The following is a 71,582-nucleotide window of genomic DNA, read 5'->3' as shown; positions in this document are numbered from 1 at the left end:
GTCTGGACCCGGGAGTGTTCTACTGTCAGAGGTGCTCTTTCTCAAATGGAATGTCAAACTGAGACCTTTCGCGAAGTAAAAGATCCCCCATCATTATTTTGAAGAAGAAAAGGGGATTGTCTCCAGTATCATCAGCACTTTATCCCTCAGGCAACATCACAAAGGAAAAACATTTTTTTTTAAATCCATTTATGGGATGTGGGTGTTGCTGGTTAACCCAGCATTTATTACCCATTCCTATTTGCCCTTGAGAAGGTGGTGGTGAGCTGCCTTCTTGAACCGCTGGAATCTATGTGGTGTACGTACACCCACAGTGCTGTTAGGGAGGGAGCTTCAGGAATATGACCCAATGAATGAACGGATATATTTCCAAGTCAGGGTGGTGAGTGAGTTGGAGGGGAACCTCCAGGGGGTGGGGTTCCCAGGTATCTGCTGCTCTTGCCCTTCTAGATCGTAGTGGTCGTGGGTTTGGAAGGTGCTGCCTAAGGAACCTTGGTGAGTTTTTGCAGTGCATCTTGTAGATGGTACACACGGCTGTCAGTGTGCATTGGTGGTGGAGGGAGTGAATGTGTGTGGAAGGGGGAGCAATCAAGTGGGGCTGCTTTGTCCTGGATGGTGACGAGCTTCTTGAGTGTTGTTGGAGCTGCGCTCATCCAGGCAAGTGGGGAGTATTCCATCACACTCCTGATTGATGCCTTGTAGATGGTGCACAGGCTTTGGAGGGTCAGGAAGTGACTTTCCCACCTCAGGATTTCTCACCTCTGACCTGCTGTTTTAGCCACTGTATTTATATGGTTGGGTCCAGTTCAGTTTCTGGTGAATGGTAACCCCCAGGATGTTGATTGTGGGGGATTCAGCGATGGTGATGCCGTTGAATGTCACGGGGCGATGGTTTGATTCTCTCCTGTAGGAGATGGTCGTTGCCTGGCACTTGTGTGGCGCGAATGTAACTTGCCACTTGTCAGCCCGAACCTGGATATTGTCCAGTTCTGGCAGCAGCCAACAATCAAACAACCCACAGCTGGGCTTCAGCTCTGGGGATATCCCTGCAGAGGGTGTGTGTGTGGATCAGGGCGGGTTCCTGGGCACAGGTTCTGGGGTCTAGGGTCTCCTGATGTGGCCGGGGGTGAGTGTGCAGGGCGGGGTCCTCCAGCACAACTGTCTCGGTGAACGGCACTCTGAGAGAAGGCGGGACATGTGAGGGTGGGAGAGGCTCGGGGGACTTGAGGGTTCTGGGGTTCAAGCCCTAACTGATTGTTGGTCTCTCGCGACCTCCAATTCCTTACAGCCATCAAGATGGTGACTCCGCAGCGGCAGCCTTCACGGTGGCAACCCAGGCGGCCGGACGCCGGGTAAGGTGGCGGCGGCATCGGCGCAGGCTCGAGGCGGAACCCCATGTGCCATCATACACACTGCAGATTCAGCCACCCATCAGGCTGGGGAGGGACCCAGAGGGGGACCCGGTGACTGCCCGAGGTTCACGGGCGTCGTTCATCATTCAAGGAGATGACGGACAAGGTGTGCCGCAGGAGACTCCTTCTCAACAAGGAGGCAGTGTGGCGCCTGAGCCATGTCCTCGCGGATTTTCACCCGTGGAGGAGGAGGACACCCACTCCTGATGGCCGTGAAGGTCAGCGCAGACCTGTACCTTTATGCAACGGGTTCATTCCTGGGGCCACTACAGCTGCTGCCTGTCAGTCCTGCCGAACGCTTGTGAGGCATTTCCCGAGCTACAACCCACAAATGCATCCGTGAATTCACCGATGCTCAGTATACCCGGGCAGCTGACTATATCAACTTTGACCTGAACCAAGCCCAACAGGATGCCCGGGCAGCAGGACTCTCCGCCATCGCTGGGATGCCCCAGGTCCAGGGGGTAATTGATGGCACGCTTGTCGCTCTGTGCTCACCGGGGCATCAGGGAATACGCTCCACTAACGGGAAGGGGTTCCACTCCCTGAATGTTCAACTAGTGTGTGACCATCACCTCCAGATTATGCACATGTGCGTTCACTCTTCCCAGGGAGCGTGCATGACAGCTACATCCTGGCACACTCGGAGATCCCAGGTGTCTATGAGGACCACCCCAGGTTGGCTCTTGGGGTATGAGGGGTATCCGCTGAGGTCCTGGCTGCTGACGCCAGTGCGGAGGCCGGAGACTGAGACCGAGACCTGATATAACAAGGCCCATGTGGCCACCCGGACTGTCATTCAGCGGTGCATCAGGCTGCTTAAAATGCAGTTCCGATGCCTGGACCGCTCTGGTGCTGCCGTGCAGTATACCTCCTAGAGGGTCTCCCGCTTTGTGGTGGTCTGCTGTGTCCTCCATAACCTGGCGCTGCAGTGGACTGACACGTCCGAGGAGGAGGAAGGTGGGCATGTGGCATTGTCCGTCAGTGGGAGAGTGATTATCACCTGCTGATGCTCCTCAGTTTATGCCAATGTCCGACTCCTGTCTTTCATCCGGCTCACACCCACCCGGGGTCAGCATCGGGGGTGTTTGATCTTGTTCCAGTGTGCCTGGGGGCAGGGGCAGGGGGGGAGACGGGACAGGAGGTTAATGCGGGTGGGGTACAGGCAGGCTCGCTGTGAAGATTAACGTGACAGAGGCTTCACATATATCAGGTGTTACATGTTTTAAGTGTGAATATTTGACATTTCCATTTTCCCGAGCTACAGATAGTGACCCCCCCGCCGCAAACTCAGTGCTCAATCTTGTCGATCTTACGTGGTCTAGTGCCACATCTTGGTGTCCCCAGGCTGCACGTTAGCGGCTAACTTTAATGGATTGAGTGGCGGGGGGTGGGGGTGGGTGGACCAATTCTGGAAGGCCTGGCCCAATCAGAGGGAGATCCTGCGAGAGAATGGACATGTGGGGCGTGATTCTCCGACCCCCCACCGGGTCGGAGAATCGCCGGGGGCTGGCGTGAATCCCGCCCCCGCTGTGTCCCGAATTCTCCGCCACCAGAGATTCGGCAGAGGCGGGAATCGCCCCGCGTCGGTCGGCGGGCCCACCCCCGGCGATTCTCCGGCCCGCAATGGGCCGACGTCCCGCCGCTGTTAACCCTCTCCCGCCGGCGTGGATTAAACCATCTTTTGAACGGCGGGACAAGGCGGCGCGGGCAGGCTCCAGGATCCTGGGGGGGGGCGCGAGGCGATCTGGCCCCGGGGGGGGGGGGGGGGGGGGGGCACGGTGGCCTGGCCCGCGGGCGGGCTTGTGCCGTGGGCCACTCTTTTTCTTCTGCCTTCACCATGCTCTTCACTATGGCGGAGGCGGAAGAGACCCCCTCCCCTGCGCATGCGCGGGGATGACGTCAGCAGCCGCTGACACTCCCGCGCATGCGTCGCCCGGCGTAGACCTTTCGGCGCCGGCTGGCGTGGCGCCAAAGGCCTTTCCCGCCAGCCGGCGGAGCGCAAACCACTCCGGCGCGGGCCTAGCCCCTCACGGTGAGGGCTTGGCCCCTAAAGGGCGGCCCGACGCCGGAGTGGTTCCCGCCACTCCATCCCGCCGGGACCCCCCGCCCCGCCGGGTAGGGGAGAATCCCAGCCCTGGTCAGTGAGAGGGACGGATCATTTTGTCTGACTTGAACAACTCACTTGAGAGACAGGTCACCTGGCTGAAGGGACAGTGGATCCTCACCTCCACGGCGCAGGCCAACCTCGCTGTCGGTGACTGCTCTCTCCTCGGTCAACCCTGCGATTTCCAGGGGGTGTGGTCTCGTATCTCAGTGTTGACTGACAGTGAGTGGTGAGAGAGCGTTTAAAAGCAGATCCCCCTTGTTAGCGACGAGACGCTGAGGCACGGGTCTGACAAATCAGACAGCCAGTAATGACGAGAAGCTGGTGGGGCTCATTTCTAGCACCAAGTGCCGTTAAATACCGACTGCAATCTGCCAACGCGGCTATAGAGAAACACCCCACCAATCATGCCCAAAATTACTCTGAAATGTTTCCGTTAAATCGTGCCCATTGTTTCAGTAGCACTGGGCTCCTAGTCCGTTTAGGTTTTGATCAATGGCATGTTGGAACAATGTAGGTGCGGATATGATGCCAAATAGATGTCTTTGTTTTGCTCTTTGTGTGTTGTGATATTATTGTGAATCTGGATCGGAAGATGAGCTTAACAAAGGTCAACCTTACTGAAATGCTGGCTTCCAGCCAACCCAGCAACTAAATAAAGGGTGCTGCATTGTACACAGTGCCAGATTGATAGTGACCTTAAAATCACCACATATGTGCACTGAACCATCTTTCATCATCACGGTTCTATCAGCGTGGCCCAATCACTCGCATTAATGGGTTTGAGGACCCTCACTTGACCAACTTCTCTGATTCTGTCTCGACCTTCGGCCTGATGGCATATGGACTGAACTAGCCTTTCAGTATCTTGCTCGGCTTTCGTCCTTAATCTTAAGCTTGACTGAGGTCTCATTCATGCTTCCCATCTCTCCGTTAAAGACCATGGCATGTTTCTTCCAAATTTCAGTCGACCTGCTTCCGACTCTGACATGAAATTCACCTCGGTTCAGTTTAGCTTGATTCCCTCCAGGTAAGTTCTCCCCATAAGGGCTGGACAGTTATCTTTAACGATGTGTGGGACAAGTCTGCAGTCTGTCCATTTATCTGCACAATTATATCAATACGGCCCCACAACAAAACTACTTTCTGGTAAAGGTCTCAAATCCAGGGATGTGCAGGTTAGGTGGATTGGCCGTGCTAAATTGCCCCTTAGTGTCCAAAGGTGTGCCGATTAGGATATGGGATCCCGGGGATAGGGCGGAGGAGTGGGGCCTAGGTAGAGTGCTCTTTCGGAGGGTCAGTGCAGATTCGATGGGCCTAATTGCCTCCTTCTGTACTGTAGGGGTTCTATAAAAATGTTATCGTTCAGGGTTTTAAGGTGATATGCCGTCGTTTTTCTTGGTAAGCAGTTTGTGGCACCAATGAAACTGCTGCTCCAGTGTCCACCTCCATTTTCACTGGTTGTCCATCCAGTAAAGGAGTGACCCATTAACGGTTTCTTGTACCCGCAATAGCCAGTACATTCAACGATAGTTTGTCATTTGACTACGACTCTGATCCTTTTTTGTGCCTTTTTGTTTCACGTGGGTCCTTTTCCCTCTGTTCCGTTTTCCATTTGATACACTTGTTTCTTCCTTGTCCTAGTTCTTGTTTGGAATTTATTGTTTCTTTCCCCAACGCACAAGTTCGGTGACCCCCTTTTTTACCACACTGCATTTTGCATCTTTGCACCAGCAGCCTGCTGCTGCCCACCCAGTTTCTGCACATCGGTGATCATTTCAACCCTGTGGCTGTGTTGGGGTCTGCACTAACATTCTGTGGATCTTAGTGCTCAAACCTAATTGTTGGGCTTCCTTCAATGACCATTCAAATGGTCATTGGATAGACATATGGACGATAAGGGAATAGTGTAGAAGGGCTTTAGAGTGGTTTCACAGGTCGCGCAACATCGAGGGCCGAAGGGCCTGTACTGCGCTGTAATGTTCGATGTTCTAATTCCATTGAGATCACGACTTCTAAACCTTCTTTAGATTTAAGTTTCTTTCTGTTGACAGCATTTTTTTCAATCCTTTCACTTCTTAACCCACACACTAATCTGTCTCTAATGGTGTCTTCAAGATGTCTCCAAATTCATCCCTTGAGTCAGGAGAGGGGATACCAGTACAGAGCTAATATCTAACTCCAACACAGTGTTTATTTTCTTAATTTCCACTGGGATAGGGATTCCCGTACCAGCCTCCCCGAACAGGCACCGGAATGTGGCGACTAGGGGCTTTTCACAGTAACTTCATTTGAAGCCTACTTGTGACAATAAGCGATTTTCATTTCATTTTCATTTCATCGGGAATAATTAAGCAAAAGGAATTTTTCACGGTGTAATTGATAATATGGAAAGATGTGTCATTTGAAACATGGAAGTCTGGCAATATCTGGTCTGAGAGAAACATGATAGGATACAGGGAAAGATCCCACAAAGGGTTAACAGCAGCTGCCAGGGAAGGATTGTAAAATGCAGATAACTTTGGTCATCAGGCTGAGCAAACTAGACAAACAGGATTTTGAATGAAGCCAAAGACAATGGCTCACACCTCCATTAAAAGTAACTAACTTAGTAAGGATCTGGAAAAGAATGGATGAGGTTCTAGGTGTGAAAATTTGCTAATACCAGGTAAATTAAAGAAAACTGGAGACTATCAGTCTAAGAGAAACTTAATTCAAAGCCAAAATCAAAGTCAAAATTGAGCTGAGGACACAATTGGAAAATAAAACTATAGAAATGACAGGAATTAAAAGTAACACCTCTTGAAACCAAAGCATTTTGAACATCACAAAGGACACAATGTAATCAGATCTATGAGATGAAGTCATGTCAAAATGAATACTTCGTTGGATTCGACTGTTTTAGATCAAAGTTCCTTTTTACAATCAGAAAATAAGAGTTACTTTACAATAACATCAAAAAACTTAATTGTTAGAAAGCAAATATAAACCTCGAGACCAGGGCAGGAACTATCAGATCCAGAACGACAACCAGAGCTCAGAGGGAGAGAGAGAGAAGCAGAGAAGGAACAAGCAGCTAGACTCAGATTACAATCAGCTCGGCCATGGGAAATGGACAGGGCAGAGCAGCCGAGCTAAAATAGCTGATATATCTAAAGCAGACCAGACTTTAAAGAAGATTGATTGTCAAGTTGGGTTTGAAGGTCCCTTCAACCAACCAGAAGGATCCAGAAGCAAGATCTTTTTACTTTTTTGTAAAGACAGTGGTTGCATCTTTTAAATAGAGAAAAAAAATAGTAGAATAAAGTAACTTAAAAGTTTTAACCTGAAACAGTGGTTATTAGTCTACTTTACTTACTTAGCAATGCGGGACCCAGGATCGATGCTACTAAGTGGTAAGTAGATAAAATCTTCGGTGAAGGTATGGGTTATACTGGGGGATAACTTGAAAATATAGTTTGACCTGAATAGCACCCACTGAAGCTTGCATCGGAGTCGGGGAGTGAGAATCCCTGATCACCATTTAGAATGTCGGCCCTTTTTGGTATCGGGGGGCTTCTAAGAATAGTGGTGAGTTTTCAAAAACGGCCAATATTATCTAATAGTCACAAGAAACCATAGAAACAATATAACTTTTATTTAGTAATTCAACATGATATTAATAAATATAGTTTTCACATCTCAACAGTTGTGTTTCATTTCCATTGCAATAATAAGTCTAACAATACGATAGATTTCAGGTTTACATACTGGTTACAAGCAGATGTCGAAGAAAAGCAAGGCATGAGTTTGGATGTTAGCCCAATCATTCAGCCAACATCACCTCAAAGATCCTGCAATTGTTGTGAAAACCTTTCAGAAGATGTTCGCATCATCTGAAAACAGTCTGAGGGTTGGCCTGAAGGTTCATTCTGTAAATACTGGCTGGAACCGCAGACCATTCAGGGGCTCAGGTCCTATGAAGGGTCTATTGAACTTACTCACTGACATATTATTCACCTCTGAGTTGTCCAGGAGATGCACATTTGCTGCAATGACTGGGGCTGAGGGTCAGGATCCAACAGTTTGAAATGAATCATTTTTTAAAGCTGATTCAGTCTGCTGTTTGTTACAGCAAAATGAAGCAACAAATGTCACACAGTGACCACATCAAATACACAGAATGGGTCAAATTAAGAATAAATGTCCACACTGTCCCCATCAAACACACCCAGGACAGGTACAGCACGGGGTTAGATACAGAGTAAAGTTCCCTCTACACTGTCCCCATCAATCACTCCCAGGACAGGTACAGCACAGGGTTAGATACAGAGTAAAGCTCCCTCTACACTGTCCCCATCAAACACTCACAGGACAGGTACAGCACGGGGTTAGATACAGAGTAAAGCTCCCTCTACACTGTCCCCATCAAACACTCCCAGGACAGGTACAGCACAGGGTTAGATACAGAGTAAATCTCCCTCTACACAGTCTCCATCAAACACACCCAGGGCAGGTACAGCACGGGGTTAGATACAGAGTAAAGCTCCCTCTACACTGTCCCATCAAACACTCCCAGGACAGGTACAGCACGGGTTTAGATACAGAGTAAAGCTCCCTCTACACTGTCCCCATCAAACACTCGCAGGACAGGTACAGCACAGGGTTAGATAGAGAGTAAAGCTCCCTCTACACTGTCCCCATCAATCACTCCCAGGACAGGTACAGCACGGGGTTAGATACAGAGTAAAGCTCCCTCTACACTGTCCCCATCAATCACTCCCAGGACAGGTACAGCACGGGGTTAGATACAGAGTAAAGCTCCCTCCACACTGTCCCCATCAATCACTCCCAGGACAGGTACAGCACGGGGTTAGATACAGAGTAAAACTCCCTCTACACTGTCCCCATCAAACACTCCCAGGGCAGGTACAGCACGGAGTTAGATACAGAGTAAAGCTCCCTGTACACTGTCCCATCAAACACTCCCAGGACAGGTACAGCACGGGGTTAGATACAGAGTAAAGCTCCCTCTACACTGTCCCCATCAAACACTCCCAGGACAGGTACAGCACGGGGTTAGATACAGAGTAAAGCTCCCTCTACACTGTCCCCATCAAACACTCCCAGGGCAGGTACAGCACGGGGTTAGATACAGAGTAAAGCTCCCTCTACACTGTCCCCATCAAACACTCCCAGGACAGGTACAGCACGGGGTTAGATACAGAGTAAAGCTCCCTCTACACTGTCCCGATCTCCACTGTGACATTTCTATTATCCCTATAACCTCAGCTTGTTGTGTGTCCCTGACATTGATGGTGATTATCACCCTGGGGTGAGAGTCAAAGCATAAAAGTAAAAGGAAACCGCAAAATGTATTTAACCCAATCAGAACTTGTTTTGAAATTCTTTACATGAAAATATGTCAACATATAAAACTCGTTATTTAAAAACTTTTTTTTTTAACCAATTAAGGGCAATTTATCACGGCCAATCCAGCTGCCCTGTACATCTTTGGACTGTGGGAGGAAACCGGAGCGTCCGGAGGAAACCCACGCAGACACGGGGAGGACGTGTAAACTGCACTCAGACAGTGACCCACATTAGACATGTTACCCTATTTGTGTAGACATTCACTTCGAGTTAAAATCATACTTTTGCTCTCTGCACAGAGCCCATACACTGTAACAAAGCAAACATCTTTAATGTTTAAAAGTCATCCAGATCTCTGTAAGGTTTGAGGATGGGCTAATTGACGTGTTTAAGGTGATTAAGGGAATTGAAAGGACAGTTAAAGATAAATTATTTTCTCTGATGGTGGTGGGAGTCCAGAACAGGAGGGGAGAACCTTAAAATTCCAGCCAGGCCACTCAGGGACGTGTGAGGAAACATTTCCCACAGAGGGGAATGGAACTCTTCCCAGAAAGCTCTTGAGGCTGAAGGGCAATTGAACACTTCAAAACTGCAATTGGTAGATTCTTTGGTGGTAAGGAATAATTTAAAGATACACATTGGCTGTGGTCTGATTGAATAATGAAGGGGCTGTATGGCCTTCCCTGTTGCTAGAAAAAGCTCACTGGGTATGGCTGCCTCCAAACCCAGGCTCTCAGTTCTGATTGGTGCCAACTGCTGCGGTGGAGGAACAGGCTGCAGTGGAGGAACAGACTGGGGGCTGCGGTGGAGGAAGAGGCTGAGGGCTGCGGTGGAGGAACAGGCTGGGGGCTGCGGTGGAGGAACAGGCTGGGGTGGAGGAACAGGCTGGGGTGGAGGAACAGGCTGGGGGCTGCGGTGGAGGAACAGGCTGGGGGCTGCGGTGGAGGAACAGGCTGGGGGCTGCGGTGGAGGAACAGGCTGCGGTGGAGGAACAGGCTGGGGGCTGCGGTGGAGGAACAGGCTGGGGGCTGCGGTGGAGGAACAGGCTGGGGGCTGCGGTGGAGGAACAGGCCGCGGTGGAGGAACAGGCTGAGGGCTGCGGTGGAGGAACAGGCTGGGGGCTGCGGTGGAGGAACAGACTGGGGGCTGCGGTGGAGGAACAGGCTCGGGGCTGCGGTGGAGGAACAGGCTCGGGGCTGCGGTGGAGGAACAGGCTGAGGGCTGCGGTGGAGGAAGAGGCTGCGGTGGAGGAACAGGCTGAGGGCTGCGGTGGAGGAACAGGCTGCGGTGGAGGAACAGGCCGGGGGCTGCGGTGGAGGAACAGGCTGGGGGCTGCGGTGGAGGAACAGGCTGAGGGCTGCGGTGGAGGAACAGACTGGGGGCTGCGGTGGAGGAACAGACTGGGGGCTGCGGTGGAGGAACAGGCTGGGGGCTGCGGTGGAGGAACAGACTGGGGGCTGCGGTGGAGGAACAGACTGGGGGCTGCGGTGGAGGAACAGGCTGGGGGCTGCGGTGGAGGAACAGGCTGCGGTGGAGGAACAGGCTCGGGGCTGCGGTGGAGGAACAGGCTGAGGGCTGCGGTGGAGGAACAGGCTGAGGGCTGCGGTGGAGGAACACGCTGAGGGCTGCGGTGGAGGAACACGCTGGGGGCTGCGGTGGAGGAACAGCTGGTGGCTGCGGTGGAGGAACAGGCTGAGGGCTGCGGTGGAGGAACAGGCTGAGGGCTGCGGTGGAGGAACAGGCTGAGGGCTGCGGTGGAGGAACAGGCTGGGGGCTGCGGTGGAGGAACAGCTGGTGGCTGCGGTGGAGGAACAGGCTGAGGGCTGCGGTGGAGGAAGAGGCTGCGGTGGAGGAACAGGCTGAGGGCTGCGGTGGAGGAACAGGCTGCGGTGGAGGAACAGGCTGGGGGCTGCGGTGGAGGAACAGACTGGGGGCTGCGGTGGAGGAACAGACTGGGGGCTGCGGTGGAGGAACAGGCTGGGGGCTGCGGTGGAGGAACAGGCTGGGGGCTGCGGTGGAGGAACAGGCTGAGGGCTGCGGTGGAGGAACACGCTGAGGGCTGCGGTGGAGGAACAGGCTGAGGGCTGCGGTGGAGGAACAGGCTGCGGTGGAGGAACAGGCTGAGGGCTGCGGTGGAGGAACAGGCTGGGGGCTGCGGTGGAGGAACAGGCTGCGGTGGAGGAACAGGCTGAGGGCTGCGGTGGAGGAACAGGCTGCGGTGGAGGAACAGGCTGGGGGCTGCGGTGGAGGAACAGACTGGGGGCTGCGGTGGAGGAACAGACTGGGGGCTGCGGTGGAGGAACAGGCTGGGGGCTGCGGTGGAGGAACAGGCTGGGGGCTGCGGTGGAGGAACAGGCTGAGGGCTGCGGTGGAGGAACACGCTGAGGGCTGCGGTGGAGGAACACGCTGAGGGCTGCGGTGGAGGAACACGCTGAGGGCTGCAGTGGAGGAACAGGCTGGGGGCTGCGGTGGAGGAACAGGCTGCGGTGGAGGAACAGGCTGAGGGCTGCGGTGGAGGAACACGCTGAGGGCTGCGGTGGAGGAACAGGCTGGGGGCTGCGGTGGAGGAACAGGCTGCGGTGGAGGAACAGGCTGGGGGCTGCGGTGGAGGAACAGGCTGGGGGCTGCGGTGGAGGAACACGCTGAGGGCTGCGGTGGAGGAACACGCTGAGGGCTGCGGTGGAGGAACACGCTGAGGGCTGCAGTGGAGGAACAGGCTGGGGGCTGCGGTGGAGGAACAGGCTGCGGTGGAGGAACAGGCTGGGGGCTGCGGTGGAGGAACAGGCTGGGGGCTGCGGTGGAGGAACACGCTGAGGGCTGCGGTGGAGGAACAGGTAGAGGGCTGCGGTGGAGGAACAGACTGCGGTGGAGGAACACGCTGGGGGCTGCGGTGGAGGAACAGGCTGCGGTGGAGGAACAGGCTGAGGGCTGCGGTGGAGGAACAGGTAGAGGGCTGCGGTGGAGGAACAGACTGGGGGCTGCGGTGGAGGAACAGACTGGGGGCTGCGGTGGAGGAACAGGCTGCGGTGGAGGAACAGGCTGGGGGCTGCGGTGGAGGAACAGACTGGGGGCTGCGGTGGAGGAACAGGCTGGGGGCTGCGGTGGAGGAACAGGCTGGGGGCTGCGGTGGAGGAACAGGCTAGGGCTGCGGTGGAGGAACACGCTGGGGGCTGCGGTGGAGGAACAGGCTGGGGCTGCGGTTGCTACCATTGCCATATAGCCGGTCATCACTCGATGTCCTGGCTCTCGCAGGAACTACTGCCTCCTGCTGTAAATGTCAGTAGCTGCAAGCCACTTAGGGAGCAACTCCCAGCAGAAATTAGTCTGTCAGCGGTTTGTTATATTAAACAATCATTGACAATCCACCTTGCACCTGAAAGCAGAAACATACAGAATCCACAGGTCCCTGAGTTTAACCAGCTCATAATTTAAATTGTGAGTTACAGGGTGTGCGCGATACAATTAAACTGATTTAGAAGGAGCTGATGCACAGCATTAGACTCATAAATATCTTATCATTCATACTTTTTGAAGCTGCTCTGATTTTGCTCACGTTTGATTGGCTAGGATAGGTTCATTTTCACCCAACACTGTGTAATTTCTCAGGGAAAGTTGAAAACACTTTATGTTGGGTGAAAGTTATTCTGCACGCGACAGTTGCTTTGTCACAAGGAAGATTCCTCATTCAGCAATCAGGCAAAGAATCAGTTTGCCTGCTTTTGGTGACGGTGATTGAGGCTGGTCTACCAGCTTGACGTGATTTGGAGAACAGGCGGTTCATGCTCCGATGAGCGGGCTTGGAGTTTTCATCCAGCTCACAGTCTCACTAATGTGAAAGGAGCAGCTCCAGTCCCAATGCTAATTCCAGATTGTCGGTCTAGAAATGGACACGCCCCGAATTAGAATGACTTTGACAGATGCTGGTCTCAGATCAATGTGACCTTGTGCCGACATGAAAATATCACGAGGCAAGAGTGCACTTAGATTGCTATTAAAAGCTGCCAGGAAGGGCTCTATGATGCTGTCTGGATCTGTGTGTGGTTTGATAGTCTGGCCAGATTTTATCCCCAGTTTGGCTCAGTGACTGGTACCTATGGTGCTGGTTCAATAGCTTGTGGGCTCAATTTGCACAGGATACTCCGAGTGCAGTGCTGAGGGAGTGCTGCACTGTACGAGGTGCTGTTTCTTGTTGGATGAGCCATATCCAGGCCCTTCTGCCCTCTCAGGTGGATGTAAAATACTCCATGGCCCCTATTGCAATAACTTCAGGAGAGCTTTTCCTTGTGTTCTGGAAAATATTTATCCATAGCCGATATCACTACAATGCGTTATGTAGTAATTCCTACATCATTTTATGGGATCTTGCTGTCTGCGGATTAGCTGCTGCGTTTCTCGCAGTAACTGCATTTCCAGTTTTTTACTGAGCTGTAAAATGTTTTGAGACATCCTGTGATTATGGAAGGTGTTGGAGAAGAGCAATTCTTTCTTATATATTTATTGCAAACCCGAGACATCTGGACAGTGTGACAATCATCAATTAAACTGTTGGAAAGTCAAAACTTCAGAACTGAAAGAATGATATTTCTCTCAAGGCATGTTTTGCAAAACTAGATGAATGAATTTATTGTAATGCTTGAGAATTGAGAGGAACTCAAACACTGCCAATACTTTGTTGGTTTATATTCCTCTGCCTGCAGTTATAACATAGACATTACCTTGATTATTTTAAACTGTGCCCTTTAAAATGGGACAGAGGAAAGTTGGACAAACAGGAACCTGGCTCATTCATTAATATCAGCGATCGAATCTCCAGGTAAATATTACCTTCATCTCTCATTATTCAATCTTCATTCCATAAGATTACTACGTGTCATTGCTGGGAAATAAAAAGTGCAAACGGTTTTAATTTGGATGTTTTATTTTGTGGGTATTCCCCATTTCCAGAGGGCAGACCAGAATATGTGATGGTGAATTCATTAGTTGCTTGTCGTCTTAAATCTTGGGCAGGACAAACAAAGCAAATGAATACAGGATAAACGGCAGGACCTTGGGAGCACCGAGGATCAGAGGGACCTTGGTGTGCACGTTCACCCGGTAACAGAGCAGGCGGTTATACTGGAACTGTATAAAACAGCTTGTGTATTGTGTGCAGTTCTGGAATCCACATTATAGGAGGGTATTACAGCACTGGAAAGGGTGCAGAGGAGATTTACCAGGATGTTGCCTGGGCTGGAGAGTGTTAGTTATGAAGAGAGATTGGATAGACTGGGGTTGTTTTCCTTGGAGCAGAGGAGACTGAGGGGGGACAGGATTGAGATGTATAAAATTATGAGGGGCACAGAGAGAGGAGACAGGAAGAAACTTTTCCCCTTGGTGGAAGGATCAATGACCAGGGGGCAGAGATTTAAGGTGAGGGGCAGGAGGTTTAGAGGGGATGTGAAAGAAAACCTTTTCCCCCCAGAGGGGGTGGGAGTCTGGAACTCGCTGCCTGAAAGGCGGGTGGAGGCAGGGACCCTCAGTTTTGGTCCCCTTATTTGAGGAAAGATGTAGTTACATTAGAGGCAGTTCAGAGGAGGTTCACTAGGTTGATTCCAGAGATGAGGGGTTTGTCGTATGAGGAGAGATTGAACAGTTTACGCCTATACCCTCCGGAGTTTAGAAGAACGAGGGGAGATCAAATTGAGGTTTACAAGATGCTAAAAGGTTTGGATAAAGTAGACGTGGAGCGGATGCTTCCTCTAGAACGAGAGGTCACAGTCTCAGGATAAGGGATAGCAAATTTAAAACCGAGTTGAGGAGAAATCCTAAAGGGTTGTGAATCTGTGGAATTCGCTACCCCGGAGTGCGGTGGATGCTGGGACAGTGAGTCAATTTAAGGAGGAGTTGGACAGATTTTAAATTGGTAATGGGTTGAAGGGTTATGGCGAACGGGCAGGACGGTGGAGTTAAGGCCAGGATGGGATCAGCCATGATTGAATGGCGGAGCAGACTCGATGGGCCGAATGGCCTGATTCTGCTCCTATATCTTATGAACTTTTGAACGTAACATTGAAGAAGTATGTAGATGTGCACTTGCGATGCCAAGGCAAACAAGGCTACAGCTAAGTGCTGGGAGATGGGGTTAGAATAGTTCGGTGGTTGTTTTTGACCAGCGCAGTGGCGATGGTCCGAAGGGCCTGTTCTGTGCTATCGATCTCTGTGACTCCAAAACTATAGTGGCTCCGATCACCTTCAAAATATTTCAGAAAATAGGTGTATCTGGATTTCTAGTTATTTGTGGGCAGTAGTTATGGTGCTAGATTAATAGTTCTGGGTACAAATTCAATCCTGGCAAGTTGTGAAACTGAATTAATTACATCCTGTAATAAGTAGGCTGGAGCCATGAAACACAACCTCAAAAGTTGTCTTAAAAACTCCCACTAGCCCTGCGGCCTCACGGCACCGAGATCCCAGGTTCGATCCCGGCTCTGGGTCACTGTCCGTGTGGAGTTTGCACGTTCTCCCCCGTGTCTGCGTGGGTTTCGCCCCCACAACCCAAAGATGTGGAGGGTCGGTGGATTGGCTGCGCTAAATTGCCCCTTAATTGGAAAAAATGAATTGGGTACTCTAAATTTATAAAAGATTTAAAAAATAAAAATAAAAACTCCCACAAGGTCCTTCAGGGAAGGAAACCTGCTGCCCTTAACCAGACACCTGACCTGAGGCTACATTGTCGGATTGGGAGGCTGAGGAAATTATACAAATCCCGGAGCAGCTGGGGAATTGCTGCTTTTGCCCCCGTCTCGAGTTGTTGAAGAAGAGCAACTGATGGAGACAGTTTGGCCATAAGGGATTATGTAATCCTGTTTGAGGAAGGCTCTTTAGCTCAGTTGGCAGGACAGCTGGTTTGTGATGCAGAGCGAGACCAGCAGCGTGGGTTCAATCCCTGTACCCTGAAGGCCTCGCCTTCTCAACCTTGTCCCTCGCCTGACCCTCAGGTTAAATCACCACCAGTCAGCTCCCCCCCTCACAGGGGAACTCAGTTCTGAGACTAAGTCGACCACACTTGTGTAACTGCATCTTGTTGAACAATCCCATCCACAAGTCTGGCTGGCTGTTTGTTCCTGTCATGATATTGTAAGCTACAATAATCAGAGTTCGGTGGCTGACAATGTTCCTGGTTTAGGATTCCTGAGACCCAGGGAAATGCTTTGGAAAATGCAACTTCCTAAGGAACAAATACAGATTTTAGCCCACTCAAACCCCATCCATTTGCTTAGAGTAACAATCATTTCCTGAAAGTGCTGTTCCTCTGACATTGCAATAATCACTGCATTCCACAACTGCAAGGGTTAGTGCTGATAGTTCGCTCTCCTCTTTGATCTGTTACTGTGAGTCTGGGCTTGGGATGATGGTGTTTGTCGAGTGACTCTCGATGACAATGTTATATCCAAATCTCCAATAATTCTAATGGAAACTCAGAAGGAATATTTCAACACCAGTTGGTGGCATTGACATAGCAAGCTCCTTCTGCCCATCTAGCCCACCTATCACAGTGTTTGCTTGGTGCATTTTGAATACCAAACGAGCATGGGGATAAACAGTAACGTAGACAGGCTGGGCCAAATGTTCATCAGCAACATAAATCCCACCTGTTGCCCAAATCTGTTCCTGCTTCCTGTTACAGACAAACGGATTGGGAGCAGGAGGAAGCTGTTTGGCCCCTCGAACCTCAATAAGATTCAATTTTAACCTCAGCTCCACATTTCTCCCGTCTAATGGCCTTTGCTTATCAAGAGTCTATCTACCTCTGCCTTAAAAATATTGAAAGGCTGCCTCAACTATCTTTTGAGGAAGAGAATCCAGAGTCTCACAATCCTCTGAGAGAAAACATTTCTCCTCAAATCAGTCTTAAATAGACAACCAGTATTTTTAAACAGTGACCCCTAGTTCTTGCATCTCCCACAAGAGGAACCATCCTCTTCACACTAACCATGTCAATACCCCTCAGGATCTTCCATGTTTCAATCAAGTCGCCTCGGGGCAGCACGGTAGCATTGTGGATAGTGCAATTGCTTCACAGCTCCAGGGTCCCAGGTTCGATTCCGGCTTGGGTCACTGTCTGTGCGGAGTCTGCACATCCTCCCAGTGTGCGCGTGGGTTTCCTCCGGGTGCTCCGGTTTCCTCCCACAGTCCAAAGATGTGCAGGTTAGGTGGATTGGCCGTGATAACTTGCCCTTAGTGTCCAAAATTGCCCTTAGTGTTGGGTGGGGTTGCTGGGTTGTGGGGATAGGGTGGAGGTGTTGACCTTGGGTAGGGTGCTCTTTCCAAGAGCCGATGCAGACACGATGGGCCGAATGGCCTCCTTCTGCACTGTAAATTCTATGATAATCTATGATACTCGTCTATACTCAGCAGATACAAGCTTAGCCTGTCCTGTGTGATCAAAGAGATAGGATTTAAGCAGCATCTTGAAGGAACATGTGGCAAGGTGGAGAGGTTTAGGGAGGAAATTCCAGATCTTAAGAGTCAGGCAGCTAAAGGTATGACCATTAATGGTGGAGAGAGTAAAACTGGGAGTTGGACAAAAGGAAGGGACTGGAGGGGCATAGATGAGAGAGTTGTAGAGTTGAAGAGATTATAGAGATAGAGGGAGGGCGAGGCCCTGCAGAGATTCCAGGACAAGGGAAAGAATGTTCTAATTGAGGTGTTGCCTGGGGGCAGATGCATGTCAGTGAGCTCAGTGGGGGTGGGTGAGGCAGGTTGACAGGTGCAGATGGGCAGGTGTGTAATTCAAAACAGGAAATTCCGTAAATGCACAACAAACTCATCTGCATCTGAAAGAAAATGTCTTTTGTAAGAAAATGTTGCAGGAACAGTTCCACCCTAAATTCTCTCACAAATTAATGAAGCTCCAGCATTCTGGCAGCTTTTCGCCTTCAGTATATCGTTATGGAGTTAACTCTGTCCTACCACGCATTGTAGTCTGCTCTTTTTTTGAGCACAGCCTAAATGCTGCTGACTCTCAACATGGATTGCCCTTACCAAATGATACAAAATATTAAAACCAATGCTTCTGAACAGTGGTTAACACTGTTGCTTCACAGCGCCAGGGACCCGGGTTCGATTCCCGGCTTGGGTCACTGTCTGTGCGGAGTCTGCACGTTCTCCCCGTGTCTGCGTGGGTTTCCTCCGGGTGCTCCGGTTTCCTCCCGCAAGTCCCGGAAAACGTGCTGTTAGATGAATTGGACATTCTGAATTCTCCCTCTGTGTACCCGAACAGGCGCCGGAATGTGGCGACTAGGGGCTTTTCACAGTAACTTCATTGCAGTGTTAATGTAAGCCCATTTGTGACAATAAAGATTATTATTATACATGGGAGTGTGACTTGGAGTGCGCCTTTCTCCAACCTTCCTGCATTCTCCATGTTTAATTCTGAGTTTTGAGTCCTCACCCATTCAGGGAAGACAACAGATCTGACAGTCCAATCGTTCCTTGCCACATTCAAGTACTTTGCGACTTGTCTGGTTAATTTGCCTAATCACAATCGGCTTATCTCGCCCTTCCTCATTTATCTTTCATTGTCCTTAAATAATGCTGCCTACTTTTCATACTTTTTGAATCCTTCCTTGTTAGTTTTTTTTATCTGTTAATGGGTGTTGTCACTGTTGTTGTGAAAATGCTGCTCCAAGAGGCTACAGCTACACAAACCAGACTAGCAAACTCCCCCAGGACTTAAACAGCAACCTCCCGGCTAACTCAGGTGCACCAGAAACACTCTGCCAAACTTACCGTCCCGCCCTGCAAACCTGGCAGTGATCTTAGAACCTCTCCCGTACGGCACAATCAATCCTTTCCTGTATTTTAAACATGGCTTCTCATTTTAAAAAATTTTTTTTTTAAGAGTACCCAATTCATTTTTTCCAATTAAGGGGCAATTCAGCGAGGCCAATCCACCTACCCTGCACATCTTTGGGCCGTGGGGGTGAAAGCCACGCAAACACGGGGGAGAATGTGCAAACTCCACACGGACAGTGACCCGGGGCCGGGATCGAACCTGGGACCTCGGCGCTGTGAGGATGCAGGGCTAACCCACTGAGCCACCGTGCTGCCCGGCTTCTCATTTTTAACTTCTGCTTGCTGTGTGTATGTAAGCGATAAATGATACATTCCACAGATTAGCCTACCTGAGTACATTCACTAATGATCTCTGAGTATTATAGGAACCGAATTATCATTTAAAATATGAAGCTATTTCGGGCCTTACATATTCATGTTGCATTTGATTATTATAGATTTTTTCGTATCTCTCTTTCTCTCCCCTGAAGGTGCAGAGACCATTGTTTGCCAGCCCTTACCCTGACAGTAATTCTCAGCAGGGCCCGAGCCCACTCCTGGCCTGTCTGCCATTTCTATGCATTTATATTTTAGTAAGAAGTTTTACAACACCAGGGGCGAAATTCTCCGGAAACGGCGCGATGTCTGCCGACTGGCGCCCAAAACGGCGCCAATCAGACGGGCATCGCGCCGCCCCAAAGGTGCTCAAAGAATCGAGCGGGGGGGGGCCCGCCAACCGGCGCGGCGCGATTCCCGCCCCCGCCGAATATCCGGTGCCGGAGACTTCAGCAACCGGCGGGGGAGGGATTCACGCCAGCCCCCGGCGATTCTCCGACCCGGCGGGGGGTCGGAGAATGTCGCCCCAGGTTAAAGTCCAACAGATTTGTTTCGAATCACTAGCTTTCGGAGCGCTGCTCCTTCCTCAGGTGAATGAAGCGGTATGTTCCAGAAAGGAAGGAGCAGTGCTCCGAAAGCTAGTGTTTGAAACAAACCTGTTGGACTTTAACCTGGTGTTGTAAAACTTCTTACTGTGCTCACCCCAGTCCAACGCCGGCATCTCCACATCATTTCTATTTTAGGAGCCAGGGCTGATTTATTCATTACCCCTCACCCCCAACTAAGGTGCTGAGGTAAATTCCAGCTGCGGGACTGTCACCCGCTGATAAAATTAGGGCTAGATCTACTGAAAAAACAAGGGCCCCATTCTGGGCTGGGTTAGCAGTGTCATTGAGAGGCAGGAATGACCCCGATATCGAATGGCACTCTGTTATTCTTCGGGCCTCTGTGGGGGGTGGGGGGGAACAGCCCCCCCAAGGCTGCACTCAGTCGCATTTCCTGCACAGGAGCTCGGCTCGTCAATGCAGGAAGTGACTGAGGCGCCACCTCATATGGACAGGGCACCCCTGGACCCAATCCCCGGCGTGGGCAAAATGCCACATTGGCACTGGCAGCCTGGCAGTGCCCCTGCCTAGCAGTGCCACCTGGGGGCACTGCCAGGGTGACCAGGTGGCACTGCCAGGGTGCCAGGCTGGCAGTATCACAATGCTCCTGAGTGGCATCAGCAGTGGCAGGGTGCCACCACCTAGTTGCCTCCGAACACATGGTTGACCCACCCCCCAAGTGCAGGTACACCTGGTCCCCGGTTGTGGCTAAACTGTGTCCAGCTGGGGTTGCTTAGGCGAGGCCAGTGGATCCCTAGAACTGACGCAGGCATAGCTAAGTAGGCGGGATCTTGTTAGACCTCACGGGCCGTAACGATCGTCGGGAATTCTGGACGAGGCTCTCGCGGGAAGTGGCCGGACTTGGCTAATGTCAATGAGGGGGGGTCGATAGTTTAACCTCCTTTACTGAGTAAAACTTTCTACTTGCTTTGTCAGATACAACAAAGCTGAAATGTAATTTTCTTAACATTTCTTAATTTGAAATAAAATAACAAGTGACCACACTTCCACCGGGAAAAATATTCGTGAGAGACAATTGATTGAAAAACAACTTGCTATGGAATACAAATAAAGCTGAAAATTGTGAAAACACCCGCCAGGTCAGTAAGCGTCTGTGGAGCGAGGATCAGAGTTAATGATTCAGGTCTCCAGAAAATTCACCGGACCTGAAAGGTTAACTCCGTTTCTCTCCCTCCAGATGCTGCCAGACCGGTCGTGATTTTCCACAATTTTGTTTTGATTTCAGATTTCCAGCATCTGCAGTATTTTGATTTGCGGCAACACTTTTCTGATTAACTTACAGCTGCTTTTTTTCATGCGCCTTCGTTCATTTAGAAATGTAATAAATATTGAAGGAAAGCCCCCCTCCCCCACTGAACCCCCACTTATACACCAATTAGTACACTGCAAGAGCTTCAAGTAGAGATTGAGGACAGAGCGTGTTGTACACCACACTCGTTATGCTGTGCTTTGGTGACAGTTATGATTTGAGAGAAGGAATACTGTTTGATTTTCTCATCACCAGCCTGAGTTCGATGTCAGGGAGGTTGCCTTGTTTGTTCTGTGGGCAGCCTTCATCTGTCGCTGCCAGGTGCAGGTCGAACCGGAGTGATGTGGATTTCTTCCGGAGGTGTGGATTATCCTTGAAAAAGGAACATTCCCACTCTTTGATAACCTCGTCCACTTTCTCTGTTCTGAAACAATCACAAGTATATTGAGCAGACTGACTTTGAACACGTTAGCACAGCGATTACTCACTCGATGGAATCTTACAGCACAGAATGAAGCCTTCGGCCTACTGAGCCTGTGCTGGTTGTTTGAAAGAGTTGGCCAATCAGTTTCACTCCCCTAATCTCTCCTCATATCCTGAAAATTTCAGTCTTTATTCAATTCCCTTATTGAACCTGTTCAGAACATTCCAGATCGCAGCATTCTCACTGAGTAAAACATTTCTCTTTGGTTCTTGTCCTAATATCGTAAGGGCCCGATTCTCCCCAAATATTTCTAAGTTAATTTGTGGCGTTTTGTTCAGGGAGTTTCTCACCGGGCCTGCCGGCGAGTTCCCTGCCGCTATTCAATGACACTTCGTGACTTTTCTGGGCCCTGGGGAGTGTCTCACCGGTTTAGGGCACACTTAGAATATTTTTTAGCACTGGGGAGCTGAACTCAGAGATCTGGCCGCCATTTTGAAAGGGTGCCCTGATCTCTAAATGAGCTTGTGGGTCCCCCACCGCCCCCATCCATTGGACAATGTCACCCCCACACACACACATGGACACTACTCCACACCTCCCAAGTGAGGACACCCCGCTATGGGGTCCCGGGCGGTCCCCCTCTTCAGCCCCCCCCCCCAAGCCCCCTTACAGCACCCCTTCCCTTCTAGGAACCCCACCCATCACCCACCCAACCTCCCGAAGGCCCCTACCCTGCACTCTCCCACCCTTCAAACCCTCCCCTCCACTCTCATTTCATGGGCAAGGCCCCCCTCACCCCCAACTCTTGGCAGTGCCATCCTGGCACTCGGTGACCCTTGCACTGCCATCTTGGCACTCAGGCAGTGCTCCTGCTGGCTTGGCATTGCCAGGGTGGCAGTGCCAAGGTGCCCACGTTCCAGGGGGAGGGTCAGGGAGCCACTCTGCACTTACCCTGATCACCCTGCGGCCACCAATGGCCCAGAAGACCTCCTGGGTGCCTTTCCGCCTGGTCCACGTTTGTGTGGCCAGTCTGCAGCTTCGCTGTGGAGGCTGGAGAATCGAGGGAGGCTGGTGGATCCCGGGCAGGTAGTTCGCAAGTAGGTTTACAACCTATGTCTGTGAGCGTCATTCAGTCCCATCCATTTGGGACTGGATTCTGACTCCGACACCTTGTTAGACTTCTGGAGAATCCCGGGAGGCGCGGAGCTGTCGGGAGGCTCGATGGAGGACTTCTTCGGCCGCGTTGCACTCAAGCTAGAGCCCAACACGGCCGGAGATTCACGCCTTAAATCTCTGTCCGTTTGTTATTAACCCTTGTGTCACTGGAAACCATTTCTCCCCGTGTACTCCATAAAACCCGTCATGTATACTGAAATGCAAATCTCTGGATTGACGACTTCTGAAGTTAGTTTGAGCTGTCCCAGATGCTTGCCTGATTTTAGGAAGCCTACATTGATCTTGGTGAGAGTGCAGTGTAGATATACTGGAATGATACCAGGCCACCAAGGGTTAAATTACCTGGGGAAATTACACTAACTAGGGCTGTATTCCCTGGAATTTACAAGGTTTTATTTGATCAAAGTTTTTGAGACACTGGGGAACAGTAAGGATATATAGAGAAAACCTGGTTGGAGAGTCCAGGTCTCGGGGTTAGAGTCAGTAGTAATATTAGGAAATATTTCTGCACACGAGAGTAGTAGAATTTCCGAATTCTGCAATTGACGCTGGATCAATTGTTCAATTTAAATCTGAGATTCATAGATTTTTGTTATCCAGACTTATTAAGGGATTTGGGTCAAAGGCAGGTATCTAGGTTATAGTTCAGCTGTGAGCTCATTCAATGGTTTAAAAGACTGGAGGGGCTGAATGGCCTCCTCCTGTTCCTATGTTCCTCACCTCAAACTCCGAGAACCACGTAGATCAGGTTTGCTGTTGGCACCTGCTCAAATTCAGATTTTCTATTGTTAACTCAACTGGTCAATAGTCACTATTGTAAGGGGCGGCATGGTGGCGCAATGGTTAGCACTGCTGCCTCACGGCGTCGAGGACCCGGGTTCGATCCTGGGTCACTGTCCGTGTGGAGTTTGCACGTTCTCCCCGTGTCTGTGTGGGTCTCGCCCCCAGAACCCAAAGATGTGAAGGGTAGGTGGATTGGCCACGCTAAATTGCCCCTCAATGAGGAAAAAATATATTATTGGGTCTTCTAAATTTATTTTTAAAATATATTCACTATTGTAGCAGCTCAGGCAATGTAGTGATATTCATCCCTAGACAAGTGACCATGTCTCTGTACATGTCCTAACTGTGCTTCAATGGGGAGTGCTGTCACATTATGAAGGTTAGGGGTTTACAACCAGGTTCAAATCCCACTACACTGTGCCCTCCATGCCTCCCATGCCACATGTCTTCTATTTCCCCTCTATACCCATCCACTCTGTATACCAATGAACCAAACGATTACAATGGGAAATGTTGAAATGCTGCGAGAAAAAAACACCCATTCAGAAATCCTCTGTAACAAAGTGCTGCACCTACAACCCTCCAAAAGTATCAATTTGACATGGCAATTATCAGTCTAGGAATCTTAAACCACTTCACACTTCTTAATCTTGTCCAAATAAACATACAGACATGGACAAAGAAATTACAGAAAAAATAGTTAATTCCAACCAAATTAAGATGTCAAACAAAGTAAACACTCCACTCAGTTGTCAAAACAGAGCCTCTTTTAAGCAAATGCATCTGTGAGTCCTGAGCCTCAGCCAGGTAGTGATAATGAGTACAGGCGGGAGTTTCCACGTGGCTTTCTAACCAGCTCATCCTGGCTACAGGCCCACCCACCATTGTGGCTGCCTGTGATCTGCTTCCGAGGTTGGTGGGACCACCTCTATCCTGCCCCTGCCCCCGCCTTCCCGGGGTGGAGACTGAGCAATGATGGGGGCCTTTAAGCTGACTCCAGCTACACATCCTGGTGGGAAAAATCACAACCCGGTTTGCTCAGCGCAAACCGAGAACTTGGCGAAACAATAACGAGCATCGCATCGTCACAATAACGAGGAGTGGGTGTCGCCCTAACCAGTGAAGGAATGAAACAGTTTGGCAGCAATTTTCCTGTATATATTCAATGCACCGTTAAGAATTAAATAAAAACGGTTCCGCTTACTTAATTTTGCCGCGAGCTTTTGAACTCTCAGCTACTGAGTTGCGGCCTAAAATTTCCTGAGTTGTCACCATCTCGATCCTCTGCTCTAGGCGGCTTGCGATGGTGGCCACTGCTGAAGAAGCTGTTTGATGAAACCCTGTGGATCAAGTCTATCAACAGTCAGTGTAGTGATATGCAGAAGCAATTGTACATGTAAATATGTTAGATCTCCGACCACTAGGTGGCAGGCAAGTTATACCATGTGACACTGTCACCGAGGGGAAATCTGTAGGAGAATTTGTCGTGGTTAGTGGTGTTTGTGATTGTTCCAGTTTGTTGACATTAGTTTCCAACCCACAGTTTGTGATACAATAATAAATTTGACTAGTCTAGAGCTAGATGTTCTTTGGTGCATTAACTCAATCATTGTCTCTGTGCTAGAACTTAACAGTCAGAACTCAGCAGCTCTCCATTCATTCCTGTAAGGTGATGATGTCGTGCGTTTTCATTCAGGGTCAAGGTAGACAAGGAGCACCCTACTCCCTAACGATGATGGAATGCTTTGTGAGGGGTGAGCTGGGATTGGTCCCGCAACTCTCACTGAAATTTTGATTGGACTTTGTTTAAAAACAAACGCGCAATTTCTGACATCCATGGGGGCGAAACCACTCTCATTGGTTAGAAGGTTCCTCGCAAGAAGAGAGAACATCAGCAACAGTTTCTAACAGCTCTGAGCAACCGTTTTAAGAAAGTCAATTTTATTCTGTTCAGTCTGAGATGTGGGGCTGGATTCTCTGATTCTGGGGCTATGTCCCCACGCCGGCGATTCTGGGGCTACGTCCCCGCGCCGGCACGGGAACGCCGGCGATTCTGGGGCTATGTCCCCGCGCCGGAGCGGGAACACCAGCGATTCTGGGGCTATGTCCCCACGCCGGCGATTCTGGGGCTATGTCCCCGTGCCGGCGATTCTGGGGCTATGTCCCCACGCCAGCGATTCTGGGGCTATGTCCCCGCGCCAGCGATTCTGGGGCTATGTCCCCACACCGGAGCGGGAACGGTGGCGATTCTGGGGCTATGTCCCCACACCGGAGCGGGAACACCGGTGATTCTGGGGCTATGTCCCCACGCCGGTGCGGGAACGGTGGCGATTCTGGGGCTATGTCCCCGCGCCGGAGCGGGAACACCGGTGATTCTGGGGCTATGTCCCCACGCTGGCGCGGGAACGGTGGCGATTCTGGGGCTATGTCCCCGCGCCAGCGATTCTGGGGCTATGTCCCCGCGCCAGCGATTCTGGGGCTATGTCCCCACACCGGAGCGGGAACGGTGGCGATTCTGGGGCTATGTCCCCACACCGGAGCGGGAACACCGGTGATTCTGGGGCTATGTCCCCACGCCGGTGCGGGAACGGTGGCGATTCTGGGGCTATGTCCCCGCGCCGGAGCGGGAACACCGGTGATTCTGGGGCTATGTCCCCACACCGGCGATTCTGGGGCTATGTCCCCACGCCGGAGCGGGAACGGTGGAGAAATGGTGCAAAATGGCGACCCATTCCCCGTTTTGCCGGGGTCTAGCAGGACGGCAGCGTAGAGCCCCCGCCTGCAGTGGCTACATGGCGGCGGACGCTCAAGGACCAGGTCCGTAAACTGTTCCCACTTCGGCCGGCTCCCGCATCCTGGACAGTGCCCCTAGACCCGAATAATGCCCCCCCTGCTCGCGGACCGGCCCTCCCCCGACGGTGGCGGCACTGGACTGAGTCCGCAGCCGCCACGCCAAAGTTCCAGGCGGGTGAGACCGACGCCGTGGGGAACCCGTCCGGTCGGGGGCAGAACATTGCCTGAGGACCGCCCCCCAATGTCCTGAGGCCATCGATATGTGGCGTGGCGACTCTCCGAGTACGCCGCTTTGGAGGGGGTGGAGCATTGCAAAACCGCCCCCCCCGCCCCCCCCATTTGTTCGGAAACTTGGATTCTTCGGCCGATCGCCGATCGCGTTTCGGACAGTTTCAGTTTCAGCCGCCAGGTTTCTTGGTCTGAGGTTTATCAGTGAATTTGGTTACATTCTATGTTAATGACATCAATTTTTTGGCCATTTGCATGTGCATGCCCAAAAGTGACCATTAATTTAATTCATTTCACAACTTGCTGAGGTAGGTTGTAAAATCCCCCCCCCCCCTACACGGTGAGAGCTTTCTCAGGGCAACCAGTGATGTGCAGTAAATATGAGATTGCTGGCGACGCCCAATCCAGGGAATAAATAGAAACAACACAATTCAATGTTAAACCAAGCTGGCGGAATGAAGTTCTGTAAAGTCATGCGGCTGATTTCTCCTCTGTTCCAGAGGGGAGTCTCCTGGCCAATGGGAATAGCCTGTTCACATTGAGACCACTACGACACGACCATCCCTCAGGAAAGCACATTGTCCACACCTTCTCCCTGCAGAGGGTGGTGTGGGGAACAGGAAGAAAAACAAAATGGAGAAAACTACCCAAACAGCCACCATCTCCATTGACGATTGGATGACGAGATCGTAGCCAAATTTGCTGATGTTACAAAGATAGGTAGGAAGTTAAGTTGCGAGGAGGATTTTTCTTTTTTTGCAGAGTAAAGTTCCCTCTACCCTGTTCCTGAGGCATGAACATCCAGCTGTCCAATACTGTGTGGGGCACTCGATTAAAAATGCCTGAAACACAGACTGGATGTTGTGTTTCGACAAGTCTCCTTCCAAAAATGTGAAACAAATCACAGATCACACTTACCCGAAGGCGGGGTCATTCCTTTCTGACTGAATGGCCTGCGGGATGTTTGATTTCTATCAGACGAGGCACCGCAGAGTCTGAAATGTAGAAAATGTTGTAAAATTATTTGTTTAGCGTCAGAGGGAAACTTTGATTGTGGGCTCTCTTTGAGTTGTCAGCCCGCCAGCAGTCTTAGTTATGGGAAGATTCTCATCTTCCATAAAACTGCACTCTCTGAAACATCGCTGAGCCAGACACGGGGTGACAAATGCAGGGTAATCTAAGCAGTTTATCAGCCATTCTGAGTGACAGGTTTTCTAGCCAGTGGCAAGTGAAGTTCCAGTTTAAAAGTCAATCTGTTACACAGCAGGTGAATAATCTCTGGTCATTCCCCAATATCGAAGCTCCCAATTAAATTCTTTACCTCCACTCATTGTTCAAGCTGCTTCATATTAATTCTGCTTTTCAACAACTACAACCTTCATTTATACAGCACCTTTCACAGCGACACCATAAATCACAATTTGAAGCTGAGGCAGTTGAGTTGTAGTCTGGTTTAGCACAGTGGACTAAACAGCTGGCTTGCAATGCAGAACAAGGCAGCAGCGCGGGTTCAATTCCCGTCCCGGCCTCCCCGAACAGGCGCCGGAATGTGGCGACTAGGGGCTTTTCACAGTAACTTCATTGAAGCCGACTTGTGACAATAAGCGATTGTTATTATTGTCGCTGGTTCAGTAACCCGGAGACTCAGGGTAACGCTCTGGGGTCCTGCGTCCAATCCCATCAGGGCAGACGGTGAAATTTGAATTCAATAAAAATCTGGAATTAAAAGTCTAATGATGACAATGAAACCATTGCTGATTGTCGTAAAAACCCATCTGGCTCACTAATAGGGAGGGAAATCTGTCGTCCTTGGTCTGGCCTACATGTGATTCCAGACCCACAGCAATGTGGTTGACTCTTAGCTGTCCTCAGGGATGAGCAATAAATGCTGACCCAGCGACACCCACATCCCAGGAACAAATAAAAAATAAACATGGAGGACAAGACTAGGACAGATGACCAAAGGTCATCGTAGTCACACATGGGTTAACTTTAAATCAGCATTGATGCTTGCAAATTTTGCAAATATACAGAAAAGCGTATAAGCTGTGTCCATGCTCGCTTATACACACCCATCTGTCCAACTGACCCCTTGGTGCAGGTCATGTATTGTCTTGCATCACTGTTTGGGCGCTACTGCACACACTGGCCATACATGTGCCAGGCCCTGATAGTACACAGCCTTTTCAACTTTTCCTGATAGTTAAAACCTCTCGTATTGGGCATCCTTTACTCACTGAAAACTGAGTGCAAGAATCAACTGTGACCAACAAACAGGGGCAGCACTTTGGCGCAGTGGTTAGCACTGTTGCCTCACGGCGCCGAGGTCCCAGGTTCGATCCCGGCCCCGGGTCACTATCCGTGTGGAGTTTGCACATTCTCCCCGTGTTTGCGTGGGTTTTGCCCCCACAACCCAAAGATGTGCAAGGTAGGTGGATTGGCCTCGCTAAATTGCCCCTTAATTGGAAACAATGAAATGGGTACTCTAAATTTATTTTTAAGTAACTGACTAACAAAGAGCAGGAAAATCCCAGGCTGATTCTTTGCCTGTTCTGGTTTATTGAATCATACTTGAAGTAAATGTATCTTGACTCCAGGTTGGGCAACACCTCGATTTGAAAATTCTCATCCTTGTGTTCAGATCCCTGGTTGGCCTGAACCCTCCCTCTCTCAGGAATCACCTATCCCAGCCCCACCACACTCTCCACACTCCTCTAATTCCTGCATCTTGACCTTCCTGACTTGAATCATTCCACCACTAATGGCCTTGACTTCAGTTCCGATATGGGTTGGTGTTGAATGTTGTTCAAGATCACTCCTGTGAAGTGCCTTTGTACATTTTACTACGTTAAAGGTGCTATATCTTTTTTTTCATAAATTTAGAGTACCCAATTATTTTTTCCAATTAAGGGGCAATTTAGCGTGGCCAATCCACCTACCCTGCACATCTTTGTGTTGTGGGGGCGAAACCCACGGGGAGAATATGCAAACTCCACACGGACAGTGACCCAGAGCCAGGATCGAACCTGGGACCTCAGCGCCGTGAAGCAGCTGTGCTAACCACTAGGCCACCATGCTGCATCAATGTTAGTTGTTGTTGTTTTGTTACTAACTCCTTCCCCACAGATAGAGACAAAATATGTCAGACCACCACACCCCCACCAGCCATACCTTACCCCTCCCCCCTCATCCGCCCTCCCTCACCGACCGACACTCCATCTCCTCACCGGTCACACTCCACCCCCTCCCCCCTCATTCCCCCCCCATCACCAGCCACACCTTACCCCCTACTCCATCAGTGGCCATACCTCTCCCCCCCCTCACTAGCCAATGTCAACCCTCACTGCTCACCTGCTGTCCTCTCTGTCCAGGAGACTTCGATACATTGCGATCTCCCTCTCCAGCCTCATCTTGGTGTTGAGCAGCAGTTCGTGTTCCCAAACCTGATTCCCGATGTCTTTCCTGACGTCCTGTAAGTCGCCCTCCAGATGGTGGATCACAGAGCCCAGACTCTTCAGGTGGAGCTGGTACCTCTGCTCAGTGACCTGCAGCGAATTCTGCAATCCCCTCTGCTGTGAGAACACACATCAATCCAAACCAGGTCAGTGACAATTCTCGGCCCAGGCCTTTGACCTAATATTTATACTCACAAGGAATGTAGCTGCTTTTATTTTCACAAGAGTTGCTCATCACACACATCACCCTAGCTCTGTTGTATTCGTCCAAGTCTAGTGTATGCTGCAAAAACCTTTCCAATCGTCACAATTTTTCAGTGATGATTCTAATCTTCACATCGATCACATCTGAAGAGGAAATAAGTTGTGGGGTTGTGGGGGGGGGGGGGTGCGTTAGTGGGAATAGCTGGGTTGCTCTTGCAGAGGGCTAACATAGACACAGTGAGCCCGATGGCCTCCTTTTCTACTGTAAGCATGCTACGATCCCACGATTCATTCCAGAACATTCCGAAGAAAATTCATGAGTGGAAACATTGCACCTGATTTGAAATCTGTGCGTCAGTTAAAACTGGGCCCAATATTAACTCTGTTTCTCTCTCTGTAGATATTGGCTCAGTATTTCCAGCAATTTCTGTTTTTATTTCAGATTTCCACATCCTGCAGTATTTTGATTTATTTTATAACAGGAATCACAATGTAAATATTTCTAACGGAGATAAGGGTAATGCTAAAAGCCTGGGACAGCTATGCTACTCAGATCTATGCTTCATCTAATTTTATTTTTTTTACCCAATTTCCAGATTTGTCATCTCCACTTTTCTCGCGTCCATTGCAGCTGAAGAGAGACCCGGGGTCTGGCAGTACTGGGAGCGAGCGCCTTGTTTAAAATCAAAAAGCTCTGTGGCTTTGGGACCAGGGTAGATACATAGAAGATAGGAGCAGGAGGAGGCCTTTTGGCCCTTCGAGCCTGCTCCGCCACTCATCACCATCATGGCTGTTCATCCAACTCAATAGCCTAATCCTGCTTTCTCCCCATAGCCTTTGATCCCATTCTCCCCAAGTGCTATATCCAGCCGCCTCTTGAATATAGTCAAAGTTTTAGCATCAACTACTTCCTGTGGTAATGAATTCCACAGGCTTACCACTCTTTGTTCGAAATGGTTTACCCTGAATCCTCAGACTGTGACCCCTGGTCCTGGACACACCCACCATCAGGAACATCTTCCCTGCATCTACCCTGTCCAGTCCTGTTAGAATTTTATAAGTCTCCATGAGATCCCCCCTCATTCTTCTGAACTCCAGTGAGAACAATCCTAAGCTCGTCAATCTCTTCTCATATGACAGTCCCACCATCCCTGGAATCAGTAAACATTTGCTGCATTCCCTCGAGAGCAAGAACATCCTTCCTCCGAAAAGGAGACCAAAACTGCACACAATACTCCAGGTGTTGTCGCCATTTGAGATGGCCACCTGCAAAGGACCATGGGAATTATGGCCAACCCAGGACTCAGACAGATACAGAACGTTTTGTATTTGAAACGCAGATAGCTAGACCTGATCGAAACCCCCGCTCGTTTGCATTCTAATGGCCCGTTTCCCAGGACAATAGGACTGCACTCAAGAAACCGATACAGCCACAGACTGATTGGCGTCACTCCCTTTACTCAGAGAGCCCAACTGCCAAGGTCAATGACCGCTAAGGACCCGCCCAGCCACCCGCCCCCTTATTGGCCTAAATCGAAGGCAGTGATCGAAGCCCTGTCGAATTATTGGGTCCAAGATTAAGGACCGCTCCAAAGAGCGCGTCACCCTAGAGTGATAAAAGGGGACACAGTCATGTGTTCGGTCTCTTTTGGACCCGGCCTGTGCCAGCTTCCTTTGAATCCGGCCTGTGCCCGCCCAACTGCAGCATAATGACCAGACGGCCAAGTTCAAGACCAACAATCGCTACATGACGGATGAGCCCAGCAGAGACAGAGCCACTTCTTCAAACCAGCCAAGTGAGATCCAGATAAAGGCCTTATCCACTGGCACAGTGCCGGTCGCCTGAAGTTAAGTATAGGTTATTGTAGTTGATAGGTGTAGTTTAACTTGTAGTATATTGTGCTTGCATGTCGAAATAACCCTTGTGTGTAAATAAACCATCTTTGAACTTGAACTGACTAACTGGTTGTGTGGTCATTTTACTGATATACGGGAAAGCCTCGTGGTTCAGTAAGAGAAATATAAACACCCACAGTATTGGCGACGCTGTTGGGACATAACATCATATCATAAAAAGAGCCTCAGTATCATATTGGCGATTTTAAAGAGCAACATTATTGTAGTATTCCATTAAATTGGCAACAGTGTGGCCTTACCAAGGCCCTGTATAATTGCAGCAACACGTCCCTGCTTCTATACTCGAAACCTCTCGCAATGAAGGACAACATACCATTAGCCTTCTTTACCGCCTGCTGCACCTGCATGCTTACCTTCAGCGACTGGTGCACAAGGACACCCCGGTCCCGCTGCACTCTCCCCTCTCCCAATTTACAGCCATTCAGGTAGTAATCTGCCTTCCTGTTTTTGCTTCCAAAATTAATGACCTCACACTTATCCAAATTATACTGCATCTGCCATTGGTTTGCCCACTCGCCCAACCTGTCCAGATCATGCTGTAGGATCCCTGCATTCTCGTCACAGTTCACCCTCCCACCCAACCTGGTATCGTCTGCAAACTTTGAGATGTTACATTTTGTTCCCTTATCCAAATGATTAATATATGTTGTGAATAGCTGGGGTCCCAGCACCGATCCCTGTGGTACCCCACTGGTTACCGCCTGCCAATTTGAAAAGGACCCATTAATCCCTACTCATTACTATGCTTTGTCTCAGAGTTGGAATTGGGATTTTGGAGCATTGCGCGCAGATGTTTAGAAGTCCTGTTAGAGAAGTGAATGGAGAACGTGAGCTGGTTCGGAGGTCAAGATGGGAAGAGTCAGCTGAGGTCACTGGCTGGAATGATGTTGATGAGCTTGGAGGTGGGAAGAGAATTGACTTAGGCAGGGATGGTGACACCCGCCCACTCCACCAACCAATTAATGACCAGTTGAGGGCTTCATCCATCTGTGGGTGGGCTTCTTGCCATGCGATATGCCCGAGAGCTAAACCTCATGGGCTGCTTGTTGCCTCTGCAGTGGAGGAGGGCTTCCCACTGACCAACGGCACTCCATGCCTGATCAAGGTGGGACAACAGGCTGAGGTAGACACTGCCAACCTTCCTGCGACCCCTCACCCCACAAAACCCTTTGACCCCACATTCCTTACCTGTGGCCTGGGACTCCAGTGTGTGTCCTTCCAGCAGCAATCATGGCCTCTGATTGGCTGGCAGCTATCACTGGGCAAGACTTCTGCCCCCAGGGAAGGCCCGCAGCTGCCCTCACCACTGCCTGACTGGCAAGCCACCCCGAAAAGAGGCAGTGAGGGGTCTACCGGGCCTCCTGCCAGCAGGCGGTACTCACTGAGACTGTACTTCGAAGGGAAAAGGTCTTGTAATTAGAGGGAAAGGTGATCACGGTAATGGAACCAGGACCGAGCTGTTGCAGACAGGGGAAGGTGCAGCAGCTGTGATGTTGCTGAACAAGAAATCCAGAGACCCAGGCTAATGGGGACATGGGTTCCAATCCCACCATGATGCTAATGGAACTTGAAACCATTTAATAAACCTGGAATTGAAAGCTAGTCTCAGTAATGGTGAGGGCAAAACTATCATTGATTGTTGTAAAAACCCATCTGGTTCATTAATGCCCTTCAATGAAGGAAATCTGCCGGCCTTACTTGGTCAGGCCTATACGTGACTCCAGACCCACAGCAATGTGGTTGACTCCCAGCCGCCCTCTGAGATGGCCGAGCAAGGGCAATTAGGGAGAAGGAGGAGGTCAGCTGTTGATCGTCAGTGGCTTTACCTGCAAGGGTGGGGGGGGGGGATCAACAATATCGTGGTCTTGGAGTCTGCTCTCTGTGGCACGGGAGGCTGGGGCGGGGGTGTCTGGTGCCGGGGTGAGCGTGTGGCACACAGGGTGGATGGGATGTGGTGAATGTCTTGCGGCTGGACCATACAGGCTCGGGTGACTGAGACCTCAAAACACAAAGTAACCGGGTGTCCCCTTTGGGCTGGGTTGGTCCATCTGAAGATTAGCAATCCAGTCGGCCTAAGTACAGAGGGATGACAGCGATAAGGTCTCTGAATTATCCAGCCTGACTAGGCAGCGTGCCTATTACCGCTTCTCTCTGAGGGAGTAACCAATTGTGCCCAGTTAGGATCCTGACCTTCTTGCAGATGGAACAAATTGGCCCACAGGGGTTAACCCTTCACACCATCAGCTCCTCTCCGTTACGGAGAAAAGGCTGGGATTCAGCTTTCAGTGTCAGAGCTGCCAGTTTGATGGCCCAGGAACAAGTGCAAAGGGGCAGCATGGGGTGGAAGTAGGAATTTCAGAGCCACTGTATTACACGTCTTACATGCAGTAAGGGTTAAAGGCCTGGGTTAGTGTGTGTAAAACTGCAGTAGTCTTAAAAACCCTGGTATAAAAGACAGCAACACGTTTGGAGACAGCGGTGCAATTAAAGCATCATAGAAGTTTCGGCTAATGGACTTAGATGAGAAGGATCTCCCGGGGAGTAGATAATGAGACATGGGACTTGATCGAAAGGACTCGTCATGCCGACTCGGTGGCACGAGGCCTCTCGCGAGATTTGCGACGCTTGGAACTCCTCCTGAGATCTAACGAGAATCCGCGAGATGTCATAATGTGGATCTCACCTCGCTGGAGGAGGTCAAGATTTATAGATTAAGTGAGCAGTTAGGCTCACTTAACCACGTCTGTGCCCGATGCGCCCGAAGCCCGGAAACGAACGCCCGTGGCTGGGAGACCTCAGGTGGCGGCATTTAGCGCTGCCCACACAGACGTGGACCAGGAGTAATGGCGCCTTGGAGGATCCCCCAGGCCATCAGAGGACACCGGGTGATGGGCTCTGGGCAGGGTGGTACCCTGGCACTCCCGCTGCCACCAGGGTATCTTGGCACTGCCACCTCAGCACCCTGGCACTGCCACTAGGGAACTGCCAGGGTGCCCAGGCAGCACTGCCAGGCTGGCAGGGGCACTGTGACAGGCTGGCAGGGACATTGTGACAGGTTGGCAGGGGCACTGTGACAGGCTGGCAGGGGCACTGTGCCATGCTGGCAGTGCCAAGGTGCCCAGGTAGCCAGGCTTCTGCCCTGATGAGGTGGGATGAGGGTTGCTTGAAGACCGATAGGTTAGGGCATTGGGGAAATCCAGAGGCTGCAGTGGGGAGTCTGAGGGGGGGACAAGAGATCAGAGCAGCATTTAAAAATGGCGGCCCGGTCTCTTGCTGTACTGATGAACCCAGCTCAGCTCAGCAGCGCAGGAAGCGAGATACGTGCAGCCTCGGCGGGCGGTCCTTGCCGAGGCAAAGAAACAGAGTCCCGTATGATAGCGGGGTCATTCTGGGCACTGCAGGCTTAACGCACCCAAAACGGGACACATTGTGCCCATTGTGTTCAGCTTAGTAAGATGAGGTAGTTAGTGTTAATGTAAACCTACTTCTTGCAATTATAAAGATTATTATATGTCCTGACGAACTTGATGCCAGAGGACACCTGCTCCTGTTGGCCATCAAGGTCGCAGCCGCCCTGATCGTCTTTGGCATGGATCCTTCCAGGGGTCCACCAGGGACCACTGCGCAACCTCTCAGGTATCCGCCCAGAAGTGGATCTGTGAGTGACTGTTTCACTAGATGCCAGAACTGGAGAATAGATTCTTTTTGACAGGGACCAGGCCAGACAGAACGAGAGGTCAATGAGGTTCGGGGAGATAGCTGGTCTGCCAAAGGGGCAGGGTCTGATCCATGTCATTCTCTGTGCCCCATGGCACCTTCACAAACAGGAAGGGCTTCCACACCCTAAATGTCTGGCTGCTGTGCGACCACCAGGTGCGGGTCAGAGATGTGTGTGTCCATTTTTCAGCAAGCATGCAGTTCTCGTCCTCCATCAATTGGGAGGTGATAAGGACATCGCTAGCCTTCCTGCCCATGCACCCTCTCACCCTCACGTGGCCTCTCGACTCGGCCTCCTCAACAGGCTCTTCCTCGGCACCCTCCTGCACGTCCTCCTCATCCAAGGACACGGCTGCTGCTGAAGGTCATCATCTGGAGGGTCTTCACCCCAATGCAGAGCCAGATTGCAGTTGGAGATAGATATTGAGAGAGAAGGAAGGTCTTACAGCTCTGGTCGAAACAGTTGATTTTAGAGGGTTACCGGGGGAACATCTCTCTCTCAGCTTTGCTAGAAGAAAAGCCATACTATGGAGTAATAGTTAAGGAAACAAGAGAAATGAAGAGAAATTTCCAAGTCTGGAGTTAACGAGGCAGAGAAAATTGGGAACTAGAACAGGTTACTGTTCAGTAAGGTCATAGAGAGTTGAAAAACAATGGATCATGAGAGGCCAAAAAGATGTCTGCAGTGGTGCTAAAGTTTGTGAGAAAGACAGTTTGGAGGCATTATTTGAAATAATTATGGAAATGGGATTTCTTTAAGACAAAAGAAATCCTAAAGGGGGTGGTCTAAATCCTGGACTGGATTCACTGTTAAAAGTGGAGCAGAAGCTTTGTTTCAAAGGGTAATTTGTGAAACCTGAACTGGATTTTGAATGCAAACTGGTAAGGGAAAGCATTATTATGAGGGAAGATTTTAATGCGTATTTTGGGAGTGGAGTTTGGAAACGTTCATGTGACAATCATCTCAGTGGATTCTGAGGAAAAGTCCACCGACACTAGCTTGGATTCAGAGCAGAGTATTTGACCACAGGCAATCTGTGTGATTAAAAGGGACTTTGTGTTAATGAGACCGTTGTAGCTTAAGATTTACTTTGTAATCCATGTTAATCTTAAAATCTGTGTGTATTTAAATTAAGGGGAGAGTAAAAGAGTATTGTATAATAATCCAATCTTTCATGTTTAATTTGCCTCACAGCACCAAGGACCTGAGTTTGAATCCCGGCCCCGGGTCTCTGTCCGTGTGGAGGTTGCACATTCTCCCCATGTCCGTGTGGGTCTCACCCCCACAATCCAAAAGGATGTGCAGGGTAGGTGGATTGGGCACGCTAAATTGTCCCTTAATTGGAAGAAAGGAATTGGGTACTCCAAATTTATACTAATTAGTGATCCTGTGACTCTGTCCTCCACATTTTATAAACAAAGTAAAGTTTACGGAGTGGATTCTCTGTCGGTGGGATTGTCCGCTTCCCCGGCAGCACACCCGCCGACAGATTCCCCGGCAGCTTGTGGAGTCCACATTGGGAAACCCGGGTCGGGATTCTCCTTTCTGGGGACTAAGTCCCCGCGCCCGCCAGAAAACGGGTGAGAATCACTCCGGACGTTTTCCTCGAAGGTGTGGGGTGATTCCCCGTTTTCCAGGGGGCGAGCAGAGCCCCGGCGTGCGTCCGGCAGCTCCGGCTGCCAGCAGGGCCCTGCTAGCCAGACCGTGGGGCCGTGCATGCGCACGGCGGCCAAGTACGGCGCAGGCACCGGCGACATGGCGGCAGCGCACAGCGGGCCCGCGCCGAGTAAGCTAGATTCCTCCCAGACCGCGATGGCCCGCCTCAGCGGTGGCCCCCGATTACTGGCCTGACCATCGCCGAGGCCCCCCTCCGGAGTCAGATACCCCCCGCCCCCCACCAGGACCGCCACCGCTGGCATGATGGAGGCTCCCACTGCTGGCGAGGACGCGTCACACCAGAAAACAGGCGGACGGAGAATCCCACCCACGGTCTTTGAGCCAGGGATCCATTCTGGGATCTTCCTGAACAGTTATAACACCAATTGGGATTGTAACACTCCTCGCCTTTCTCGCACAGGCACACTTCGCCCTCCACACCGGCCTCCTCCTGCTCCATCCCTGCAAGCTCCAGGGATCGGCCCACAAATGGAGTCAGTATTCTCAGCCCTGATATTGCCCTACCCGTCGTTGCCCGCTCGCGGTGGCTGTGAGTCAGCTTATCCTGCGGGGAGACAAAAGACGATGATGTTAGCAGGCTCCCTGCCGGGTGAGATGGTGGCGATACCTGGCAATGTGTGGGCACAGCACATGAGCAGGGATGAATTGTGAGGAGGGGGTACCTGGTGGTATGAGGAAGCGTGTGGGAGGTCGGGTGGTGGGGTCCTGCTAGGTGGCAGCATGTGGGGTCCAGGAGGCATGGGGAGGGGTGACGAGACAGGAAGACCTGGCAGGTCGAGCATTTTAATTCCGGCACTACACCCCTGTCCCCTTGTGGAGGGTCTGGATCTCGCCAGGGGAGGGGGTCACTGTCTCCCAGGTGGGGTTCGTGACCTTGCTGGTGGGCGCCCTGCCAGTCTGAGGGTATATAGTTACCCTTCTCTCCTCCACGGCATCTAACATTCTTGTCAGGGTCCCCCTCAGCGAATCATGGAGCTGGTTTCCTCTCTGCCATCCTCCGGGTTCGTGAGCAGCTTCTGTGGAGCCGTTTAAACTGCTCGGGTCACCCCCGGGGTCAGCGTTTAACCTGCTCGGATCACCCCGTGTCACCCCCGGGGTCAGCGTTTAACCTGCTCGTGTCACCCCCGGGGTCAGCGTTTAACCTGCTCGGATCACCCCGTGTCACCCCCGGGGTCAGCGTTTAACCTGCTCGGATCACCCCGGGGTCAGCGTTTAACCTGCTCAGGTCACATCCCGGGGTCAGCGTTTAACCTGCTCGGATCACCCCGGGGTCAGCGTTTAACCTGCTCAGGTCACCCCCGGGGTCAGCGTTTAACCTGCTCAGGTCACCCCCGGGGTCAGCGTTTAACCTGCTCGGATCACCCCGGGGTCAGCGTTTAAACTGCTCGTGTCACCCCCGGGGTCAGCGTTTAACCTGCTCGGGTCACCCCCGGGGTCAGCGTTTAACCTGCTCGTGTCACCCCCGGGGTCAGCGTTTAACCTGCTCGTGTCACCCCCGGGGTCTGCGTTTAACCTGGTCGTGTCACCCCCGTGGTCAGCGTTTAACCTGCTCGGATCACCCCCGGGGTCAGCGTTTAACCTGCTTAGGTCACCCCCGGGGTCAGCGTTTAACCTGCTCGGGTCTCCCCCGGGGTCAGCGTTTAACCTGCTCGGGTCACCCCCGGGGTTATTGGTTTGTGCCGGAGGCGAGGAGAATTTCACGGGGAAATTATGATTTTCCGAGTCTCTCAGTATTGTCCCGGTCATACCGCCCAACAGCAGCGGGATTCGCACCGAGCTTTGTGCCGGAAAAGACTCTTTGCCAAAGTTTGGGAAGATTCCTCCCATTATCCCTGTCTCTGACTGGAGCAGGCGAGTACATGTTATTGTCAGGTCAAAATCAAGAGATTCATGGGGCAGCACGGTGGCGCAATGGTTAGCACTGCTGCCTCACGGCATCGAGGTCCCAGGTTCGAATCCCGGCTCTGGGTCACTGTCCGTGTGGAGTTTGCACATTCTCCCCGTGTCTGCGTGGGTTTCGCCCCCACAACCCAAAGATGTGCAGGGTAGGTGGATTGGTCACACTAAATTGCCCCTTCATTGGGGAAAAAGAAAGAATTGGGCACTCCCTTAGTACTGACCCTCTGACAGTGCAGCACTCCCTCAGTACTGACCCTCTAACAGTGCAGCGCTCCCTCAGTACTGACCCTCTGACAGTGCGGCACTCCCTCAGTACTGACCCTCTGACAGTGCAGCACTCCCTCAGTACTGACCCTCTGACAGTGCAGCACTCCCTTAGTACTGACCCTCTGACAGTGCAGCACTCCCTCAGTACTGACCCTCTAACAGTGCAGCGCTCCCTCAGTACTGACCCTCTGACAGTGCGGCACTCCCTCAGTACTGACCCTCTGACAGTGCGGCACTCCCTCAGTACTGACCCTCTGACAGTGCAGTACTCCCTCAGTACTGACCCTCTGACTGTGCGGCACCCCCTCAGTACCGACCCTCTGACAGTGCGGCACTCCCTCAGTACTGACCCTCTGACAGTGCAGCACTCCCTCAGTACTGACCCTCTGACAGTGCGGCACTCCCTCAGTACTGACCCTCTGACAGTGCGGCACTCCCTCAGTACTGACCCTCTGACAGTGCAGTACTCCCTCAGTACTGACCCTCTGACTGTGCGGCACCCCCTCAGTACCGACCCTCTGACAGTGCGGCACTCCCTCAGTACTGACCCTCTGACAGTGCAGCACTCCCTCAGTACTGACCCATTGACAGTGCGGCACTCCCTCAGTACTGACCCTCTGACAGTGCAGCACTCCCTCAGTACTGCCCCTCTGACAGTGCGGCACTCCCTCAGTACTGACCCTCTGACAGTGCAGCACTCCCTCAGTACTGACCCTCTGACAGTGCGGCACTCCCTCAGTACTGACCCTCTGACAGTGCAGTACTCCCTCAGTACTGACCCTCTGACTGTGCGGCACCCCCTCAGTACCGACCCTCTGACAGTGCGGCACTCCCTCAGTACTGACCCTCTGACAGTGCAGCACTCCCTCAGTACTGACCCATTGACAGTACGGCACTCCCTCAGTACTGACCCTCTGACAGTGCAGCAGTCCCTCAGTACTGACCCTCTGACAGTGCGGGACTCCCTCTGTACTGACCCTCTGACAGTGCAGCAGTCCCTCAGTACTGACCCTCTGACAGTGCGGCACTCCCTCAGTACTGACCCTCTGACAGTGCAGCAGTCCCTCAGTACTGATCCTCTGACAGTGCGGCACTCCCTCAGTACTGACCCTCTGACAGTGCTGCACTCCCTCAGTACTGATCCTCTGACAGTGCGGCACTCCCTCAGTACTGACCCTCTGACAGTGCGGCACTCCCTCAGTACTGACCCTCTGACAGTGCAGCACTCCCTCAGTACTGACCCTCTGACAGTGCAGCACTCCCTCAGTACTGACCCTCTGACAGTGCGGCACTCCCTCAGTACTGACCCTCTGACAGTGCAGCACTCCCTCAGTACTGACCCTCTGACAGTGCAGCACTCCCTCAGTACTGACCCTCTGACAGTGCGGCACTCCCTCAGTACTGACCCTCTGACAGTGCAGCACTCCCTCAGTACTGACCCTCTGACAGTGCAGCATTCTTGTTTATATTTCCTTACTAAGAAAGGAGGTACAATTCAATGGGGAAAAAAACAGAGTCTGCTTTTGGGTATGTTTAACGGAGGGTTTCTTGCCGACTGCAGCACTAAGACTGACTCCGTTTCTGAATGGGACTTTGCTGGGTTTTGTGGGTCTCAGCGAGGTACTCTCCGTCAAGGCCGCTCTTACTTCATTTCCTGCACTGACCAGCTCAGTCGCCAGTGCAGGAAGCGTATTCACGGATCGGGTGCAATATTGCAAGGCGTCTTCTAACCCCGTTCAAGGGCCTCTGTAACCCCCCATACACCGGTCCACCCAACGTACCTCTTCCGGATTGCTCAAGGCCCCCCCCATCTCTTAAGGGCAGAGGCACCCTGGCCCTGGTGCCTGGCATGGGCAACATGGCACCTGGGCACCTTGGCACTGCCAGCCTGGCACCCTGGCAATGCCAAGTTCCTCGAGTGCCAGAGGGAGTGCCGCTGGACTCGGACATGAAGAGTAAAAAACAGCAGATTATCGTGAGGGGCTGACATGAAAGAGGGTTTGAGGGGACTATGTGGAGCATTGATATTAGTATTGACCAGACGTGTTGGATTATTGTAAATACATCGTTATACTTGTTGTATATGCCTAACCCTTCACACTCAGTGACAATCTCTGGGAGAATTGTTCTGGCTCTCTGTTCTCTATCCAATCACGCACCACATTCACCTTCTGAGGACTCTTCAAAGCGGGGGGGCGGGATTCTCCGACCCCCCCCCGTCGGGCTGGAGAATCGCGGGGGCGTGAATTCCGCTCCGCCGCCCCGACGCCGGCTGCCGATTTCTCCGGCGCTGCTACAATTTACTGAGCAGACTTAAAAAGGAATATGGAGCTCCGGATCACCCCGGAGTGCCTGCGAATCAGCCCCCAAGCAGCAAACGCAACATCCGCGTTTACGCACTGGCTGGCGTGCTTTGAGGGATACCTCCGAACGGCCCCCGGCAGACCAACAGAAGACCAGAAGATGCAGGTCCTGCATTCCAGGGTGAGACCCGAAATCTACTCACTCATCGAGGACGCGGACGAATTCCCAGCGGCGATCAACTTGCTGAAGGAGATCTACATTAAGCCCGTCAACCAGGTCTACGCACGCTACCAGCTCGCGACGAGACGACAAATCCCCGGGGAATCGCTAGACGAATTCTTCATGCTCTAACGATCCTGGGACGAAACTGCAACTGCCCAGCGGTTACGGCGAACGAACATACGGACCTCCTGATCAGAGACGCTTACGTAGCAGGTTTGGCATCGTCGCAAACTCGCCAGAGACTTTTGGAGAAAGACTCTCCCGGACTCACAGAGGTAAGGGCCCTTGCAGCCTCCCTCGACGTGGCCTCCCAAAACGCCCGTGCCTATGTCCCCGACCGTGCTGCAGCCCCTTGGGCTCCATGGACCCCCGCCGCGACCGACCCCCCGGCAACCCCAACCCCTCCGCACGCCCGCGCCTATGCCCCCGACCGCGCTGCAGCCGTGGACCCCCGCCGCGAACGACCCCCCGGCACCCCCCACCCCTCCGCAAGCGTGCGCAGCCAGAATCCCAGACCACCCGGGGGGGCCCCACTGCTGTTTTTGCGGGCAGCCAAAACACCCCCGCCATCGCTGCCCGGCCCGCTCGGCCACCTGCAAAAGCTGCGGTAAAAAGGGGCACTACGCAGCGGTGTGCCAGTCCCGTGGGGTCGCCGCTATCTCCGGGGAAGAAACAGGACCACGGACTCAACCCCCCCAGCGACTCACGGGCGGCCAACGGGCGCCACCATTTTGGTGGACGGGCGCCGGGCCGCGTGCGATTCATGGGAGCGGCCATTTTGTCCACCCCCGGCCACGGGCTACCCATGTGTCATGATATTCAAACACACACATCATGATGGACACACCAACAGGCAAATCAGAGCACACAACACCACAACCAATCACAGACAAGAACACCAACCACATAAAAAGCACGAGCACGACACCTGGTGGTCAGTAGGTCTGGGGAGAAGGGAACAAGAAAGAGCTGTTAAAACATCACAAGCAGGGAACCCCCACGTGCAGAGTGCAAAGACCAAACTGTAAATAGTAAGTTTAAATAAAGTAGCGTTGTACCATATGCAACCGTGTTGGCTCATCTGTGTGTCAGAACACCCAACACCACATGGTACAGGAGTGGATCGATACCTGCCTACTAACCTGCCATTCTGGACATGGACCACACCGACGGACCGCAGCCGATGCAAGTCGCGGGGAACCTAGGCACCAATTGGAAGCTCTACAGGCAGCGATTTGACCTGTACATCCGTGCCACCGAAAAACAGAATGTCTCGGATGACACGAAGATTGCAATGCTCCTCTTCTACGCAGGTCCGCACGCCACCGACGTCTTCAACTCACTGGTGTTCGAAGAAGGCGAAAACCAAGCCAAATATGACACGGTCATCCTCAAACTGGACCAGCACTTTCAAGTTGAAGTAAATGAAAGTTTTGAAAGATACCTCTTTCAGCAACGCCTGCAAGGTAAGGAGGAGCTTTTTCAACCCTTTTTGACGCACCTCCGGATTCTAGCGCAGTCCTGCGGTTACGGCACCATCACAGAGTCCATGATCAGGGACCAGATTGTTTTTGGCGTTGCCTCTAGTGGCCTACGCCAGCAGCTTCTTAAAATGAAAAGCCTCACCTTAGCGTCTGCTGTGGAAGCCTGTGTCCTCCACGAAAATGCTACCTGCCGTTTTGCCCGATTTCAGGCGTCCGAGTTGGCACGGAGGGGGTCCCCAGCCGTCGAATCGGCAAGCCAGACCGCCCACGACGTCGAACGCATCCAGGCCGTCGGTTACTTCCCGACCCACGGCCCGGACGACAGCGGCCGCTTCCCGCGCTTTTCGCGGTCTCCCGCGCAGGTGCGCGCCAAAAATAACGGCCACAACGAGGGACGCACTGCGCAGGCGCGCCCACCGCAAGATCGCACTGCGCATGCGCAGTGGCGCAACGAACGCCGTGACGTCATGACGTGCGGCCGTTGTGGAGCTCTACATTTAAAAGGGCAATGTCCTGCAAAAAACCGACAGTGCCACAGATGTGGCAAGATGGGCCACTACGCAGCCCACTGTCGTTCGGCTCAACCCATGGATCCGGCGCATCCTCGACAATCTCGCAGACAAGTCAGGACCGTCCAGCCCACGCATCAAGACTTCCAGTTAAGTGATGCAGATGACCAGGATGCCTTCCGCGTTTCCGTCATTGATGTCAACAAGGTCAATGCCATCAATCCAGCCGATGAGTGGTGTGCCACCCTGACGGTCAACCGATCGCGCGTCGCCTTCCGTCTGGACACCGGCGCATCCGCCAACCTGATTGCTTACTCTGCAGTCCAGGCCATGAAGGTCAAACCACCCATCACGCCATCCCGGCTCAAGATGGTTGACTATAACGGGAACGTCATCCCGTCCATAGGATCTTGCCAGCTACAGGTGACTCACAAGATGTACACGGCCACACTCCCCTTCGAAGTTGTCGGCTCATCAAAGGACTCGTTACTGGGCGCACAGGCGTGTAAGGTCCTTCACCTGGTACAGCGCATTATGTCTCTCTCTCCAGATGACATATCCGACTTCCCGGATGCTGAGTTCCACGCAAATCTCCATTCCCTCCTTGCTCACAACCAGGAGGTTTTTGAAGGCATGGGGACATTGCCATACACGTACAAGATTCGACTCAGACCGGACGCCATCCCTGTCGTTCACGCACCTCGCAGGGTTCCTGCGCCACTCAAAGACCGCCTCAAGGCACAACTGCAGATTCTTCAGGACCAAGGGGTCCTATCCAGGGTCACGGAGCCCACGCCATGGGTCAGCTCTATGGTCTGTGTAAAGAAGCCCTCTGGCGAGCTCCGTATATGTATAGATCCTAAAGATCTGAATACCAACATCATGCGGGAACACTATCCCATCCCGAAACGAGAAGACCTCACCAGCGAGATGGCGCGAGCCAAAATATTCACTAAATTGGATGCGTCCAAAGGATTCTGGCAGATCCAACTGGACCCGGCCAGCCGAAGACTATGCACATTCAACATCCCTTTTGGCAGATTCTGCTACAACCGGATGCCATTCGGCATCATTTCGGCATCTGAAGTTTTCCACCGCATTATGGAGCAGATGATGGAAGGCATCGAAGGGGTACGTGTATATGTGGACGATATCATCATTTGGTCCACCACTCCGCAGGAACACATGCATCGTCTACGACGTGTCTTTACCCGCATACGACAAAATGGCCTGCGTCTCAACCGTGCGAAGTGTGCCTTCGGCCAGACGGAGCTGAAATTCCTCGGGGACCACATCTCAAGGTCAGGGGTCCGTCCCGATGCAGACAAGGTTAGCGCCATCACAGCCATGCCATGACCGGCTGACAAGAAGGCTGTCTTAAGATTCCTGGGCATGGTCAACTTCCTTGGGAAGTTCATTCCCAACCTGGCTTCTCATACAACAAATATGCGCCATCTCGTAAAAAAATCGACAGAATTCAACTGGCACCAATCGCATCAGCGGGAATGGGAGGAGCTCAAGCACAAACTGGTCACGGCACCAGTGCTGGCCTTCTTTGACACGACTCGCCCTACAAAGATCTCAACAGACGCCAGCCAATCTGGTATTGGAGCGGTACTCCTGCAAAAAGACAGCACGTCGTCATGGGCCCCGGTTGCATATGCCTCACGAGCCATGACCCCTACCGAACAGCGCTACGCGCAAATCGAAAAAGAATGCCTGGGCTTGTTAACTGGACTGGACAAGTTCCACGACTATGTGTATGGCCTGCCACGATTTACGGTCGAAACTGACCACCGCCCCCTGGTCAACATCATTAACAAAGACCTGAACGACATGACTCCTCGCCTCCAGCGCATCTTACTTAAACTCAGGAGGTACGATTTTGAACTGATCTACACTCCGGGGAAGGAGCTCATCGTGGCGGACACTCTTTCCCGAGCAGTGAGCACACCACCAGATGCGGAGGGGTTCGTGCGTCAAATTGAGGCACACGTAACTCTGACAGCAGCAAATCTGCCAGCTGATGATCCTAGTCTGGCCCACATACGCGCAGAGACGGCGACTGACCCCCTTCTGCAGCGAGTGATGCGCCACATGACGGAAGGGTGGCTAAAAGGGCAGTGCCCCCAGTTTTATAATGTGCGAGATGATCTCACCAACATAGACGGGGTCCTTATGAAATCACACAGGATCGTTATTCCGCACAGCGTGCGCCAGATGATTCTTCATCAACTACACGAAGGCCACTTGGGCGTCGAAAAATGCAGACGAAGGGCCCGGGAGGCGGTATATTGGCCGGGTATTAATGAAGACATAGCCAACATGGTGCTCAACTGCACAACCTGTCAGAGGTTTCAGCCGGCGCAACCTCCGGAAACACTTCTACCACACGAGATGGTGACGTCCCCCTGGGCGAAGGTGGGTGTTGACCTATTTCACGCGCTCGGCAGAGATTACATTGTTATTATAGACTACTTCTCAAACTACCCGGAAGTCATGCCTCTCCATGATCTGACGTCGTCCGCAGTCATTGGGGCCTGCAAGGAAACATTTGCTCGCTATGGCATTCCAAGGACTGTCATGTCAGACAATGGACCTTGTTTCGCCAGCCGTGAATGGTCGTCCTTTGCCGCAGCATATGGTTTCACTCATGTGACATCCAGCCCTCTGCATCCACAATCGAACGGGAAGGCTGAAAAGGGTGTCCACATCGCCAAGCGGCTCCTGTGCAAGGCGGCTGCTGCCGGATCGGACTTTAACCTTGCCTTGCTGGCCTATCGATCGGCCCCGCTATCCACGGGTCTCTCGCCAGCGCAGCTACTAATGGGTCGCTCCCTCAGGGCGACGGTACCTTCCATCCTGGCACCAACAACAGACCATGAGGCGGTTCTTCGGAACATGCAACTGCAGCGTGATCGCCAGAAAAGTCGGTACGACACACGAGCGACGGACCTGCCCCCCCTGTCCTCCGGAGACAAAGTACGCGTCCATCAACCGTATGGTGGCTGGTCAGCACCGGCCGAAGTCCTCCGACAAGTGGCTCCCCGCTCGTTCCTGGTTCGCATGCCGGATGGTTCCGTGCGTCGCCGCAATCGGCGCGCCCTTCGCCGACTTCCACGCTCACAGCCACACAGCACGCACACGCCAGATCCTCAACAGGCTTCCGAGGATGATTTTGTGGAGCTGCCGCACATCACGCCCTTTCCATCGCCACCCATGGCCATGCCTGCACAGCAGCCGGTGGTTCTTGATCCACCCTTAAGGCGGTCAACCCGAACTCGTCGCAAGCCCATCAGACTGGACTTATAATACCGTTCATATGTTTAACAAGTTGCACAATTTTACATGATAACCTGTTGTTGTTTATCGTTCCAGATGTCGTCTGACTGGACAACTGTTCAAGTTTTTTTTTTTCTTCTTCTCTCGTTCGCATTTATGTTATGTTATGGTACAACTTGGTTCATGTGACGCACCCGACATCGCCCCATGTACATAGTTCCGTCATATGCACATGCTGCACACGACACACACACACTCTTAGATGCACTCACGACACGATCATATTTATTACCACGTAGGCACATATCTTTGTAAAAAGGGGGGATGTCATGATATTCAAACACACACATCATGATGGACACACTAACAGGCAAATCAGAGTACACAACACCACAACCAATCACAGACAAGAACACCAACCACATAAAAAGCACGAGCACGACACCTGGTGGTCAGTAGGTCTGGGGAGAAGGGAACAAGAAAGAGCTGTTAAAACATCACAAGCAGGGAACCCCCACGTGCAGAGTGCAAAGACCAAACTGTAAATAGTAAGTTTAAATAAAGTAGCGTTGTACCATATGCAACCGTGTTGGCTCATCTGTGTGTCAGAACACCCAACACCACACCATGGGAGCGGCCATTTAGTCCACCCCCGACCGCGTGCGATCCATGGACGCCGCCATCTTGGCTGACAGGCAAGGACCCCAGCGTGGACGGCTCCACACTGCCTGAAGACAACGATCTGATGCACCAACCACGTTTGTCATCGGTGACCCTCGACCAGTCGCGGCCCCGGACGCTCCTGACGACAACGACAAAGGTGCTGGTGAACGGGCACGAGACGCCGTGTTTGATCGACTCGGGGAGCACGGAGAGTTTTATTCACCCGGACACGGTAAGACGCTGTTCCCTTGTAATTCGGCCAAACACCCAAAAAGTTTTCCTGGCGGCGGGGTCCCACTCCATTGCAATCAAAGGGTTCTGCATCGCAAACCTAACGGTGCAGGGGAGAAAGTTCAAAAATTACCAGCTGTATGTCCTTCCCCACCTCTGCGCTCCCACCCTCCTGGGGTTGGACTTCCAATGCAACCTCCATAGCTTAACATTCAAATTTGGCGGCCCTATACCCCCACTGCCTATCTGCGGCCTCGCGACACTCAAGGTCGAACCGCCCTCCTTGTTTGCGAACCTCATCCCGGATTGCAAACCCATCGCCGCTAGGAGCAGACGGTACAGCACCCAGGACCGAGCATTCATCTGGTCCGAAGTCCAGCGGCTGCTGAAGGAAGGCATAATCCAGGCCAGCAATAGTCCCTGGAGAGCCCAGGTGGTAGTAGTGAAGACAGGGGAGAAGCAAAGGATGGTCGTAGACTACAGTCAGACCATCAACAGGTACACGCAGCTAGATGCGTACCCTCTTCCCCGCATATCCGACATGGTCAATCGGATTGCACAGTACAAGGTCTTCTCCACCGTGGACCTTAAGTCCGCCTACCACCAGCTCCCCATTCGCCCCGGTGACCGCAAGTACACTGCCTTCGAGGCAGACGGGTGGCTATACCACTTCTTAAGGGTTCCATTCACGAACGGAGTCTCGGTCTTCCAACGGGAGATGGACCGAATGGTCGACCAGCACGGTTTACGGGCCACGTTCCCGTACCTCAACAACGTCACCATCTGCGGCCACGACCAGCAGGACCACAACGCCAACCTCCGCAAATTCCTCCAGACCGCTAACGCCCTCAACCTCACCTACAACGAGGAAAAATGCGTGTTTAGCACCGACCGTCTAGTCATCCTTGGCTACGTAGTGCGTAATGGAGTGATAGGCCCCGACCCCGAACGCATGCGCCCCCTCATGGAGTTCCCTCTCCCCCACTGTGCCAAAGCCCTGAAACGCTGCCTGGGCTTCTTTTCTTATTACGCCCAGTGGGTTCCTCAATACGCAGACAAGGCCCGCCCACTAATCCAGTCCACTACTTTTCCCCTGTCGACAGAGGCCCGCCAGGCCTTCAGCTGCATCAAAGCGGATATCGCAAAGGCCACGACGCGCGCCATCGACGAGTCCCTCCCCTTCCAAGTCGAGAGCGACGCGTCCGACGTAGCTCTGGGGGCCACGCTCAACCAAGTGGGCAGACCCGTGGCTTTTTTCTCCCGGACCCTCCACGCTTCAGAAATTCGCCACTCCTCAGTAGAAAAGGAGGCCCAAGCCATAGTGGAAGCTGTGCGACATTGGAGGCATTACCTGGCCGGTAGGAGATTCACTCTCCTCACGGACCAACGGTCGGTAGCCTTCATGTTCGATAATGCACAGCGGGGCAAGATAAAAAACGACAAGATCCTGCGGTGGAGGATCGAACTCTCCACCTTCAACTATGAGATCTTGTACCGGCCCGGAAAGCTGAACGAGCCGTCCGATGCCCTATCCCGCGGCACATGTGCCAACGCGCAAGTGGACCGTCTCCAAGCCCTCCACGGGGACCTCTGCCACCCGGGGGTCACTCGTTTCTACCACTTCATAAAGGCCCGCAACCTCCCGTACTCCGTCGAGGAGGTCCGAACAGTCACCAGGAACTGCCAAATCTGTGCAGAATGCAAACCGCATTTTTTCAGGCCAGATAGAGCGCACCTGATAAAGGCTTCCCGTCCCTTTGAACGCCTCAGTTTTGACTTCCCCTCCACCGATCGCAACACGTACTTTCTGAACGTCGTTGACGAATACTCCCGCTTCCCCTTCACCATCCCCTGTCCCGACATGACAGCGGCCACTGTCATAAAAGCCCTCTGCACCATCTTCACACTGTTCGGTTTCCCCGCCTACATCCATAGCGACAGGGGGTCCTCCTTCATGAGCGACGAGCTGCGTCAGTTCCTGCTCAGCAAGGGCATAGCCTCGAGCAGGACGACCAGCTACAACCCCCGGGGGAATGGGCAGGTAGAGAGGGAGAATGGAACTGTCTGGAAGACCGTCCTACTGGCCCTACAGTCTAGGAGTCTCCCAATTTCCCGCTGGCAGGAAGTACTCCCGGATGCCCTTCATTCTATCCGGTCCCTGCTGTGTACCACCACTAACCAAACGCCGCACGAGCGCCTCCTTGTCTTCTCTAGGAAGTCCGCTTCTGGAACGTCACTTCCGACCTGGCTGGCGGCCCCGGGACCCATTCTGCTCCGGAAACATGTGCGGGCACACAAATCAGACCCACTGGTGGAGAGGGTACATCTACTCCACGCAAACCCGCAATACGCCTACGTGGCGTACCCAGACGGCCGATAGGACACGGTCTCTCTGCGGGACCTGGCGCCCGCCGGAGCTTCCCACACCCCCCCCAACACCAATCACCTCCCCCTCACTCCCGCCGGTGCACCCCACAGCCACCCCCTTCCCGGGGGGATCGGTTCTCCTCCAAGGCCCGTCCAGGAGTAAGGAAACAGAAGGGGACAGCGCGATGCTCCCAGAGTCGACCGGACCCGAGCCAGCACCACCGCCACCACCTGGGCTGAGACGATCGGAAAGGGCGACCAGAGCACCACCTCGACTCATCGAATCGACTTAAGATGTATATAATTCAGTGGTCCAGTAAAGCGGCATTGTTGTAAATAGTTAACGCTGTTAATCGGGTAAAATGTGAATAATTCAGTGGCCCAGTAAAAGCGGCATGGTTGTATATAGTTCAATGGTTAAGGCACCGACCCTGTAAACCCCGACCACCCAACACCCACCACCCCGCCGGGTTCCTGTTTAACAAGGGGAGAATGTGGTGGTATGTATTAGGGGTAATACGGTACACCATGAATGCCAAGGAGCTATTGGTGGACAGATGCTGGGTCCCGATTGATCTGCCGCCTACTGGGCTCCACCCAGATAGGCGGGGTATAAGAACCCGGTTTACTCCCCGCAGCTGCATTCTGTGACTGAGCTGCTGGGGAACAAGTCTGAACAAGTCTGCTCAATAAAGCCTCGATTGAAGTTCTCTCCGTCTCGCCTCGTGTGTGATCGATGGTGCTACACCCAGAGAGCGGTGAATCTGTGGAATTCACTACCACAGAAAATAGTTGAGGCCCAAACGGTGTGTAATTTTAAGAAGGAATTAGATATATCTCTTGGGGCTAAAAGGATCAAGGGGTATGGGGGGAAAGGTGGGGTCAGGGTATTGAACTTGATGATCAGCAATGATCATAATGAATGGGGGAATGGGCTCGAGGGGCCGAATGGCCTCCTCCTGCTTCTATTTTCTATGTTTCTATGTTGCTCCGTTCTGTGTGACCTGTCAGACTGTCAGCAGAAGTGTAACAGTTCATTCTGTGCGTCTAATGTGGAGTGCCGTGAAAACTCCTCGTCAATTGCGCTCTCCTGTTAAGTGCTTCATTAAAAATAAACACAAAGCTCTCCTTGTTAAGTGTGCATCATCAGGATGGTGTTTCTCGTGAAAGATTTGTTTCCAGCCTCCTGCTCAGCTGTTAACCCTTTGCCTTCCCATGCATTTCCATGGGAGTTCACTTCAGCAGGCTTACATTCATCTATTCAAAACATTGGGGGCTTTATGAAGCCACAAAGAGAAACCAGGAACGTCCACAGCTTGAAGAGATTGATTTTCGGAGGCTTTGGAGGGAGAGGTGGGGAGCAGTGGTTCTGGAGCCAGTTGCAGTGTACAGGGTTCAGTGGCTGAACATTTTGCCTCAGGGTAGGGAAGCTGTAGGAGCAGGGCAAAGGAACCCAGAATGAGGTTTCTCCCCACTCACTCACCCCGTTCCCCCCCCCCCGTCCCCCTCCCCACCCCCCCACCCCCATATCCCTCAGACCTTTCTCTGTACTCATTGTGGAGATATTTACCTGTGACCTACATGAGACCTAGGACTCCAAACCCTAAGACTTGGCTCCTCCCTCCGCAACTGGATCCTCAACTTTCTAACCCATAGACCACAATCAATAAGAATAAACCATATCACCTCTGCCACAATAGTCCTCAATACCGGCGCCCTGCAAGGCTGCGTACTTAGCCCCCTGTACACACACGACTGCGTGGCAAAATTTGCCACCAACTCCATCTACAAGTTTGCCGATGAGATGGACTTGTGGTGACGGCGGGCGGGAGGCAGCCGCGCGTTGGAGGGCTCCCGTTCGGGAACGGCATTGTCGGGGGTTAACGCCCGGTCCTCGGGCCAGCGAAGGCAGTGAAAGTCGGGAGACAGCACAGAGGAGGGGAATGTCGAAGACCAGCAAAAAAGCAAAGCAGCTGAAAGTCCGTCGGGGAGTGGAAAGGTCACCGCGGGGTCAGTAAAGAAAATGGAGGCTGGAGCACCAGGGGAGGCCGCATTGCTTACGGCTGAAGGAATAACAAAGGTGATGGCTGCGGAATTCGAAAGGCAGTTTGCGAAATGCATGGAGACGGCGAGGAAGGAGATGAGGGAGGTTTTGAGTGCGCTGGTGGAGGAGGCGGTTTCCCCGGTGAGGACGGAGGTGGCGAGCGCAGTGGCGGAGGTGCGAGAGCAAGGGGAGGCGCTGAAGGAAGTGGAGGAGACGTTATTGCAGCACGGTGATCAACTTGCCTCGATGGGGAAAGAGATGCGGAAGGTGATGGATACTAACAAGGATCTGCGAGGAAAAATGGAAGACCTGGAAAACAGATCCAGGCGACAGAATTTGAGGATTGTGGGGCTGCCCGAAGGAGTTGAAGGACCGAAGCCGACTGAGTATTTTGCCGCGATGCTGGCAAAACTATTGGGGGAGGGGAAGGATCCCTCCAGATATGAACTGGATCGGGCTCATCGGTCGTGGAGGCCTGTACCAAAGGCGAGTGAGCCGCCAAGGGCAGTGACTCTGTGCTTCCGTAGGTACAGGGTGAAGGAGAAGGTCCTGAGCTGGGCCAAGCAGAAGCGGGTGGTGCAGTGGGCTGGAGCTGGTATACGTGTATACCAGGACTTTACGGTGGAGCTGGCAAGGAGGCGGGCTGCCTTCAACCTGGTGAAGAGGGCACTGTACATTAGCAAGGTGCGGTGCGGCATTGTATATCCAGCGAAGCTGAGGGTGACTTACAAGCTCAGGGACTTTTATTTTGGAACGGCGGAAGCAGCGGAGGAGTTTGCGAAAGCAGAAGGACTGTGGCAGAACTGACAAATTGAGGAATGGCCATGTGCCGATGTAACCTCATGATTGTATTTTCTTCTTTTTTGTATCACTGCACGCGGGTGTAGAGACTAAAGGAGCCAATGTGGTATATATTTGGACAAGGGAAGGGATGGGACTTTCACTCGAAATGAGGGTTCTTTGGGGTGTAGGTGGATATGCGGGGTGTGTGTGCTAAAAGGGGATCTCTGTGCTTTCCTAGGGCCGGGCAAGTGGGAAAGGGACCCGAGCGGGGGCCTCCACGCTGGCCGGTTTAAGCCGGCCAGTGAACGGGAGTGAGGTGGGGGGAGGGGCTGCGGCCATCGGAGCCTGGCAGAACAGGGTCCGAGTGGTCTAGCCGGGGTGGAAAGTTGGGGGGAAGGAACCGAGGTTGGGAGGAGGAGTTTTACGAGAGGCAGTGGACGGGAGGAGTTGGAGACTGGGGAGGGGGGGGGGGGGTGTACAACTCTTGGGTATCATGTACGGTACTCTTTCAGAGGCTGGATGCCGTTGAGTGTAGGGGGGGAGGGGGGAGTGGACTCTCTAGGTCAATGGTGACCATGGACGGTCCCGGACTCCTTCTTCTTTTTCTCCTTTGTTTTTTGTTTCCACCGTGGGAGGGTTTGGTTTATTGGATGCATATATTGACTGGTGGGCCGTTGTTTGGGGTGGTGGGAGGATGGGATCATTGGTATTGTTAAGGGGATTGATTTTGTATTTGTTACCGTTTACTGTTTGTGGGTGGGGTGTAAATCTTTGAAGGACAATGTGAACATGTAGAATTTAAAAAATGAAAAATGTTTTTTTTAAACGTTTGCCGATGACACAACCATAGTGGGTCGGATCTTGAACAACGATGAGACAGAATACAGGAGGGAAATCGAGAACCCAGTGGAGTGGTGCAGCGACAACAATCTCTCCCTCAATGCCAGCAAAACTAAAGAGCTGGTCATTGACTTCAGGAAGCAAAGTACTGTCAGTATCAATGGGGCTGAGGTGGAGATGGTTGACAGCTTCAAATTCCTAGGTGTGCTTCTGAACATTCTTTATTCTGTGTCTATAGGCATTGTGAAATTGGCAGCATAGGTCAGGGAGTCAGAGCAGTCAATGAAGCAATGCTTTCCCTGGGTTCAGGTGTTTCAACAGACTAATGGATTTCTTGTTTCGCATGCAAGCCTCATTGCGCATTGAGAGCCCACAAATCCATTGAAGTACGGAGTATGGAGACCCATGTCTCCACAATGAAACTCTTGCCCTCATGCGCACTTTCTGCTGAGGTGAGCAGGCCAAGCCAGATACTTTCTCAGCTCCCGCTACCCACCTTAAGGATGCAAACCCAGCCCTAGAATCATTATGGCTGAGAAGAAGGGCATTCGACCCATTGAGTCCATGCTGTTTCTTGTAAAGTAATCCAGTCATTCTCATTACCCCACTTTGTCCCTGTAGTTTTGCAAATTTATTTTCCTGAAGTCCCCATCCAAATTCCTTCTGAAATCATTCATCGTCTTCACTTCCACCACCCTCATTACTACTCGCTGTGTAGTAAAGTTCTTCGTCACATCCCCCCTGTATTGCTTGCCCCAAATCTTAAGACTGGTCCCCCTAGTCCTTGCATCATCAGCTGATGAAGGAACTTTGGAAGGAAATCTGTCGTCGGATCTCCATCACTCAGACCCACAGCAATGTTGTTGACTCTTGAATTCCCTCTGAAATAGTTGAGGAAACCATTCAGCTGTGTCCCAGAAAGTATCTCAGCCTCAGCTTCGCAAGGACAATTAGGGATGGGCAATGAGCATTGGCTTGGCCAAGGGTGACCACCTGCTGTGAATGAATAAAAATAATTTTAGGTGAACTGGCGGAGCTGTTGAATAATTATTCGGTTTTTAGTTTTTACAGTAAATTAGGAGAATATTAACGAATCAAAGATTACAATTCATTAAAATTAACAAGAGTAAGAAAATAGTATCAGAAAAAATACTGCCACTGAAGACATATATGGTGGGGAAGCTCAATAATGAACTGTTAATTTGTTGAAATGAGGTTCTTGACCTTCCTGGTCAGGAACTTTGGAACGTCACCAGCGAAAGTGGAGGGAAAATCAGAAAATGAGATCTCGCCGTCGAGCATCTTGCTTTCGGAGACTCGGGATATTTTGCGCCCACATCACCTTTTGCGCTCGCGGTGAAGGCAGCCGCAAAATCGCGGCATGCAATTGAGGACAGGGCAACTGACGTCATCGAGAAATTTTAGATGGTTAGAGAGAGCTAACATGGTTTTGTTGAGGCAAAGTCAGGGACTAATGAACCTGAGAAAGTGACTAAAGTAGTGAAGAGGAGAATCCCAATGAATTTTGTTTATTTAAATTCCCAGAAGGCATTTGATAAGGTTCCACATGAGACACTGTTAACTAAAATTAAAACTCCCGGCCCCGGGTCACTGTCCGTGTGGAGTTTGCACATTCTCCCCGTGTCTGTGTGGGTTTCATCCCCACAACCCAAAGATGTGCGGGGTAGGTGAATTGGTCATGATAGATTGCTCCTTAATTGGAAAAAAACATGAATTGGGTACTCTAAATTTATAAAAAAGATAAACTAATAATGGAATGGAAGGTAAATTATTGGATTGGTTAGGTTAAGAAAAGCCAAGGAACAGCTCTGATGGGTATGTAGGTGAATTTGATGGAAACATGTACGGATGTCCCACGATCTATACTGGGAGCTCAATTATCTTAGATAACAAATAGAGAGCTGGATATTCAAGTTTACAAATGGTGCAAAGACTGGTGACAATAGTAAGAAGTGTCGATGGAAGTATAAAATTCCAGAGACATTAATCAAAGACGCGCGAGATTCCCCTGTCCCGCGCCAGCGGCTGGCATTATCGATGAGAATATTTCGAGAGCAGCCAGAAATCAATCGACTTTTAGCAGCTCGCCAATTGTTCCCCTCCCGCCCGCGATGATGCCAGCCACTGGCAGAGGGGGAAATGCCACCAGAAATGAATGGGTGAAACTGTGACAGATACATTTCAACGTCACAAGTGTGAGGTTAAACTTGGGCCCAAAATGGAATAGATCAGAATATTTTATTAATGGTGGAAATCTAAGGACAGTGGGGGTTTAGTGACTAGCTCCAAAACAAAATCAAAAAGGTTCATCAAGTGTCACCTCTTATGACAAGAGGACCAGAATAGAATGAGGAGGAGGTTTTGTTGCAGAACCTCTGGGTTGACCACATCTGGAGCACTGTGGAGTTCTGGGATACATTGGCCTTGGAAGGACGGTAGCAGAGATTCACTGGAATGTTCCTAATCCTCCAAATGTGAGATTATGAGGAAAAATTACATTAACTAGGCTTGTATTCCATGGAATATGGAAGGTTAAGAGTTGATTTTATTGAAGGTTTTCGAAAATTGAGAGGAATTGATAAGAAGATAAATATTTTCCACTAATGGAGCATTCTAGGAGAAGTGAGCATGACCTTCAGATCAGAGCGAGACCATTCAGGGGAGAATTTGGTCAATGTTCCTTCACTGAGAGGGTGGAACTAGGCACAATAGATGCTAACTCAGTCAATAACTTTAATTCTGAGACCAATAGATTTTTAACTTACCTGCGGCCTGGGCCCCTCATCAATCCTGGGACTCCAGTGTCTGATCTTCCGCCGCGTCACCGCCTTCCCAGTGGCCTCTGATTGGCGGGAATTCTACCCCCAGGGGAGTCCCGCCTTACAGCACAGCAAGAGGTCATTGGACCTTCCTCCCGACACAGTGCTTTGGAAGGAGCTACCCAATCAATCCCACTCCTCTACTCATTCCCCATATCCCACAATCTTTTCCATTTCAAAATATTTCTCCAATTCCCTTTTGAAAGTTATTATTGAATCTGCTCCCACTGCTGTCTCAGACAGAACATTCCGGATCATCAATAACATTCTCATCCTCACTTCTCCAATCATCTCGGGATGTTTTAATTTCAATTCATTTTATTTCATGTCTTCCAAATTTAAGGTGCAACACACCCTCCTCCCCTTCCCCCCCTCCCCTCCCCCTTCCCCTTCCTCCCCTCCCCCTCCCTCCTCCCCTTCCTCCTCCCTCCTCCCCCTCCCTCCTCCCCCTCCCCTTCCCCCTCCCTCCTCCCTTCTCCCTCCCCCTCCCCTTCCCTCCTCCCCTTACTCCCCTCCCCTCCTCCCCTTCCCCCTCCCTCCTCCCACTCCCCCTCCCCTCCACCCCTCCTCCCTTCCCCCCTCGCCTCCCCCTGCCCTCCTCCGCTCCCCCTCCCCTCCCTCCCCCCTCCACCCCTCCCTCCTCCCCCTCCCCTCCCCCTTCCCTCTTCCCCTTCCTCCCCTCCCCCCTCCCCCTCCTCCTCCCCCCTCCCCCTCCTCCTCCCCTCCCCCTCGCCTCCCCCTGCCCTCCTCCCCTCCCACTCCCCCTACCCGTTCCTCCCCTCCACCTCCCTCTCCTCCCCCTCACTCTCTTCCGCCTCACCCCCTCCCCACTCACCCCCTCCCCACTCACCCCCTCCAATATTCCCGTCCCACCCACTGCCTGATTAGCCGGACTCAGCTCTGACTGACGGGGGTTCTGAATATTCTGAACAGATTCTCGTACCATTCCCTGGTGGGGAATGATGCTGACTGAGAGTGAATGCTGATTGGTTGAGATGAGGATGCCCGCATGGAGCAGAAACAGCAGCACTGCCCTGGGCTCTAATTCTCTCTCACTGGGGAAACACTGGGACCAGCTTGAAGATATTCACGGCCCAGCTGACAGACACATGCAACCATTGGATAGAGTTTGAGGGAGGTGATCTGAGCTGAGAGTTGAGGAAGTTTTACCCGACACAGGAATGGTAGTTTTGCCATGTTTGTAAATGTTTGTCATCGATGGCTGTTTACTTTTCTGTATTTAATCTGTTGGGACCTCTGGATATGGCCAGAGGCAACAATCTGGTCACCAATACCTGTACAGTGGCACAAGGCTGGCACCAATTGTCTCACAGGCCAGCTGCCCATGGATCTTTTTGCGGGTATCACAGAGAGAGATGTCCTGTCTGCCTCGGGGACTTTCCCCACCCTCCTTCCTGTAACTCAAGGTGCTGAATCATGGAGCACCTTGGGCTTATTCTCAGTGGGTGCTATTGCCAACTATACAGAACCTCACAGACTGGTGAGCACAGCCCTGTCCTCTCATCTCCAGGAGTCGCGAATGGCCAATCAGGAATAGGTTTAATGTTGGGGAATGTTAAGTTAATCGATCTGGGCTTGGCCCTGGGTCAGATTCAGTGACCCCAGGTTGCTGTGTGGGGGGGGGGGGGGGGGGGGGGGGGGGGGTGAAGGAACAAGGCATGTCCTTCCTGACCACAGACTGTAACTGGAAAGTCAGCAGATAAGGACATTGGGCGAAGGGGAGCTTGGTTTGTGTGTGATGCCCACTCCAGTGGAATTGCTGCAGACACTTTCAAGACTCATGCGCGAAGAATGGCCTACTGGAATGTGAGTGGGACACCAGTCAAATCTGGAGTCGAGACAGATTACCAGGTGGAACATTTAAAAAAAATAGTTCTAATCAATATCGTGCCGTGATTCTTACCAATGCAAGGAGAGATTCAATTTCCACCTGCAGGCTTTGCCACTGGCGCCTGGCATCGTTTAACTCTGCACGGGCAACTTGCAGAGAATCTTCACCCTTATTCAGCTCCGCATCTCTGACTTCAAGTAGCTACAGCAAGAGAAAGGACCAACAAAGTGTTAGCATTCCTCTCGAGTGCCTGGAATACTGCGTATCTGCTGTCACATTCCAGACACCTTAAGGAGACTGGGAATCACAGTCCAATATTGCAATGAGGTAATCAAGCAATGCAGCCTTTATCACTGAGACAGAGGCCTTGTTCAAAGAAATATACCTGAGTGCTGATGCAGGCATCTAATTCCATCCGACTCCTGTGTATAATCTTTTCATAATGCTTCCTGATGTCTGTGAGGAGCTGGGACAATTCCATTCCTCTGCTGTTTCCATCTCCCATGGCACTGCCTGGGTATAAACAGGCTGGTAGAGTCTGCAGAGCATAGACCTGCTGCAGGGCAGAGGCAGCACCATTAACATAAAGCAACACTACCCCCAAAATAACCGAATTTAAAAAAGAAACCAACACTCCAGCTCAGTTAACACACCCAACATTCACCTGTGTCACGTCAGTGACGGTCAACATGCTTAAAGCCCAGTCGTGTTCAGGGTGAGGCATGTAAATGATTTAATGTTGTGCAGTTTAAAATCATACAGCCTATCATGACACTTGGGATGGAATCTGCTGCTATGCAGCCTGAATGTTTCGGGTTGTGTTGCTCTGTCAGTCCATTTCTCGACTCACTCACAAACACACTCTCACCTTCCAATAATGGTTTGGAAATGCACGAGCACAAATTCACACTCAAACTAACCACGCAGCCGGACATGAAGATAGACAGATATTTGTTTGCACACACTTGAGAAATTGGTATTTTTGTGGTGAGCCACGTATGGCTACGTAAGGCTGTTGTATATATGTTCCACTGTTTTAGTACTATCATTATCTCCACTGTTGTATATATTTATTGTTATTGCTGTTCTGTTATTGGTTGTTGCTGTTGTACTGTTGGAATGTTGTTATTGGTGCTGCTGTTGGCTCCGCCTGTGGCTCCGCCCAGCGGGGGAGGTATATAGCCTGTTGACCTGGGCCAGCCCTGCAGTGCAGGAGAAGCTACAGGTCGGCACATATTTAGCTTATTAAAGTATCGGTTCACTGCTTCTCAGCGTCTCGTCTGAATTGATGTCTATCAATTTTTATACCGCCTTCTGCAACCTCAGGATATCCCAAAGTGCTTCCCAATCAATGAAAAACTCCTTTTTCAAATATAGGGCAGGACTTTCCCCCCCTGGAATTAAGACGTGTAGATGGGAACCACAGCGTCCTACAGTGCAGAAGGAGGCCTTTCAGCCAATGAAGACTGCATTTGCCGCTCTGAAAGAACACATTACCCAGGCCCACTCCCTGCCTTCTCCCTGTGACCCCACCTAACCTGCACATCTTTGGACTGTGGGAGGAAACCGGAGCCACCCGGAGGAAACCCACGCACACACGGGGAGAACGTGCAGACTCCGCACGTAGGGCACGATTCTCCAGCCTCGTTATGCTCTCGCTCAAGCGAAACAAGGCCGGTGAATAGCGGGAGAGGCCAGAAACGAGAACCGCGCTGGGTGTCAAACAGTTTGCGATGCAACCAGCCCGCTCCCATCGGCGAAATCTGGATCTCGCCGTAGCGTGGTGAGTGAGCAATTATCGCCACATAAGCCCCATTTCCATACAGTTAATGGGAGACACCCCATAACCACCAGCCTCCCGTCATTCAGCCGCCTCCCCAGCAAGTGTTCACGCTGGCGCCGATTAGCACTCCTTTTGGAAAACATGAACCTGGTGGAAGGGCTTCAGTGGGGAGCCGAGGAGGGGAGTGGCCATCTTGGGTCACAGGCAAAGAGCCCGGGGGCGCTGGGCTTGCCGCCCCAAAGCTCGGTGGGGGTTGGGGGACCCCCTGCAGGGGTGAACCCCATGGGAGGGTGGGGAGGGGGGGAGGTGCTGGGGGGATCCAGGGTGGGGCAACCGCTTATGGCATCACCATGCCAACCACTGGATCGTGTGTCTGGGGGCAACCCTTGACCCTGCCTCAATGACCACCCATAAACCCCGCCGACTGCTCACAGGAAATTGGCAATCGTGGTTAAGTGAGCCCTTCACACAACCCAAGTGGATTCCCGTGGGTGGGCGGGTCATGTACCATGTGGGAGTCATTGCCTAGCAACCCAATCACGCCCTGATGCCTGGACACTGTGCTTGGACACTGCGGGAGGCACCACCACACAGGCAGCAGCCAACATCCGAACACCCAGGGGATGGGACTCAGCTCCAGGGACATGTCCACGGCCGAAGGGTGAGTGGGTGTCACGGGGAGGGGGAGATGTCTGGAGAGATGGGCCAAGGGTTCGGAGGTCGGCCCGCATTTGGTGTTTCCCCAGGATGCACATCTGAGGTGGAGGCAGCCAGCTGCTTACCTCATCCCGTGCCTTTGATGCCCCTGGCGGGCATCCTCTGGGGGCTCTGAAGCCAGATGCACCTATTGGCGGCACATTCTACTGCATTAATGTGAAAATCCCCTCATCGCCACATTCCGGCGCCTGTTCGGGTACACAGAGGGAGAATTCAGAATGTCCAATTCACCCAACAGCACGTCTTTCGGGACTAATGTAAGCCTACTTGTGACACAAATAATTATTATTATTGTTGGTGGATGGGCTCACCGCTCAGGAGGGTGCTGGCCCAGAAATCTCCAGACAACCTGGCCCCATAGAATGCCCACAGTGCCGAGGCCATTCGGCCCATCGTGTCTGCAGCAACCCTCTGAAACAGCACCCTACCCAGGCCCATTCCCCCGCCCGTTCGCCAGGACACCACCAAACCTGCACACTAAGAGAGATTTAGAATGTCCAATCCACCTAACCTGCACATCTTTGGACTGCGGGAGGAAATCGGAGCACCCGGAGGACACCCAGGTAGGCATGGAGAGAACGTGCAGACTTTACATCGACAAGGCCAGAATTGAACTGGGGTCCCTGGCGCTTGGAGGCAGCAGTGCTAACCACTGTGCCACCGTGCCGCCCCTGCTCAACCAGATGCCACACGATCCAGTGGGATCTCTCTACACTGGAATCATGAGAAAGAAACATGAAATTTCTGTGTAACAATGAGAGGGGAACACAATCCCCCTGAAGCCCACTTTCTGTGTTTTCTTTGAGTAGGACGGGTTAAGCCACTGAAGAGAGCGAGAAGATGGAAGTTGGCCACACCGGAGCAATGTGACAGAGTTGCAGAAAAGGACAGCCCAGCTCGCAGGGGTGGAACATGACCAGGGTACTGGAGACGGCGAGACTGGATCTGGGCCTCCAACGTGTAAGGATTCATGCATGTCATGGAAACAAGAGAGTCGAGGGTTATTGGGAGCAGTCAGGAAAGTGAAGTTCAGGCCACATGGCTGCACGGTACAACAGCGATTAGCACGATTACTTTGCAGCACCAGGGCCCCAGGTTCGATTCCCGGCTTGGGTCACTGTCTGTGTGGAGTCTACACGTTCTCCCCGTGTCTGCGTGGGTTACCTCCGGGTGCTCCGGTTTCCCCCCACAGTCTAAAGAGGTGCTTGTGAAGTGAATTGGACATTCTGAATTCTCCCCCTGTGTACCCGAACAGGTGCCGGAGTGTGGCGACTAGGGGCTTTTCACAGTAACTTCATTGCAGTGTTAATGTAAGCCTACTTGTGACAATAAAGATTATTATTATAACGATTGCGGGGCAGCACGGTGGCGCAGTGGTTACACTGCCTCACGGCGCCGAGGTCCCAGGTTCGATCCTGGCTCTGGGTCACTGTCCGTGTGGAGTTTGCACTTTCTCCCCGTGTTTGCGTGGGTTTCGCCCCCACAACCCAAAGATGTGCAGGGTAGGTGGATTGGCCTCGCTAAATTGCCCCTTAATTGTGAAAAAATAATTGGGTACTCTAAATTAAAAAAAATGATTATAAAGATTGTTACAATCAGATCAGCCAGGATTTTATCGAATGACAGAACAGGCCCGAGGGGGCTGAATGGCCTATTTCTGCTCTGAATTTATATGCCTATCTCTCGGACTAAAAGATTAATCTCAAGGGTATGGTAGCAAAAGCTGAGAAAAATGTCATTCGGCATTAAATAAATCAGAGAATTTTCAGTGGCCGCTCGGCCCATCGAATCTGCACCCTATCCCCGTAACTCAGTAACCCCACCCAGCCTTTTTGGGCACTAAGGGCAATTTAGCACAGCCAATCCACCTAACCTGCACATCTTTGGACTGTGGGAAGGAACTGGAGCACCCGGAGGAGACCCACGTTGCTGTCTATTATATTTTGGGGATATCCGTCAGCACTTTCCCATGGTGTAGGATGGCGATGAGCTGTGAGGAGGGACATGATGGATGACAAATGGCAGGAGCTAGGGGGTCATGTGACCGACCCATCAGGAATGTGTCCAGTCATTGTTGAGTTGGTTGCAATGATCTGTCTGTCTTTTCTATGCTGGTGCAAGGAGATCATCTCTCCATTCTCCGACTCCCCCTTTTAGATGGAGACATGGGGCGGGATTCATTTTTAAAAAAATGAATTTTGCGTACCCAATTCATTTTTTCCAATTAAGGGACAATTTAGCGTGGTCAATCCACCTAGCCTGCACATCTTTGGGTTGTGGGGGCAAAACCCACGCAAACACGGGGAGAATGTGCAAACTCCACACGGACAGTGACCCAGAGCCGGGATCGAACCTGGGACCTTGGCACCGCGAGGCCGCAGTGCTAACCACTGCATCACCGTGCTGCCCCGTGAGGCAGCAGTGCTAACCACTGCGTCACCGTGCCGCCCGGGATTCACCATTTTTGGGACTAAGTGCAGAGGAACTGTAGCATTTTACAACAAAACAATTGGCGCCAAGTAAAACTCCCGGCTCACACGATATAAACTCCCTGAGAATGGCTGGGTCCGTGGCCACGCATGCTCACAACATCGTCCTGCCGCGGCCACACCGTAAAACATGGCGCCGGCCGTGCGCGGACTCGACCTGCCAGATAGTCTGCCCCTGGCCACCCCCTGAGCACCCCCACCAGTCCCCCCAGCCCCCGCGGAACCTCCCCCCCCGGCCAGCAGCACGGCTCTTGCCCATCAGTTGGCGGCCCTGGACACAGTCCGCGGCCGCCACGTCGGGTCCCCGACCGCTCAGACCACACGTCAACCGCGGGGTCGGGGACCCGGCCCATCGGGGGCGGAGTATCAGGGGAGGGTCTTCCAGTGTTGCGCTAAAGATGACCCAATGGCATGTGGCACGCGAGGTGATGACGCCATTTCGCAGGGGTCGGAGGATACAAACGTGCGTCAAACAGGCACCGCCCCCGATTTTGGGGGCAGAAGGATTCTCCGCCCAATCACCAATTACAAAATCGGCGTCGGAAAATGGTGAATCTGGCCCATAATTCAAAAGTAAGAGGCGGGGACTTCCGGTGGCGGCTATGAAGGAGTAAGTCGCACATTTGGTGGCTCCCGCTCTGGTCGGACTTTTGGACCTTTTCCCCCCGATTTTCTACCGGACTTGATTTGTAAACCTGATGACAGAGGCAATTGTGTACCGAATTCCCACATCGGTGCATGGAGAGAAGGACTAGAAGTGCTCGTAAAGGCAGAAACAGAAAGACAGAGAAGGCTCGGGCTGAAGCTGCAGCGGGAGACAGCTTGGCAGAGGACCGGACCTCTGGTTTGTTGACCCAGCGGTCAAGACAGGGCGATCCAGAAGGTGGAGAAGGCGTTGGCTGAGCAGGAGGAACATCAAACTGCGGTGGAGTTGGAGGTGGGGACGCTGAGAGACCAGCAGATGAAGCTCCTGGAGAAGGTGGAGGACCTAGAGAATAGGTCCCGCCGGCAGAACTTGAGAATCGTTGGTCTCCCGGAGAGGTCCGAAGGAGCGGATGCTGGGGCATACATAGCGGGCATGTTCGAGAAGTTGCTGGGGGATGGGATGTTCTCCCGACCCTTGGAGGTGGACAGGGCTCACAGAGCGCTCGCGAGGAAGCCACGAATGGGAGACCTCCCCAAGAGCAATGGTGGTGAGATTCCACAGGTACTTGGATAAGGAGCGCATTCTACAGAGGGCCAAGCAGACACGGAGCTGTAAGTGGGACAATAGTATCCTGCGGGTCTACCAAGACCTGAGTGCTGAGGTGGCCAGGAGAAGAGCAGGCTTCAACCAGATTAGGTTGATCCTTTTTAAGAAAAAGGTGAAGTTCGGACTGTTGTATCCGGCCCGTCTCTGGGTCACGTACGAGGAACAGCACTTTTATTTTGAGTCGCCTGAGGACGCGCTGGACTTCGCGAAAAGGAAAGGACTGGTGGTGGACTGAGAACTTTTGAACTTTGCTGCAACGTTCTTGGTATTTTTTGTTTTTCTGTTCTTTTATAAAAAAAAGTTTCTCGTTTTCCGTTTTGTGGAAGCTGTTTGTAATGTCTTTTGCATTGATTTGGGACCAGTGGCAGAGCTGAGTGAGTTGAGGTTTTCATTTGCACTGTTGGGGGATGGAGGTGTGCTTGTTTAGATTTTGGTGTTTTTCTGTTGGGCAATTGTGTGGGGACTGTTTGATGTTGGAGTATGTTTGTATGAGCGGGGGGAGGGTGGGGAGGGAACAATAGGTGGGAGACTATCCGGCGCCAGGGATGGGGGCCACCAAGCTAGCTGGGCGGGCTAGCTCACGGAGGTGCAGTGGGGGGTGTGCATATGTTCGGTTTATTAAAGGGGTTGGGTTACAGAGTGTTGTTACTGGGGGGGGGGAAATGTTCTGCTGACGAGGGAGGGACTTGGGCTAAGGGACAGAGAGGAGGTTGGGGGCAGAGGCTGCCTGGGGGCGGACCGGTGAAGGCGCAGAGCATGGGCTGGAGGCGGGCCCAAAAAAGGGGATGGCTATCGGCGAAGTGGGGGGGGGGGGGGCAATGAGCCCCCCAACTAGGCTGATCACCTGGAATGTTCAAGGGCAAAATGGGCCGGTCAAGAGGGCACGTGTGTTCGTGCATCTTAGGGGACTGAGGCGGACGTGGTAATGTTGCAGGAGACGCACCTTAGAGTAACTGACCAGATTAGATTGAGGAAAGGCTGGGTCAGTCAGGTCTTTCACTCAGTTCTAGACTCAAAGACGAGAGGGGACGCGATCCTGATCAATAAGCGGGTGGAGTTTGAGGTGTATAGAATAGTTTCGGATGTGGGAGGTCGGTACATTATGGTCAGTGGGAAACTGGAGGGGGTGCAGGTGGTATTAGTAAATGTATATGCGCCAAATTGGGATGATGTGGAGTTTATAAAGAGGATGCTGGGGAAGATACCGGACCTGGACTCGCACAGGTTGGTCATGGGAGGGGACTTCAACACAGTTATTGACCCTGACTTGGACCCGTCAAGCTCGAAAATGGGCAGGGTGCCAGCAATGGCAAAGGAACTAAAAGGGTTCATGGAGCAGATGGCGGGGGGGGGGGGGTGTCTCCTTCTACTCACACGTGCATAAAGTGTACCCCCGGATTGATTTCTTCATTTTGAGCAGGGCCTTGCTGGCTGGGGTGGTGGACACGGGGTACTCGACGATCACAATCTCAGACCATGCTCCGCACAGAGTTTACCTGCAGGTTAGTAAAGACAGTAATCAGCACCCGCACTGGAGGTTGGATGTGGGACTTTTGGCGGATGAAGGGGTGTGTGAGCGGCTGAGAAAATATATTCAGAGCTACCTGCAGGTCAATGACACGGGGGAAATGTCAGCAGCGGTGGTGTGGGAAGCACTGAAGGCGGTGGTCAGAGGGGAGCTGATCTCGATACGGGCCCATAGGGAGAAGGTGGACAGGGTAGAGATGGACCGACTGGTTAAGGAGATACTACAGATCGATAGGAGGTATGAGGAGACCCCAGAGGTAGGGCTTTTAATGGAACGGTGGAGGCTACAGGTGGAGTTTGGCTTGTTAGCCACAGGGAGGGCGGTGGAGCAGCTGAGAAAGGCGAGGGGGGCGATTTATGAGCATGGAGAGAAGGCCAGCAGAATGCTTGCACAGCAGCTTAGAAAGAGGGAGGCAGTCAGGGAGATAGGGAAAGTAAATGACGGAGATGGGAACCTGGTTAGAGATTCAGCAGGGGTGAATAAGGCGTTTAGGGATTTCTACAGTTGGCTGTACAGGTCGGAACCCCCTACGGGGCCGGGGGGGATGAGGCACTTCTTGGAGGGGCTGAATTTCCTAAAGGTGGATGTGGAGCTGGTAGAAGGGCTGGGGGCCCCGATCGGGTTGGAAGAGATAGTGGAGGGTCTGGAGGCCATGCAGTCGGGTAAAGCCCCGGGTCCGGACGGGTACTCAGTGGAGTTTCATAAAATGTTCTCTGGGATATTGGGGCCAGTGTTGATGAGGATGTTCAATGAGGCAAGGGAGAGAGGGGTGCTGCCCCCAACGATGTCACAGGCAACGAGTTCGCTGATTCTTAAGCGGGACAAGAACCCGGAGCTGTGTGAGTCCTACAGGCCGATCTCCCTGTTGAATGTGGATGCCAAATTGCTGGCCAAAGTTTTGTCCTCCAGGATTGAGGACTGTGTACCAGACGTTATTGGGGAGGACCAGACGGGGTTTGTTAAGGGTAAGCAGTTGGTGGCCAATGTAAGAAGGTTGTTAAACGTGATCATGATGCCCTCGGAAGGTAGGGAGGTGGAGGTAGTGATCGCAATGGATGCAGAAAAGGCTTTTGATCGGGTAGAATGGGAGACTATCTGTGGGAGGTACTGGGACGGTTCGGATTCGGGCGGGGCTTTATCGACTGGGTCAGGTTGCTGTATCAGGCTCCTGTGGCAAGCGTACGGATGAATAGGACAACATTGGGCTATTTTAGACTGCACCGGGGGACGAGACAGGGATGCCCCCTCTCCCCACTGTTGTTCGTGCTAGCTATAGAGCTGTTGGCAATTGATCTGAGAGCCTCAAGGGGTTGGAAGGGGCTGGTCCGGGGGGTGGGGGGGCGGTGGAGCACAGAGTCTCGCTCTATGCAGACGACCTGCTTCTGTATGTATCGGACCCAATAGAGGGGATGGAAGAAATCATGAGGATTCCAGGGGAATTTGGCCGGTTTTCGGGGTACAAGCTAAATATGGGGAAAAGTGAGATGTTTGCAGCCCAGGCGAGGGGACAGGAGAGGCGATTGGGGGAGCTGCCGTTTAGATTAGTAGGGGGAAGCTTTCGGTATCTAGACATTCAAGTGGCGCGGGAATGGGACCGGCTACATAAATTAAATCTGGCCCGACTAGTAGACCAAATGAAGGACGATTTTCGGAAATGGGACGCGCTTCCGTTGTCACTGGCTGGGAGGGTCCAGACGGTGAAGATGACAGTCCTCCCGAAATTCCTGTTTGTATTTCAGTGTCTCCCAATCTTTATTCCGCGGTCTTTTTTTAAACGGGTCAATAAGGTAATCACTGGCTTCGTCTGGGCGGGCAAGACCCCACGAGTAAGGAAGGTAATGCTTGAGCGGAGTCGGGGAGAGGGCAGGCTGGCAATGCCAAATTTTAGTAACTATTACTGGGCGACTAATATAGCCATGATCAGGAAGTGGGTGGTGGGGGAGGGTCGGCATGGGAGCGTATGGAGGCAGCTTCATGCAAGGGCACCCGTCTGGGGGCATTGGTAACTGCGCCTCTGCCATTCCCGCCAGCACGGTACTCCACCAGCCCCGTGGTGGTGGCGGCCCTGAGAGTCTGGGGGCAATGGAGGAGACGTGTGGAAGCAGAGGGAGCATCGGTCTGATCCCCAATTTGTAATAATCACCGGTTTGCCCGGGGAGTATGGACGGGAGGTTCCGGATATGGCGGAGAGCAGGGATTGAGAGGATGGCGGATATGTTTATCGAGGGGAGCTTTCCGAGTATGAGGGCGCTGGAGGAGAAGTTTGGGTTGGCGAGGGGAAACAAATTCAGGTACCTGCAGGTGTGGGACTTCCTTCGTAAACAAGTGTCAACCTTCCCGCTCCTACCGCTAAGGGGGATTCAGGACAGTTTTCAGAGGGCGGGTAGGAGAAGGGAGTGTCTCGGACATTTACAAGGAACTTATTTTTATTTATTTTTTTCAAATGCATTTTATTCAAACTTGTATCAAAGTAGGTTACAGCAAATAAACACCCCGGGAAACATTCTTCCCAACAATCAACAATACAGTTTGTACGGATTTTTCTCCTTTTTCACGCCCCCCCCCCCCATTTCCCCTGAAGTACCCCCCTGAAAGAACCCACTCATTCTCGCCCGAGTCATATGCACCCTGTGCACCACCTTAAACTGTATCAGGCTCATCCTGGCACAGGAGGAGGTCCCATTTACCCTTCGCAGTGCCTCACTCCATACTCCCCAATTGATCTCCATTCCCAAGTCTGCTTCCGGTACCAGAGCTCTCGACGGATTCATCACCACATTCAACAGCCGTCTTATATTACTCGCGAGCTGCCTGCCCTTCACGAAGCCTGTTTGATCTTCTGCAACCACCCCCGGGACAGAATCCTCCATCCTCCCCGCCAACAACTTAGCCAATACTTTCACATCAATGTTTAATAATGATATGGGTCTATACGACCCACATTCCACCGGATCCTTCCCTTTTTTGGGGATTAGTGTGATTACTGCGGGCTTCATCGTCTCTGACAACTCCCCCTTCTCCAGCGCTTCATTAAACGCCCCCAACAGATGTGGTGCCAGGTCCGCCGCAAATTCCTTATAAAATTCTGCCGGGTACCCATCCGGCCCAGGGGCCTTCCCCGACTTCATACCCCTGATACTATCCAGCACCTCCCTCAGCCCCAGGGGCTCCTCCAACACCTGCCTCTTTGCTTCCTCCACCTGGGGAAATTCCAGCTCATCCAGAAACCGCCCCATGTCCCCCTCCTCTCCTCCTGGGTCTGCCTCATAAAGTCTCTGGTAATACTCTCTAAATGCCTCATTTATCTTCCCTGGCTCTGACACCACACCCCCAGCCCGGATCTTCAATATTTCCCTGGACGCACCCTGCCTCCGCAGCTGGTGCGCCAGTATGCGGCTCGCCTTCTCCCCATACTCGTATTGCACCCCTCTTGCCCTACGCAGTTGCCCTATCGCCTCCCTGTTGTCAGCCTGTCAAATTGCCCCTGCAACTTTTTCCTCCTCGCCAATCCCTCCACGGTGGGCACCCTCGAATATTCCCTGTCCACCTTCACTATCTCGCTCACTAGACGGTCATGTTCCACCCTCCTTTCCTTATTCGCACGAACCGTAAATGAGATAATTTCTCCCCGGACCACTGCTTTCAGAGCTTCCCGAAAAATGCCCATCGACACCTCCCCATTCGGATTGAACTCCACATAATCCCTAATCGGCAACCGCACCGTATCACAAAAACCTCCATCTGCCAACAACCCCGAGTCAAACCTCCACCCCGGCCTCTACTCTCGTCCCGTACTGAACCGAATATCCAGCCAGTGGGGTGCATGGTCCGAGATAACTATCCCCGCATACTCTGCCCCCTCCACCCCAACCAAAATCTCCCGACTCACTACAAAGTAATCAATCCTCGAATACACCTTTTTGACGTGTGAAAAGAAGGAATACTCCCTTCCCCCTGGGTTCTGAAATCGCCATGGATGCACCATACCCATCCTCTCCATAAACACCCCCAGCTCCCTTGCCATTCGTACCCATCGACCTGGGGCTCGATCTATCCACCCTCGGCTCCAGGACACAGTTAAAATCTCCTCCCATGATCAACTGGTACGTGGCCAAATCCGGGATTGCTGCCATCAACCCCCTCGTAAAACCCACATCATCCCAATTTGGGGCATACACATTTACCAACACTACCGGTGCCCCTTCCAATACCCCGCTCACAATCACATATCTCCCACCTGGATCCCTCACCTCCTTCGCACTCACTAATCCCATTTTTTGCTCATTAAAATCGCCACACACCTCGCTTTCAAATCAAACCCCGAGTGAAAAACCTGCCCAACCCACCCTTCCTTAACCTAACCTGGTCCTTCACACGGGGGGGTGTCTCCTGCAGAAAGACCACCCCCGCTTTCAAGCTCCTGAGGTGCACGAACACCCGCGACCTTTTAACCCGCCCATTCAGTCCCCGGACGTTCCACGTTACCAATCTTACCGGAGGCTTGCACCTCCAATCCCCTCTACCGTCCATCATCTTCCTCACTTAACTCCTGCCCCTTTAATTCCACTCTGTACCTAGCCCATCCCAGATGGCCCCTTTCTTCGCCCTTAACCATGTCATCTCTCACCCCCTGCCGCGTCGCCGAAACCCCCCTTCCCCCCCCACTTCCCCACTCCCCTCAGCCACCCCTCTTGGCCTTCTCCCCCACCACCTCACTTCCGTTCACCAGCATAACCTGCTAGCGCGGCTGCCCCTGCCCAAAGGCACATCCTAATGACCCCCCCCCCCCCCCCACTCCTCAGCTCCAAGAAGAAGGCCTCCTGCTGGCCTTGCCCTCCCCCCTCCTGCTGGCCTTACCCTCTCCACCCAAACAAGGACTTCTCCTGAACTCCAGGTAGCCTTCTCCAAAAGCAAACAAACAGATGTTAAACACAAACAGTCCCATAAAACAGG

General features: G+C 52.2%; 1 protein-coding gene and 1 long non-coding RNA gene across 2 annotated transcripts; one reads left to right on the top strand and one right to left on the bottom strand.

The window, feature by feature from the left end:
• Positions 1–19,684: 19,684 nt before the first annotated feature.
• On the bottom strand, positions 19,685–59,498 carry krt222 (keratin 222). Its single transcript, XM_072487662.1, has 6 exons — positions 59,246–59,498; positions 58,933–59,061; positions 29,654–29,874; positions 27,221–27,297; positions 24,486–24,621; positions 19,685–21,322 (listed from the first exon to the last, which is right to left on the bottom strand). The coding sequence occupies exons 1-6, from the start codon at positions 59,363–59,365 to the stop codon at positions 21,109–21,111; spliced, it is 897 nt and encodes a 298-aa protein (XP_072343763.1). The 5' UTR covers positions 59,366–59,498; the 3' UTR covers positions 19,685–21,108.
• LOC140398682 (uncharacterized) lies at positions 26,676–31,915 on the top strand. Its single transcript, XR_011937536.1, has 2 exons — positions 26,676–27,022; positions 30,558–31,915. It is a non-coding gene; the product is annotated as an uncharacterized lncRNA (long non-coding RNA).
• Positions 59,499–71,582: the final 12,084 nt, after the last annotated feature.

Source organism: Scyliorhinus torazame, chromosome 21, assembly GCF_047496885.1.
Source record: "Scyliorhinus torazame isolate Kashiwa2021f chromosome 21, sScyTor2.1, whole genome shotgun sequence".
NCBI classification, from domain to species: domain Eukaryota; kingdom Metazoa; phylum Chordata; class Chondrichthyes; order Carcharhiniformes; family Scyliorhinidae; genus Scyliorhinus; species Scyliorhinus torazame.
This window is presented reverse-complemented; position numbering and strand designations above follow the sequence as displayed.

What these genes read in the sequence shown, in the direction of transcription:
- krt222 (XM_072487662.1), bottom strand. Translation starts at nt 59,365, where the DNA reads ATGGGAGATGGAAACAGCAGAGGAATGGAATTGTCCCAGCTCCTCACA. An exon ending in ATGCCTGCATCAGCACTCAG is followed by an intron (nt 59,062 to 59,245) that starts GTATATTTCTTT and finishes CTCTTGCTGTAG; the next exon opens with CTACTTGAAGTCAGAGATGC. An exon ending in TTGAATCTCTCCTTGCATTG is followed by an intron (nt 29,875 to 58,932) that starts GTAAGAATCACG and finishes GTGTTCTCACAG; the next exon opens with CAGAGGGGATTGCAGAATTC.